Source organism: Rhizophagus irregularis, chromosome 26 (genome assembly GCF_026210795.1).
Source record: "Rhizophagus irregularis chromosome 26, complete sequence".
Taxonomy (NCBI): domain Eukaryota; kingdom Fungi; phylum Glomeromycota; class Glomeromycetes; order Glomerales; family Glomeraceae; genus Rhizophagus; species Rhizophagus irregularis.
This window is the reverse complement of record NC_089454.1, coordinates 1,842,120-1,914,208: the sequence shown is the minus strand read 5'-3', so window position 1 is coordinate 1,914,208 and position 72,089 is coordinate 1,842,120. Positions and strand designations below refer to the sequence as shown.

The 72,089-nt window shown below is 27.9% G+C and overlaps 14 protein-coding genes across 14 annotated transcripts; 7 read left to right on the top strand and 7 right to left on the bottom strand.

Annotated features, from left to right (window-relative positions):
- Positions 1–9,323: 9,323 nt before the first annotated feature.
- OCT59_017613 (uncharacterized protein) lies at positions 9,324–10,267 on the top strand (the record flags this gene model as incomplete). The annotated part of the gene is made up of 3 exons (XM_066137601.1): positions 9,324–9,582; positions 9,666–9,889; positions 9,995–10,267. The coding sequence occupies 3 exons, from the start codon at positions 9,324–9,326 to the stop codon at positions 10,265–10,267; spliced, it is 756 nt and encodes a 251-aa protein (XP_066004163.1).
- A 1,389-nt stretch (positions 10,268–11,656) lies between these two features.
- OCT59_017612 (uncharacterized protein) lies at positions 11,657–12,040 on the top strand (the record flags this gene model as incomplete). Its single annotated transcript, XM_066137600.1, has 1 exon — positions 11,657–12,040. One exon carries the CDS (start codon positions 11,657–11,659, stop codon positions 12,038–12,040), a length of 384 nt encoding a protein of 127 aa, XP_066004162.1.
- Positions 12,041–19,003: 6,963 nt separating this feature from the next.
- OCT59_017611 (uncharacterized protein) lies at positions 19,004–19,420 on the bottom strand (the record flags this gene model as incomplete). The annotated part of the gene is made up of 2 exons (XM_066137599.1): positions 19,004–19,235; positions 19,305–19,420. The coding sequence occupies 2 exons, from the start codon at positions 19,418–19,420 to the stop codon at positions 19,004–19,006; spliced, it is 348 nt and encodes a 115-aa protein (XP_066004161.1).
- A 620-nt stretch (positions 19,421–20,040) lies between these two features.
- OCT59_017610 (uncharacterized protein) lies at positions 20,041–20,971 on the top strand (the record flags this gene model as incomplete). Its single annotated transcript, XM_066137598.1, has 5 exons — positions 20,041–20,150; positions 20,234–20,328; positions 20,394–20,543; positions 20,607–20,729; positions 20,808–20,971. The coding sequence occupies 5 exons, from the start codon at positions 20,041–20,043 to the stop codon at positions 20,969–20,971; spliced, it is 642 nt and encodes a 213-aa protein (XP_066004160.1).
- Positions 20,972–21,543: 572 nt separating this feature from the next.
- OCT59_017609 (uncharacterized protein) lies at positions 21,544–22,165 on the top strand (the record flags this gene model as incomplete). Its single annotated transcript, XM_066137597.1, has 3 exons — positions 21,544–21,668; positions 21,734–21,790; positions 21,910–22,165. 3 exons carry the CDS (start codon positions 21,544–21,546, stop codon positions 22,163–22,165), a joined length of 438 nt encoding a protein of 145 aa, XP_066004159.1.
- A 3,656-nt stretch (positions 22,166–25,821) lies between these two features.
- On the top strand, positions 25,822–27,662 carry OCT59_017608 (uncharacterized protein). Its single transcript, XM_025332704.2, has 6 exons — positions 25,822–26,234; positions 26,522–26,572; positions 26,646–26,773; positions 26,856–26,903; positions 26,974–27,115; positions 27,184–27,662. Exons 1-6 carry the CDS (start codon positions 25,876–25,878, stop codon positions 27,308–27,310), a joined length of 855 nt encoding a protein of 284 aa, XP_025168327.1. The 5' UTR covers positions 25,822–25,875; the 3' UTR covers positions 27,311–27,662.
- Positions 27,663–27,780: 118 nt separating this feature from the next.
- OCT59_017607 (uncharacterized protein) lies at positions 27,781–31,666 on the bottom strand (the record flags this gene model as incomplete). The annotated part of the gene is made up of 15 exons (XM_066137595.1): positions 27,781–28,444; positions 28,556–28,568; positions 28,695–29,129; positions 29,206–29,250; positions 29,336–29,519; positions 29,597–29,767; positions 29,839–30,168; positions 30,266–30,385; positions 30,473–30,619; positions 30,699–30,818; positions 30,900–30,972; positions 31,079–31,125; positions 31,194–31,250; positions 31,437–31,449; positions 31,515–31,666. The coding sequence occupies 15 exons, from the start codon at positions 31,664–31,666 to the stop codon at positions 27,781–27,783; spliced, it is 2,571 nt and encodes an 856-aa protein (XP_066004158.1).
- A 639-nt stretch (positions 31,667–32,305) lies between these two features.
- OCT59_017606 (RNase P and RNase MRP subunit) lies at positions 32,306–34,156 on the top strand. Its single transcript, XM_025321632.2, has 9 exons — positions 32,306–32,521; positions 32,586–32,637; positions 32,710–32,759; positions 32,829–32,941; positions 33,013–33,160; positions 33,228–33,305; positions 33,375–33,493; positions 33,565–33,710; positions 33,788–34,156. Exons 1-9 carry the CDS (start codon positions 32,324–32,326, stop codon positions 33,907–33,909), a joined length of 1,026 nt encoding a protein of 341 aa, XP_025168325.1. The 5' UTR covers positions 32,306–32,323; the 3' UTR covers positions 33,910–34,156.
- A 13,179-nt stretch (positions 34,157–47,335) lies between these two features.
- OCT59_017605 (uncharacterized protein) lies at positions 47,336–48,377 on the bottom strand (the record flags this gene model as incomplete). The annotated part of the gene is made up of 5 exons (XM_066137594.1): positions 47,336–47,422; positions 47,515–47,605; positions 47,689–47,779; positions 47,842–48,188; positions 48,271–48,377. The coding sequence occupies 5 exons, from the start codon at positions 48,375–48,377 to the stop codon at positions 47,336–47,338; spliced, it is 723 nt and encodes a 240-aa protein (XP_066004157.1).
- A 276-nt stretch (positions 48,378–48,653) lies between these two features.
- On the bottom strand, positions 48,654–48,968 carry OCT59_017604 (uncharacterized protein; the record flags this gene model as incomplete). The annotated part of the gene is made up of 1 exon (XM_066137593.1): positions 48,654–48,968. The coding sequence occupies one exon, from the start codon at positions 48,966–48,968 to the stop codon at positions 48,654–48,656; it is 315 nt and encodes a 104-aa protein (XP_066004156.1).
- Positions 48,969–49,162: 194 nt separating this feature from the next.
- OCT59_017603 (uncharacterized protein) lies at positions 49,163–49,981 on the bottom strand (the record flags this gene model as incomplete). Its single annotated transcript, XM_066137592.1, has 2 exons — positions 49,163–49,436; positions 49,908–49,981. 2 exons carry the CDS (start codon positions 49,979–49,981, stop codon positions 49,163–49,165), a joined length of 348 nt encoding a protein of 115 aa, XP_066004155.1.
- Positions 49,982–54,988: 5,007 nt separating this feature from the next.
- OCT59_017602 (uncharacterized protein) lies at positions 54,989–56,789 on the top strand. Its single transcript, XM_025321631.2, has 7 exons — positions 54,989–55,413; positions 55,500–55,526; positions 55,603–55,810; positions 55,886–56,027; positions 56,095–56,164; positions 56,245–56,350; positions 56,430–56,789. Exons 1-7 carry the CDS (start codon positions 55,152–55,154, stop codon positions 56,539–56,541), a joined length of 927 nt encoding a protein of 308 aa, XP_025168323.1. The 5' UTR covers positions 54,989–55,151; the 3' UTR covers positions 56,542–56,789.
- A 736-nt stretch (positions 56,790–57,525) lies between these two features.
- On the bottom strand, positions 57,526–58,459 carry OCT59_017601 (uncharacterized protein; the record flags this gene model as incomplete). The annotated part of the gene is made up of 3 exons (XM_066137591.1): positions 57,526–57,704; positions 57,792–57,825; positions 58,421–58,459. The coding sequence occupies 3 exons, from the start codon at positions 58,457–58,459 to the stop codon at positions 57,526–57,528; spliced, it is 252 nt and encodes an 83-aa protein (XP_066004154.1).
- A 2,792-nt stretch (positions 58,460–61,251) lies between these two features.
- OCT59_017600 (uncharacterized protein) lies at positions 61,252–62,064 on the bottom strand (the record flags this gene model as incomplete). Its single annotated transcript, XM_066137590.1, has 2 exons — positions 61,252–61,688; positions 61,779–62,064. The coding sequence occupies 2 exons, from the start codon at positions 62,062–62,064 to the stop codon at positions 61,252–61,254; spliced, it is 723 nt and encodes a 240-aa protein (XP_066004153.1).
- Positions 62,065–72,089: the final 10,025 nt, after the last annotated feature.

Here is a 72,089-nt window from a genome sequence, read left to right as displayed (position 1 = left end):
AATTACGAATCTTAATTTTTTTCTTTTTTTTTTTAATATTACTAGTGTTCACCTGTTGTCTACGACAACAGTTAATATGTAATTCCGGCCAGAATTAAAAGATCTGCAAAGAATTTCCTTTTTTGGAAATTTGAGCAATACAATTTTTTAATTTCTCTGAAAAGTAATAGAAGATAAAATTTCCTTTTTTGGAAATTTGCATAACCGACAATTTCCTTTTATGGAATCCTGTATAACCAAAAATTTCAGTTTTTCGCCAGAAATAAAATTTCTTTTTTGGTCTTGTGTAACATTAGGGACGAATAGGAGTAGGGTTACACAATTCAAATGACTTATTTATATGGTTAATCTAAACATAACGCCCACGTGATTGCAGTGTTTTTTAATATATAGATTAATAAACGGTTACTAATAACCATTCTTTACTTTTTTTTAGGATCAGGTAGATTTTCAAATTCCGAAGAATGGAAAATCAAGATTCGTAAGTAACTACTAATTACGAATCTTGATTTTTTTTTTTAATATTATTAATGAACGGTTACTAATAACTGCCCTATAAAAAATATGTATACGGTTTTTATACTGTATATATGTATTTTTGATACAGTTTGCATTTTTACATACGGCATATCAGTATAATGTATACTGTTCGCAAAATGTGCTTAGTAAAAAATACAATAAAGTATACGGTAAACATACTGTGTGATACAGTATATTAAATTCATACGTCTATAACGTATATCATTTCTACTGTATATCAGTATTTTGTATACGGTTCACAAAAATATTGTAAATAAAGGATACGGTATACGTATTATTCTACAGTATATTAAAATTCATACGTTTATAACGTATTTTCTACAGATATACACATGTCAAATAAATAAAAATCAGATTTTTGCCCTTTTTAATATGGCTGTCTGATTTTTTGGCAATTTTAATATAATATTTCCGATTTTAATAAATATTTCTGATTTTAATATAATATTTCTGATTTTTAACATGAAATTGCCGATTTTTGGTTATTTGTAATAGGATTTTTCAATTTTAATATATAACATGTGATTATGTATTACGGTTTAATATTTATTTATTAACTTAGATTTTTTTTTATTTCAGTTATAATTATTTTTTTGCCTTAAAAACTTTACTAAAATACTTTTTAAATACTTTATAAAATAGAATTAAAATATTTTTTTTCTTAAATATAAATACATTTAAATTAAATAACTCATAATTTAAAATATAAACAAATATTATATTTTTTTTACATATATTTCAAAGTATGGTTTGAGCATTTTGGCTGAAGTAAATCTTATTCTTTTAATTAAAAGTAGTTTAGTAAGTTTAAAACTGTTAAGATCATAAAAGTACAGTTAATATTTTTGGAATTATTTACATTTTTTATATTATACAGTAGTATTAAGTTACAAATTTTTTTACCTTCAGAGCGTATTTTGAGATCTTTAGCCAAAGTAAATCAACTTCTTATATTAATTGTAAGTTGTTCGGCAGGTTAAAATCTACTTGGATATTAATTTTCACGAAGGTACAGTTAATACTTGATGAGTTATTTACAATTTTCACAACAGTACTCATTCATGACTTTTATTTTTTTCATTTTGTCACTTCAGAGCGTATTTTGAGCACTTTATCCAAAGTAAACCAACTTCTTATATTAATTGAATGTTGTTTAGCATGTCAAAATCTACTTGAATATTAATTTTCACGAAGGTACAGTTAATACTTGATGAGTTATTCACGATTTTCACAATGGTACTCATTTACGAATTTTATTTTTTTCCGTTTTGTCACTTCAGAGCGTATTTTGAGCACTTTAGTCAAAGTAAATCGACTTCTTTTATTAATTGAAAGTTGTTTAACATGTCAAAATCTACTTGAATATTAATTTTTACGAAGCTACAGTTAATACTTGATGAGTTATTCACGATTTTCACAATGGTACTCATTTACGAATTTTATTTTTTTCCGTTTTGTCACTTCAGAGCGTATTTTGAGCACTTTAGTCAAAGTAAATCGACTTCTTTTATTAATTGAAAGTTGTTCAGCAGGTCAAAATCTACTTGGATATTAATTTTTACGAAGGTACAGTTAATACTTGATGAGTTATTCGCGATTTTCACAATGGTACTCATTTACGAATTTTATTTTTTCTATTTTGTTACTTCAGAGCGTATTTTAAGCACTTTAGCCAAAGTAAATCGACTTCTTTTATTAATTAAAAATTGTTCAGCAGCTTAGAATCTACTTGAATATTTATTTTAATGAAGGTACAGTTAATATTTGTGGAGTTATTAATTTTTTATAATTGTGCGTATTACATTAAATTACAAGTAAATTTATATTCTTAATGTATTTTGTTTAAAATTTAATTATTTAAGATTAGTTTTTTATTTAATATTGCTTAATAAAATATTTTTTAAATTTTAATTCAATATTACAATATAATTTTTTATAAAAATATATATTTCATAATGTATATACAATTTTTTTGTATAGTGAAAAAACTGAAAAATGTGGTTAAGAATTGGTAATACGGCTGTAAAAAGTCACAAATCGGACAAATATAGCTAAAATCAGCCAATTTTTATTTATTTGACGTGTGATAGAGTAAGTTTTTCTACACTTTAAAGCATCAAACAATACTAGTATCTGCTAATATGTACTACCCAAAAACTCACTGATGTAAAATCACAATTATTAAAAAATTCACAAGAATTTTTGTTAATACTGTTTAATTTTTAAGTTCAAAGTCCGATTGATAATACTAAATTCAAAACTCAATTATAAATCATTTTTATAAATTATAATTTAAAAATTAAGCAGTATTAAGGAAAATTCTCATGAATTTTTTTTAATACTACTTAATTCTAATTTAACTAATTTAGTATTAAGGTTTTAATTTAAAAATTAAGCAGTATCAAGGAAAATTCTTGCGAATTTTTCTTAATACTGCTTAATTCTAATTTAACTAATTTAGTATTAAGGCTTTAATTTAAAAATTAAGCAGTATCAAGGAAAATTCTTGCAATTTTTCTTAATACTGTTATTGTGCAATTCTAATTTAACTAATTTAGTATTAAGGCTTTAATTTAAAAATTAAGATATCAAGGAAAATTCTTGTGAATTTTTCTTAATACTGCTTATATCTGCCAATTCGTGAAATTAGCCAAACATAAAGATTTGCACATTTTAACAAGAATTATGTTTCACAAGCTTAAATTGTATGTGTTACATAATCAGATGATCTAAATCTATCAAAAAATAAAAAAAAAATTTTTTAACGTTTATTCAAAAATAACAATGGCAACTACTTTCTTTTTCAATCACTTTTCAATCACTTTTCAATCAGATTTTTGTTAGGTGACTTAGAAAAGTTTATAGGCATATATAGCAGGTTTTTTTTAATCAGTAAGTAAGAAAACAAATATTAATAATTTTTATTAATAAGAAAAATCTTTTTTCATTTATTTTTAACCTTATTTCCTTCTTTTTTTTAGTAAAAATATATACAAAATAAAAATGTGAATTATGATTTAGAGTTTTTGAGATGTTTTTTTTTGTTTTTTACTATACTAATTTTATTCTACTTGTTAATTACTTTTTAAAATTGATTTTATTAATTTATTCAATTTAAAACAGAAATGGCAAATAAAAACTTGTTAAGTAAAGTAAAAAGAGCCCAATAATACCTGTAAAGATCATCTTTTGGTAAAAGAATTATAATTTTAAAAATTTTTGTGTCAGAGTTTTATTCAATTAACAAAATCGTTAATATCTCGGCGTACATGTATGCTAAACACATATATTTATATTCATATGAAAGCCCAGAATCTACTCTACCTGAACGAAAAAAGATTATTCAAATCGAATTACTAGATGTGAAGATATTAACGATCAAAGTCAAAGGTTAAAAATAAATATATTGAACGTAATTATTCAGCAACTTGTGATCCAATTCATGTGATATTTGGTTTATGGATAGCTCTTGATTACCTCTTTCTAATGAATATAAATTCATTCGTCTAGCACACATACACGTTAAGTTGTTCAATATTTTGTCATGACAATTATATTTAAATTTTTTAATTTTAATGATATTATTAAAAAAATCAAAAAATAATATAATCAAATCAATTTTATTTATATCAGCGGTGTGAATCTATCATTTTCATGTAAATTGTATTAGCATTTTCTTAATAAAGTTAGTTTTTTGAATATAAAAACTTAATTCCATAAATCAGTCCATATGTTAATTCTAATTTAACTAATTTAGTAGTATTAAGGCTTTAATTTAAAAATTAAGCAGTATCAAGGAAAATTCTTGCAAATTTTTCTTAATACTGCTTAATTCTAATTCAACTAATTTAATATTAAAGCTTTAATTTAAAAATTAAGCAGTATCAAAGAAAATTCTCACAAATTTTTCTTAATTCTAATTTAGCTAATTTAGTATTAAGGCTTTAATTTAAAAATTAAGCAGTATTAAGAAAAATTTTTACAAATTTTCTTATTAAAAAAAAAGAACTTTTAAATTACTAATTAAACTTTAAAAACAATCTGTATGATTTAAATTTTAAAAAAATACTTCTGCTTTTTAATTTTCGCATTTCTACATTTAACCAATTAAAATTCAGCTGATCGCCGATCACATGCATTAATAACACGTTATTGTTTATTTTTTGTTTATTTTTTCAAAAATATTCTTTTCTCTTCTTTTTTTTTAGAAAAAAAAAGACAATAAAAATGAATACCAAAATTATTTTAACATATAATAATAAAAATTAAATAAAAAACTTATTTTGATAATATATAATATATATATTTGTACCAAACTACTAATTATACAAAAAGTGATATGCACGTATATCAATTAACAATTACTTTCACTAATATCTCTCTGGAATTGTAATGGTGAATTTTAACAATATTAATTAAACAACTATATGTACACCGTTTTATGTTTTTATTTTTATATTAATATTATATGTTAACATATATTAATTATATTTTTTTTTTACTTTTATGTATTTTATTTAATTTTTTTAATATATTACTAACATTACTACTATCGTTTTATTACTTTTTTATATCTAACTAATATATTAATAATATTACTAACTTTTTATTATTTCTTTTTTATATTTAAAATAATGATAATATTACTAATTAAATTTCTTTTTTTTTACTAACCTTTTATTATTCCTTTTTTATATTTAAAATAATGATAATATTACTAATTAAATTTCTTTTTTTTTACTAACCTTTTATTATTCCTTTTTTATATTTAAAATAATGATAACATTACTAATAATTAAATTTCTTTTTTTTTTTGTTTATATTTTGCTAATATTATTTTTTTTACAAATAATATATTATTTTATACTAGTTTTTTATTTATATTATTTATAAAAAAATCTTTGTATATTTAATATTATTTAATAAAAATTTTATTAATTATAAATGCATTTTAAATTCTGTTTGCAAATATAAAATATACGATTTAATTAAATAATATATACTATTTATCAGTACAAAATATGCAGTTTAAACTGGAAAAAAGTACTTTTTATCAGTATAAAATATACGGTTTATCCTGGAAAAGTATACTGTTCGCAATATAAAATATAAAACAATATACTGTTTATTGGTATAAAACATATGGTTTTTCTACTGTTTACAAGTATAAAACATACGAGTGAAACTGGAAAAATATACTGTATGCAAACCGTATATATGATACGATGTGCAGAATACCGAATATATACAGTATGTAAAAATACTGTAATTATACGGTAATAATACTATAAATATACTGTTCGCAAAATACGAAAATACAGTATACTAACCGTATATATATTTTTTATAGGGCTGTTCTTTACTTTTTTTTAGAATTAGGTGGATTTTCAAATTCTAAAGAACGGAAAATCAAGATTCGTAAGTAACTACTAATTACGAATCTTGATTTTTTTTTTTAATATTATTAATGAATAGTTACTAATAACCATACTTTTCTTTTTTTTAGGTTTGGTGGGCTTCCAAATTCCAAAGTATAGAAAAGAACCAAGATTCGTAAGTATATACGAATCTTGATTTTGTTTTTATTTTTTTTTCTATTATTTGGAACAGTTTACTAACTGTTCTTTTCTTTTATTTTTTAAGTTTCGGATTGACTTCTGAAGATCGGAAGAAGAGGAACCAAGATTCGTAAGTATGAATCTTGGTTTATTTTTTTTTTTTTATTATTTGGAACAGTTTACTAACTGTTCCTTTCTTTATTTTTTAGGTTTCGATTAACTTCTGAAGATCAGAAAAAGAAACTAAGATTCGTAAGTATGAATCTTGGTTTATTTTTGTTTTTTTTTATTACTTGGAACAGTTTACTAACCATTCCTTTCTTTTATTTTTTAGGTTTCGGTTGACTTCTGAAGATTGGAAGAAAAGGAACTAAAGATTTGTAAGTACAAATCTTGGTTTATTTTTTATTTTTTTTATTATTTTGGAATGGTTTACTAACCGTTCCTTTCTTTTTTTTATAGGTTCAGATGGACTTTCAAGTTCTGAAGAACAGAAAAAGATCAAGATTCGTAAGTATATATGAATCTTGGTTAAATTTTTTTTATTAATATTAATGAACGGTTACTAATAACCGTTCTTTTTTTTTATAGGTTCGAGTAAATTTCTGACGAATGGATAAACCAAAACCAAGATTTGTACTAAAACCAAGATTCATAAGTACGAATCTTGATTTATTTTATTATTATTATTTTATTATAATTTTAAATTAGCAATATTTATTTGTAATTTAGATAGATGCTAATAATAATAATATAATTATAAAGTTTTTAAGCATTTAATTACCCAGTAAAAAGTCATTGTATAAAATTTATATAGTTTTTGTTTAGTTTTTGTAATAATTGTCTAACTTTCGTTTAGTATTTGTTAAATTTAAATACTTTTTGTTTTTTTTGTAAAATTAAACGTATAATTATTGTAAGATTTATTAAAATTTATGATATTTAATAAATGAAAATTGTATGGTTTATTTTAGCATTAGAAATTTGTGCTTTATTTCTGAAATTCGGTAAACTTGGAATACTTAGCTTACTTTTAATAAATTTTTTTACACATCTTCTTTTGATATATTTTATTACACATCTTAATTATTAATTCAATTATCCTTACTTTATGCATCTTCTTTCTTATATATCTTTCTCTTTCTATTTTATGCATCTTATTCTTCTCTTTTTTACATGTTTCTATCTTTTATAAGTATGTATCCTCCCTTTTTTACATATCTTGTTTACACGGCTTAATTTATTCCTCCTATTTTTACGCATCTTGATATTTTCCTCTCTTTTCTGCGCGTCTTGATTTTATTCTTCCCTTTTTTAAGTTTTACTTGATTTATTCCTCCCTTTTTTTACACATTTTTCTTTTTACGTATCTTAATTTTATTATTTTATTTACACATTTATTTATTCTCTTTTTACGCGTTTTGATTTTATTTTACATTTGAATTTTTCCTCTCTTCTTGTTTTGTTATTTCCTTTTTATACATTTCTCTTTTTACGCGTCTTAATTTTATTTTACACTTGATTTTTTCCTCTCTTCTTGATTTTTTACACGTCTTGATTTTATTTTATATTTTATTTTTCTTTTCTTGGTTCCATTCTTTCCTTTTTACACATCTCTCCTTTACGCGTCTTAATTTTATTTTACACTTGATTCCTCTCTTCTTGATTTTATTCCCCTTTTTTTACGCGTCTTGATTTTATTTTACATTTGATTTTTTTTTCTTCTTGATTTTATTATTTCCTTTTTACACATTTCTCTTTTTACGTGTCTTAATTTTGTTTTACACTTGATTTTTCCTCTCTTCTTAACTTTATTTCCCTTTTTTACGCGTCTTGATTTTATTCCTCATTTTATCTATATTTTTTTTATATATTTTACATACCTATTTTTTTTATGTCTCATTTCATTCCTTCCATAATTTCTTCTTTTATATAACATGATATGGGTGAATAGTTAATATAAAATTTTCTTAAAAAATCAAGGTAAATGTCTAAATAGTTTACTTATAAATTAAGACAGGTTTTTATGTAAATTTTGTAAATTTTATTATTTTAATGTATTTTTGTTAATTATTATCAATCATATCGAAATCTTTTTTGACTAATAATATATCACCACATAAATCTCTATATTTTTTCAGCACCAAATAATCCACATTAGTAGACTTTCCTTAGAAGTATATGACAAGCAAAAGAATTAGAATTAAGACAGTGTTCTAGCAACTAACCTTTTATAACTGACCAAGTTTCTTTGATCAGTTGATTGGAGTTTGCAATGGTAAAGTGGGTATAAACCAAATTTTGTTCATATTTTTTAACAAACATGAAAGACAATTAGTATGTTTAATTTTATTAATTCATAAATTCTGCTTTGCTAGAATATTCCAAAACATTAACTGAATTTGACTTTGTTTAGGTTGTAATACTGAGCCATCATGTTATGTCACTCCTTAATATTAGCACGGAGTTTATCAAAAGGTCTTTAAATATTTCTACCATAAGATTACTGTGATAATCAACATGATTTGCTTGCAATATTGGAATTTCAAAATAACATCAGGAACATTATCCAGGCAACAGCAGTATTGGCGCATTTTATTCCCCTCAATTAAGATGGTTTAATTGATGGATTCTATAATAAAAGAGAATTGGAAATGATTTCGCTAGAGTTTATTAGAGTTGCTGTTATACATTATAACTCCTTGTGTAGTGGTAAGTCTTCTGTATTGTTGAATATCTAATAAAAATATGAATGTTAACAATCATCTTCTTTTCATTGCTTGTTAAGAAGTTTTAGTCATGTAATCATATTTCAAGTCATCCATGGAAAAAAGATATGTTAATAAAATTGAAGATAAACCTATTTATTTACCTTCAGTTCTATATGATTTTATGTTCATATGACTTGATTGTTGACTTGTGTGTAATATTACCAATTTAGCTAACACTTTTATGCAGTGTTGTGGTAGTACATATGTACTAAGAAAATTCTAGTACATGGTACAATACTCGGACTAGTACTACTGTACTTAGTACAAGTAATGTTCGTACATTTCAAAGTGGTAGTACACTTGTACGAATCAAATTTAGTACAAAATTAGTACATTTCGTACATTCTTTTTTTTGTATAACGAAACGCGTAAAAAAAAATTTCATTTAGTCTCCGCTATAATTTCTACAAAATAAAGCTTTTTAACATAAAGTTTTTTTTACAATCTCTTTACAATGGTACAAAGCTTAAAGAAATATATCATTTCAACAAACTTAAAAAGTGGTGCTACTAATAAAATATGCTATTGTAGAGCGTGTTTTAGTAAGCTTGGTGAAAATCATCCCGAATTAAAAAAAATAGTAGACAAGACTGACAGAATTTTAAACCATTTCAAAAACTGTCAAAACTTTCAGTCTTTATATAATCAACAGGAAAAAGATGAAGTATTTTCAGTTAATAAACAAAAAAGTACAGTTTTGGGTAAAAGAATATGTAAGTAGTTTCTTATATAAATAGATATAAGATATGTTTCATTATTACTATAAAATTAACATTTAACACATCTTTTTCAATAGTAGATGATTTTGATCCAACTTTAGATTCAATAGTTGAACGAAGAGAATCATTTTCTTCACACTCTTCATTGACATCTTTACCTTCTCAATGGTCAAATTATGGCCCCATGGAGTCATTTATTACACGATCTCTTTCAAGTGCAGATAAAATAAAATTTCATATGCATCTATTACAAGTTACTATTTCTTGTGGATTTTCACTGTCTTGGATAAATAATCCAGAGGTAATTGAATTATTTAAATTTCTTAATCCACAAATTAAATTGCCAGATCGAAAAACCTTATCAAATGAAATTTTAGATGAGGCTGTTAAAGAATTTGATATTAAGATGTTAGAGAAATTAGTATTAGATAGAGTAGGAATTACCCTTTCTTTTGATGGTTGGACAAATGTTCGTGAACAAGAATTAATGGGGACGGTACTCACATCATCTGATGGACAACCATATGTATGGAAAGCTTCTGACATAAGTAGCGAGAGAGTAACAAATATTGAAGTTAGATTAAAAGTAGAGGAAATGATGTCACAATTAGATGAACTCAAAATACCTCTTTTAGCTGTTGTAACAGATAGTGCGCCTGCTTATAATGCAGCAAGGTAAATAAATTGATAAATTACTATTTATTTTAATAATTATTGTTTTAATAATTTAATTAATCATGTTATTCATATATTTTATTAATAGAAAAAGACTTCAAGTTCAATATCGAAATACAGTTTTTTTACCTCGTGGCGCACACCAAATTAATTTGTGCGTGCGAAGTTTTTAAAGTTTCGTCTGAACTTAAAACTACATCACAACAGGCTTTAAAACTTGCAGTTTATTTTAAAAATGCAAATAATAAATATTTTATTGGAAAACTCCGAGATATTCAAACAGAAATATATGGAAAATGTATCCAACCTGTGGTTCCCGGTGATACAAGATGGAATAGTTACTTTAATTGCTGTAAAAGTATAATTGCTACCAAAAATGCTTTACGGGTAAAATTATTTTCTTATTTAATTTTTGTAATTACACTACTATAATTGATTTAATTTACTTTTATATTATTAGTCTTTAGCTACGAAATTTGAACCTTCAACTTCTACAAATAAAAGACGACCAACAGATCCATTAACAATTCCATGTGAAATTTATAATATAATTATGAATGGACATTTTTGGGAGTCACTAATAAAATTAGAACAACTTCTACTTCCTTATTGCGCCATTCTTAATATTCTACAAACTGATAAGGCACGATTGTTTGAAGTTTTGCATGGATTTGCCTATATTTATCAGTTTTGGCAAAAATATCCAGATAATAATATGGCAAACGGAATTCTAATCCGATTACAAAAAAGATGGGAGTTATGGGAACAGCCCCTTCTCATTCTCTCTTGGCTTCTCCATCCGGCTTATAGATCAAATTATTTTACATTACCATCAAGATCACAAATCAGCTATTTACATATCGGCAACTGGCTAGTTTATTATTATAAAGCTTGACTGGAAAAGATCCTATATCTATCCTTAAAGAATTTGAAGACTTTTTCGCAAGGAACTAAATATCCTTTTGATGATGCATCTATTAGCCAATTTAAAAATGATATTCATAGATATTGGTGTTGGGTTCGAAGTGCTTATCCGGAAATTGGAACTGTTGCGGCACGTATTTTTGGAATCTGTGTCAATGCCGCATCAGTTGAACGATTATGGAGTAGTATGGGTTTCCTCCATACAAAAGCTAGGAATCGATTGAAGGTAATTAAATAATTCCATATGACAGGTTTAGTTTATTCTAAATACGTGTTGTAATTGATTTTTAGTTCAATATTAATACGCAAATACAAGATTTTATATTTTATTAGAGTGGCTTAGATTTTCATAATATTAACATGTGATAGTGTTACACCTGATCTACTTGATAATACCTTGCCGATATGCTATATTTTTTTATATTATTAAATCATAATTTATTATTTATAGTTTTCTCGGGTATTAAATATGGCAAAATTGCGGGCTGATATTACTTACAAAAGGCGCAAACAAGAATCGGTATTATTAAAATCAACTACAGCTAATATTAATTTAGAACAACATATAAATTTAGATAATTTGGACGAACAAAATAAGGAAAATGATTCTAATATTAATAATAGAGATAAATTAAATCATACAGAAAGTGAAGAAAGTGATGATGATGATAATGACGATACTAATATAGAAGAACAATTTCAAAATCAAATAAACCAAATAGGTGGTGATGATGATGACGAACTTGATATAGATGATATAAATGTCGAAAATATTGAACATCCAGCACAAAATAAAGATGCAAAATGGAGACTAGATACAATGTTTAAAGATAATTTGCATTGTCCATTTTAAAGATTAGTAGAGGTGTATATAAATAATATAATATATTCAATTGTTAAATTTACATAATCTGTATATACTATATAGTTTGTACGAAATAAATTTTAGTACAAGTACTAGTACTTAGTACAGCCAATAAAAATCAATAAAAATAATATGATGTCATATTTACTATGTACTAATGTCCGAATTTTTAAAAGTACAGTGCAGTATTAGTATTGTACTAGTATAGTACTAGTACAGTACTAGTACAATTCCCAACACTGCTTTTATGTATTGACATTTTGCACTGAAACATTTTATTGAAAAATTAGCTTTATTTTAATGCACAAGACCAAAAAACTGGTAAAGACTCCTTTTCATCAGTAAATTTCCCGCTCGCAAATACAAAGCAACATGAATAATTTTAAGCATTTAAACACATTACAATAATAAATAAATATAAGTACTTTATTCTACTTAATTTTAATTATAATATTAATGTACTGTATCATCATAGTGTATATTTACATATTCTCATTTTTTTCTTTAGGATATTCGAATTTGAGATTTCTTTTTAGTAATATTTTTAAATTAAATAGAAATTCATTATGGTAAAATAAAAATGTAACTAACTTGCAATAAATAATACCTATTATGCGAATTTTAAAATACAAATAATACAAATTTACAAGTTTATAACAAATTTATTATGAAAACCTTACAAGTTTATTACAAATTAATTACAAATATTGTACGAATGGATGCTCATAATTGTACTAAAATTGTAACATTACATTTTTTCTACGAAAATCTAACAATAACTTTTTACTGGGTTAATAAATACATTTAAAAAATTTGATAATAAAAATTGAAATAAATTCAGAAAAAAATAGTCCAATTTTTGTCCAATTTAAGTTCTGAAGTACATCTAATTGACCGTCCAAATTTAGTATGATTTAGTTTTAATTTATGTCCGATTTAAGTTCTGAAGTACATCTGATTGGCAGTCAATCGGATAACAATCAGAATATATTTTTTTTTGCAAAAATCAGACATATTTAAGCCGTAATTTGACATATCTGATTTTTAGCTGATTTGCCTTATTTTGACTAGTGGTAACCATTCCATAATATTAAAAAAAGCAGAAAAAAATTAAGATTCCACTTACGAATCTTTGTTTTTTTCTGTTCTTCAGAAGCCCACTTGAGATATCAAACCTATAAAAAAGAAAAGAAAAGAACAGTTAGTAACCGTTCATAATAATAAAATAATAATAAAATAAACCAAGATTCGTACTTACGAATCTTGGTTCCTCTTTTCCCGAAGGTCAGAAGCCCACCCAAAGCCTAAAAAAAGAAAGAACGGTTATTAGTAACCATTTATTAATATTAAAAAAAATTAAAAAAATTAAACCAAGATTCATACTTACTTATAAATCTTAGTTTTTCTACACGGAAGCCCACCCGAACCTAAAAAATAAAGAAAAGAACGGTTATTGGTAACTGTTTGTAATAAAAAAAAACAAAAAAAAAATTTATAAAAGATTCGTACTTACGAATCTTTATCTTGGGTTTTCATTTTTCGGAAGCCCACTCGAATCTAAAAAAAAAAGAAAGAATGGTTAGTAAACTATTCGTAATAATAATAAATAAAAAATAAATTAAAAGATTCGTACTTATGAATCTTTATCTTGGGTTTTCATTCTTCAGAAGCCCACCCGAATCTAAAAAAAAGAAAGAATGGTTAGTAAACCATATGTAATAATAATAAATAAAAAAAATTAAAGATTCGTACTTACGAATCTTTATCTTTGGGTTTTTGTTCTTTAGAAGCCCACCCGAATCTAAAAAAAAGAAAGAATGGTTAGTAAACCATTCGTAATAATAATAAATAAAAAATAAATTAAAAGATTCATACTTACAAATCTTTATCTTGGGTTTTCGTTCTTCAGAAGCCCACCCAAATCTAAAAAAAAGAAAGAATGGTTAGTAAACTATTTGTAATAATAATAAATAAAAAATAAATTAAAAGATTTGTACTTACGAATCTTTATCTTTGGGTTTTCGTTCTTCGGAAGCCCACAAACCTATAAAAAAAAAGAAAGAGTGGTTAGTAAACCATTCGTAATAACAAATAAAAAAAAAATTAAAGATTCATACTTATGAATTTTTGGGTTTTCGTTCTTCAGAAGCCTGCCCGAACCTAAAAAAAGAAAAAACAGTTATTAGTAATTGTTTGTAATATTAAAAAAAAATAAAAAAATAAATCAAGATTCGTATTTACGAATCTTGGTTAGTACGAATCTTGGTTCTTCTTTTCCCGAAGGTTGGAAGCCCACTCCACCCGAACCTAAAAAAAAGAAAGAACGGTTATTAGTAACCGTTCATTAATATTACAAAAAATACAAAAAAAAAAACTAAAATTCTTATGAATCTTAGTTTTCTATTCTTCGGAACTCAGAAGCCTACCTGATCCTAAAAAAAGAAGAAAAGAACAGTTATTAATAACCGTTCATAATATTAAAAAAATAAAAAAAATAAAGATTTATACGTGAATCTTTGGGTTTTCGTTCTTTGGAAGCCCACTGAACCTATAAAAAAATATACAAGAACAGTTAGTAAACCGTTTGTAATAATAATAATAATAAAAATAGAACCAAGATTCGTACTTATTTACGAATCTTGGTTCTTCTATTTTTCGGAAGCCCACCTGAAACACTAAACCTATAAAAAAGAACAGTTAGTAATAACCGTTCCAAATATTAAAAAAAGAAAAAAAAAACTAAGATTCATAGTACAGAATCTTAGTTTTTTCCCGTTCTTCAGAAACTCACCCAAATGGCTGAACCTATAAGAAAAAGAAAGGAACGGTTAGTAACCGTTCATATAATAGAAAAAAAATAAAATAAAAAATAACCAAGTTTCGTACTCGTACTTACGAAACTTGGTTCTTTCCGTTCTTCGGAACTCAGAAGCCAACCCGATCCTAAAATAATAAAGAAAAAAATGGTTATTAGTAACTGTTCGTTAATATTATGAAAAAAACAAAAAAAATTAGACCAAAATTCGTTTACTTACGAATCTTGGTTCTTTTCCATTCTTCGGAACCAGAAAGCCTGCCCGAAACCTATAAAAAAGAAAGGAACGGTTATTAGTAACCGTTCCATAATATTAAAAAAAATAAAAATCAAGATTCTTAAGAATCATGGTCTAAATCCCCATCCTCCTTCCCCTTTCCCCATTTTTTACCTTAAAGCCCAGTTTCATGAACAAGCTGGCGTCCTACAAAAAAAATAATAAAGAAACGTTAATTCGTTTCTTAAATTTAAAGAAAAAAGATAAAATAAAAAATTTTTTTAAAAAAATATGTAAGTTTCGAAACGAAACTTACATTACTTCCAAGAAAAAGAGGCAGAAGAAGGTGTGAGAAAAGGGAGAATGAAAGGAGAAGGGAAGGACAAAAGGGAAGGGGAAGAAGAGACGAAGTGAAAGGGAAAGTGAAGTTTAAAAAAAATGATCCTTTTTTAAACTTTTGATGTGCGTAACGTGTGATATGGTTATTCGACCAATGTCTAATCATAGATCATGGTCGAATTTTTGATTTTAGTCGAATATAGGCTGAATTTTACTAAGGCCGAATATTCCTTTTTCGACTAGTGGTATAAAATACATCGAAATCCAATCACTAGATTAATTTCTGAAATTAAAAAATATTAAATAGTTTTTAAGTAATAACTCCCACAGGTAAAACGCTGACCAATCTGGTACCTACCCGATTGGTAACTTTTTTTTTGATCGGTCACCTGATTTATTCAATAGTTAGAAATTGATGTACACTTCGATCGGGTATCAATCAGATTAATACCCGATTGATAACTATCTTTTAGTTTAAATTTACCGATTGATAACTATCGTTTAGTTTAATTTACCGATTGCTCTCTTTAAAACAAATAGTGACCGATTGTTAGTAATTTATAAATTTAAAACAAATTGTAATCTGATTGTTAGTAAATTATAAATTTATTTATCAGATAACTTATTTTAAACGTAAATGAACTCTGTTTTATTACAAATGAAATTGTCTATTAATTGGTATGACTGCCATATAAGTAGTTGGATTTCGTGTGCCAACTGTAAATTTGCTAGGTAAGAATTGACTGTATATGTTATGAATCGGCATGATGGCATCTCTAGATAATTTGTGGAAATCATATTTCCACAATTCAACGTTGCAACTTTTATCATCCCAATTGCCGATTCTGCAATGAAACCTTGTTTTCTCATTTGGTGCCCATAAATACCAGTTGACAAAAGCGAGCCGATGCGTCTTAGGACCGATTGGCAGCTGAACTGTATGCTCGAAATAATACTGAACATGACCAGGGTAAATGTCTATGGACTCATCGTCCTGTATAAATTTGGCCAGAATATATGAACTTCTTTGATATCGGGGTGCACTTTTTGACCCAAAAATTTTGGCAGCAATCCGAATACGACCAAACTGGATTACGATTGGCAATACAACAATTGATTGATTGGAATCTCCTGACGATAAATCACTCGAAGCTAAATCAGCAATTGATGTAAAATTCCAATCGTATATATCATTATAATATTTCACCAATAGTTCATATGTGGCATTTGGTAACGATACTCGATTTCTTGGAGTAAGCATCTCTTCCGGAAATTCTTCGCTACCAGTAGTAATCGTGTTATCGATATTTTGATGAAAATTTTGCATAAAATGGTAAAGTTCATTAAAATCAAACCCATCATAAGCTGCTAAACTTCCAGTTGTTAATCGAGATTGAACCAAAGGTAATGCATTCATCAATTTTGCATTATCTGATTGGGCGGATATTAAGCTGTCTAACCGCGAATTTTGCATGATGATTCGCAACAATTCTAATTCAATAGTACGTTTACTATTAGGAAAGGAACCTATTTAAACAATAAGTTTATCCGTTACCAATTTGCCAATTAAAAATTTTGATTTTCAACAATCAACGTGTTTTACCTAATACGCCATTCATTCGTTCAAATGAATAACACTAGAACGAACAAAGCGGTCCATAATCTTGGCAACATTCAACGATGTGGAGAGATAAATGGATATTTGGAGTTATTTTCTCCTGTCCGTAATTTTCCTCAATTAAACGAGCTACTTGGTGCAGTCAGTAATGAGCTTCGAGCAGTGCGCTTTTGTTAACAATTCGACAAACAAGCAAAGTACAGGCTCTTACAAAATTTGCTAAAATTTTCCGATCAGCCTCGTCCAAAAGATCCCACATAATCGGTGTTGCATAAATCATAATAAACGACCTCCATTGATCAGCTGTATATCCAGAAAATCTTTCTCCGGTTGCTATTTTAGAAGGTATCCTTCCTAAATCAACCGGAACTTGGATCTTTTTTGCTCTTTTTTCCATCAATTTAAGATGGGTTTTTGTTATTTTCCCGCCATCTATCCACAACCTTTTCACGATCTAATGCGCGATTCCCAAAAATAAATTATGCATTGGATCAACCACAAGAAATCTGATCGGGTTGAAATACGGCAATCTTAACAACTCTGACCAACGTACGTGAGTTTCAGAAATATGTTTTTTTCTTTCGTACTTAGATTTACACAACCGCCAACGTTCGGTATTGCGTCGATGTTCATTTAGATCTTTTTGCACGAACCACTCGGTCATGTCATCAAACCCTCCGTAATTAAGCTTTCTTCTGCTGATGTTAGCTATTTTATAGCATCGATGGCAGCTAACTAATGCTGAAATATGACCGCATAATTTTCTAGCAGCCGGTATGTCATTACTGCAGCAAATTACTGCTATCCGGATTTTTTTACCAGTTGGATGCAAATCGGTAGAAGGTAAATCAACACCATCCCAGAATTCTAACAATTCGTCAACAATTGGACTAAGATAATGGTTTATCTTGTGTAATTTTACCTTTTCCAGTCCTGGTAGAAGTCCAAGATATAGCATGTTTTCTCGTTTAAATCTAATATCACAGGGAAGATTACATATGACTCCATAGATAACACCAGAGCCTGTAAGCTGACGAATTAAATAGTTGGAACCAGTCTAAATTAATCATGATTCCAAGATTAGAATCGGCTGTCTCATTTGTAAAAAATCGAGTATCCGGGTTGTCTAGGGAAGACGGAAATGTTTTCCATACTTCTCCATCATAAATATCGGTATATAAATTTGCTATATTAACCTGATTTGTCCATTTTTGAAGTAACTCTACAAAACCCGGGCGCCGATACATCGATATTATTTGGGTCTTTAGAGAAGGTACCGGAAATAACATTTTAGGTTTTCTGGCAAATCCCTTAACTATCGGGACCTTATTTGTTAATTTTGCTCCGCAAGCTTGTCTTTTGCTCGCGCTTTGATGATTCGGAAACTCCACACGGGCCGACATCTGAACTCTACATTTTGATTTTGTGTCAAAATTTCTGAAACTTTATACAAAGTATTACAATCTGGACATACTGCGTATGTCTTTTCTTGCTTAACGATCTTTAAAAGTTTTTTCGCCAAATAAGATGATGTAGGGAATCTTTCAAATCGTCGTTTATCAGCATCCAATAAAACTATCTTAAAAAATTTAATAAGTTTATCGATGGTGATATCAGAAAGACGAAATCTTGCCTGATATTTGAATATCCATAAAAGTATCCACGAATCGTTAAAGTCAATGTTTGTGTCAAGATTTCTAAGATCTGATTCATAATTATAGTCATCAAAATCAGAAGCTGTAAATTGTTCAATCGGAACTTCATCTTCACTTAAACCACGGTCATCATCTCCAGATACCTCGAAGCCTCATCATCATCTTCTGTCAGCGATTCGTTATCGTCACTTTCTGTTAAAGACCTGCTGTCAAAGAACCATCACTATCGTCGTCATCAGAATCATATCGTTAATCTTATTGGTACGCTTTCGTCTTCCTGGTCTCTCTGGCATTGGTTCATTATCGCTTAGAGCGATTCATCATCATCATCTGATGAATATTCTACCGCTCTAATTCTTCTTTTTCCTCTTTCATCGGGAGATTCATCACCATCATCACCATCATCATCATCATCGCCATCATCATCATCTGATGTATTCTCTACCACTCTAATTCTTTTTTTTCCTTTTTCATCTGGAGATGATTCTACACTATACAGTTCGTTCCTGGTACCTTTTAGTTTTGAAGAACTCTGAGATCTAGAAGCAATTGTTTGAAGTCAGTTAACTTCTTCTTGATGTCTTCTGAATGTTCTGGGATTCACTAACTTACCACCACCACAATGCAACAAACAATTGCATTCGACAAATTTTCTAGTTTTAGGTACACTATCAGTAACTTTCGTACGATATTTATTAATGCGATTTTTCTTTGATTTTGTCATCTTCAATCTGTCAATTTGTAATCAAATTTTCCTCAAAATACATCAATCAGTTAGCTTATTTACAATTAATTCTTTAAAATATATCAATCAGTTGGTTCGCAAGAAAATGGCTTTGCGATTAATTATTGTATACATCAGAATTGAATTGTGCGAATATTACCACAATTAGATAAATTAAACTATTTATTTTAATCGGTTAATAAAGAGATTGCGAAAATTGATACAATTTATTTCTAAATATATCAATTGATTTATTTTTTTATTTTTAAATATATCAATAGTATATAATTTATTAATCCTGAGAAAATTTGATACAATTTATTTTTTAAATATATCAATAGTATATAATTTATTAATCTTGCGAAAATTTGATACAATTTATTTTTATATTATACTATTTATTAATCGGTGAAAATTGATGAAATTGATTTATTTAAGTTTAATCATAAATATCAATGGTTCGTAAAAGTTTATTTTAAACTATTAATTAAATATATATATATAAGTCTAATTTTTAGACAGACTTTTTTTTTTCTCTTTCGCTCGTTACCGATTTTTGTAAAAAAATCCTATATTATTCTATACATAAAAATTTACCGAAATTGTAAATACATTCAAATATGACTAATAAAAATAAAAAAGTCAAAAAGTCAAAAAAATCTAAAAAACGTCACCATTCAGATAGTGATTCGAATAGAAAATCTGATAAGCAGAGTAATACCAAACAAGGGTAATTTAATTTGGTTGATTTTTATCAAATTCTTTAATTTCTCAATATATTACTTATTCTTCACAATCGATATCTAATGAAAGTGATCCTGAGTTAAGACGTACAAAAAGACAACGATCAGAACCTACGAAAAAACAAAAGCCCGCTTTAATTGACATTGTTCAGGACAAAGGAAAGAGTAGTATATTTTGAAAATTTACGTTAATCATGCGCGATTGAATTCAATATATCACGAATCTAAAGGATGTGAAATAATGAAAGGCAAAAAGCCTATTTTTATTGATTTAGTTGACGAAGACGACGAAGGAAATGACGATACGATTCAACAGAATGAAAGAAATAATGACCAATCGACTCAACAGAATGAGAGAAATAATGATTCCAATGAATCCGGTATGTAGTTATATGAAAAACTATCACAAATCGATTTAGTTTTAACCTGATTTCCTTTTGTAGCTTTACAGATGCAGGTTGAGGAGTTGACTCGCCTGCTTAAAACTGTTACGAAAGGAAAGCAGAAGGTAACTGATCCAAAAGAAAATATTATTAACTGGTCCAACGTGGATCTGGAAACTCAAGGTCCAAAGAGCTTCAAAGAACCTGTACGCGACCAGGTCATGAATAAACCTAAATATGTGTAAAAATACAGTATACCAGGATCATCAAAAAGCGGCGAAGCTGCACTATCTCCATCCCCATCCCCATCCTCTTCCTCTCTTCATCTTCATCAACTTCATCCTCACCATCCTCAAAATCGGCACCATCCTCAAATTCAGCGCCATCCTCAAATTCATCATCGTTTCTTTATTACGAAGAAATGAATAGGGATCAGAGGAATGCTTTAAGAGTACCGTATTTTATTTTAATTCATTTTAATTATCCGAATTGCTGCTAATCAATTATGAACCGTATTTTATTTTAATTCGTTTTAATTATCCAAATTGTTGCTAATCAATTATGATAATCTCACGATTAGGGTGAAATAGTCGGAATAATGGACCGACTTCCAGACGATAAAAGTCTAAATATAAAAAAACCTTTGAAAGTCAACGAAAAAAAGTGAATAATATCATCTTGGTTGTTCAAAAATCAATTAATAAGAAGTTCTTTCCGGTGACCGATGGCGTCATTAAACATGTCATTCATGAACGTCATCGGTACTAACGGGAGGAACTTCTTAATGCAAGACGAGGTGCAAATTGGGTAGAAAATGATAAAAGAAGGCGGCACGCAAATTCCCGACGAAGTGATGTAAATATTAAATTATTTTATTTGATATTACCTTTTCTTATTAATAAATATTTCCTATTATTTATTTAGAAACGTAAAAGAAGATCAAAAATCATCGACAAACTAACCACGTTAAAGGACCAATTGGTAGATAAATTCTACGATGACGAGCTCTGACCTGTTCAGACTGAAAATCGATACCACAGTCCGGAGGAATCGGAGACCGATGAAGACAACCCAAACAAACATAAGATCGTCATCCGAGATCTCAAATGGAGATCGTCTTCTGTAAGTATTCGAGTAATTTTTACCAATCGGTGTATCTTAATTTAATACTATTTTTATTTGTATAGCTACATACATTTCTTCGAAATTATGTCGATAGTGTGGCTTTATCAAAGTCTTGACGTGTAAGAAATCAGGAGTATGGTAATTACGCAACTAATGAAATCGATGTGCCAATTAACGCCCCACGATGAACTAAAGACGGCTACAATGGATCCCTAAAACAGCTTATCGAGAAATATAGTGAAAATAAATGCTCTCCTCCGGAAGAAGCTGACGAAAACCAGGATCCACTGGAAGAAGATGATCAGGTCGGAGAAGATGAAAATCAAGAAGTTGTTGACGAAAATCAAGAAGAAGTTGACGAAAATCAAGAAGAAGTTGAAGAAAATCAAGAAGAAGTTAACGAAAATCAGGAAGACGAAGAAGAGGATCAAAATAAAAATAAAAGAGGTGTTAGTGTTGTTTCCTCTGAATATGATAGTATCAGCAGCGAATAGTGGAGTAGTCAAATTATATAAATAACAATTTTAGCAATATCGGTATTTCAATAAAACCGATTTTTTAGTATATTAAATATTTTAAATATTTTAAATAAAATCGTAAATTTTCGTAAATTTTTAAATAAAAATGTATGGCAATCGGAAGATTTGAATTCGGTCACTTGATTGGTCCCCGATTTAACATCGTTCGACTAGTGTCCGTCAATATTGATCACAGAAAGATGGCTTACCACCATTTGATTTGTCTTGATGAGACGGTTCTAATGGTATAAAATACATCGAAATACAATCACTAGATTAATTTTTGAAATTAAAAAAATATTAATGGTTTTTGTGTAATAACTCTGCCAATATTGATCTTAGAGCGATGAGCTTACTACCATTCGATTTGTCTTGATGAAACGAATCTAATGATATAAGATACATCGAAATCCAATCACTAGATCAATTTCTGAAATTAAAAAATATTAAATGGTTTTTAAGTAATAACTTCGTCAATATTAACTACAGGAATACGATCTTATTACCATTCGATTCATCTCATGGCGCGATTCCAAAAAGCTATTAATCATCTTTTATAATCACTAAAATATTAAGAAATTTAGCAAAATGTTAAATTGGCGCAAGAACGTAAATCAAGAAATATTATAATGCCGATGTTAAACATTTTGTTGAATAACTCATCAACCAGTGATCATAAAAAGATAAAACTACTACTATACATGCTGCCCAAATTATTTTGGGATACCATAATTATAATTTGGGATGCCATAATTCATTCAGTTTATATATAATTTACTATGTAAAGTGCCAAAATAATTTGGGATGCCATAATTGAATTTGGGATTTTACTTATAATTACGGCAGTCTAAAATAATTTGGGTGGCATGTATAACTACTACCATTCGATTCGTCTCAGTGAGATGATTCTAACAAGCTATGGTACATTTTTGTACGATCATTATATGTCAAGTTATTTAATATATTCTTTATATAACTGTAATTATAAACGGTTCTTTTTAATATAAGATTTTTGAGGATAGGTGTGATAGTGATTATAGATAGATTGTGACTATATAGGATAGATTTTAATAATAAAGTATTTTGAACATTCAACTGGTGTGACTATATAGTAGAATGTGACTATAACGGAAATAACTATAGAGGAAGTTAACTGTATATCAGAAAAATAATAAAAAAGTATATATAATAATTATAATATATTTAAAATTTTAAGTTTATTTAAAATAATTCAATAAAATTTAATTTTTAAAGATATTTAAAATACAATTAAATCTTTATAATCTTTATAAAATCATCTTTTCAGTTCTGCCAAATCATATATAGAAAAAATTGTATTATTTTATAATACTGATCAAAATTATAGTATTTGACCAAAATTATTCCATATAGCTAAAATTAAAATAGTTTATAGTTTAAAATTAGATAGATAGAATCAATTGGTTTTATAAATTGTAATCTAAATTGTGGTTTTCTGTAATTAATTATAAAAAAATTTCTGATTTGATTTGTTTATTTTACTATTAAAAAAAAATTTTTTTTTATCATAAATTTATTAATTTATTATAATCAGCTTATCAATTTAATAAAAAGATAAATTAATTAATTATTTTATTAAACCAATTAGTTTATTATTAGTTTTAAAATTAAATTAGTTGAATTATTCTATTAATTCAAATTAAACTATTATTATATCATATTATAGATTAAAATATTTTCTTTTTACTATATATAATATTTTTCTCTCTTTCACTTAAAAGTAATCTCCTTTTTCTATTAATTTGTTATTTAAATAATTTAATTTTATCCAAGTAGTTCATACAAATATTTTTCTAATTATTATACAAATTTTAAACATTTTATATTAATAGTAAAAATTTATAGAAGAAATATGGTAAAGCAATACAATATTAAAAAATTGGTTTTTATTTCATGGATTTAAAATTTTAAGGTTGGTAATTAGTATTTTATTTAAAATTTTATATATTTGTAAAGTAAAAATAGTAATCCTAAATTTAAAATTTTTTTTTTTTCTTTTTTAAATAACCTACTAACTATTAATATTAAATTTATTTTGTAAGTTTTTAAAACTAAGTCAGCAGTTATGAGAAACAATTTTTTAATATTATGTCACCTAATACAAAGTCAACTTTTCAGATTTTATATTATATTTTGAATACTTTAATCTATAATAATTAGGGTATTGCTAAATATCACCAGTGGTGACGGTCACCAGTGGTGGATTTATGATGTAATGCCGGTCAGTGTTTTATTAAATTTTAATTCAGGCCAAAAGTGCATCTTAATGCTGGTATAGTGACAATCACTGCTGGTGAGCTTTAGCAATTTTCTAATAATTATATACAATATTTATAATTAAATTTTAGTAATTATAAGGAAGTTTAGTTACTAATAAAATAATATATAAATTAAAAAATCTGTGATAATAGTAATTAGTAATTATAATTAATTTGTTATAATTATATAAAGATTATATAATATATAATTATAATAGATCTTTATAATACTACATATTAAATCTTTTTAAATTAATTCTATACTTGCTATTTAATAAATTATTTGGATTTTATAAAAAAATTCTATATATTTTTCATATTATTTTTCTATATTTTCGATAAAATATATCAAGTTATAACCTTAATAAAGGTCCAAAACTATAAATCATAAATTAATATATGTGATGAAAAAAGTAATAATTTGTAATTAGTAGTGAATTATTAAATATAATTTAATTTATCAATTTATCAAAAATACTAATATAATAAAAAAATTTATTTAATTAATTATTGACTAAGAAAATCGAATTCAGATAATCAGATAGCTCATCGTCGTACATTTATAAACAACAATGTATGTCAAATATATGAAATATCTGAATTGAAAATATAAGAAACTGAAATTACTTTTAATAGGTTATATAATAAATTAAATATACAATATAATTACAAATCAAATTGTTATTTTACATAAATGATTGATCATAAAATATCACAATATGATCCCACGATATAACTTCTCATTCAACATCAAATAATAGTATTTTTTACGGATTGTGATTCTTTATCTATAATGAATCACGTGGAATTACAGGTATGCAACTATGCATACGAAACAGTTACCAATTCCTTGGAACCGAATAAACTATTTAAACGATCTTTTTTATCAAGAGTGATTTGCAAATGCTCATTGACAGTTTGGTGACACGTATCATTTATCAAAATTTCCATGTTTAAATGAATTTTTTTGTTTTTTTTTCGAATAATTTTCCGGTTACATAGATTTATGGGGCGGGTTTTTGATAGATTATTTTTATTTTTTTTTTTTCTACGAAAAGATTCTCTAAATAAAATATATAAAGCAAAAGCTAATAAATCTATTTATAAATAATTTAATAGAATTCCTTTTGAAAAGGAAGAATTTGATTTTTTTGCTCCGTCAAAAAAATTCTCGAACAATGGAAAGTTCGGGGGGATTAACCGGGAGAAATTGACTATTTTTATGTAAGTTATACGTAGTCTAAAATCTAAATTAGGTATACATATATAATACAACATGAGTCTGTGCTATTAAAGGTTAAAACAAAAAGAAAAAAATTCAAACTCAACTAATACAGTTTTACTTAAATTACATAAATAAACAATATTTTTTTTTTTTTTCCACAAAGTATGCGAGTCTCCTCTAATCCAACAAATTCTACAACACGAGCTCCTTCTCCTTCTCCCTTTTCTTCTGTAATACAACAATTATCTCGTTCAAATACTTTCGCAACCTTGATTCAATCACTAAATAATAACAATTCGTCCAGTAGGAGTGACGGGTTGGACGAAATATTTAACGCACGGATACTGCAGCATGCAGCTACCACAAGCAGACCGACTAGTAGGGCTGGAACTTTGTCTTTACATAGAAGAAGTTCAGCAAGGGATCACAGAGCGATGAAAAGGAAATGGAGAAACACGCATGGTACTAGTGGAGAATTTGCATTAGGATTTGAAATCGTGTACTGTGACGGTGGTAATTACAGGTATGTTGCGGTACTATTCTAATTGGTCCGAGCGATTGCAAGTTTATAGCAATAATTTCGAACTTAGGCTAGTGTCATGGTATTAGGTAAACATTCAAACCATAGAGACGTCAAGAGAATGTAATGCTTGTAAAAATACACGTCTTACATTCGTGAACGAGGGTTTTGAATTTACCTATAGATTCGCGACTCAGTCAGTTATTCAATATTAGCATTAGTAGAAATGGCAAAAAAAATTAATTCCAGACAGTCGAATATTTACTTATTTTAAATTAATTTTATTTTAGTCCGGCATATAACGTGGATAACATATTAAAAAATGATACTGCAGTCTACTGGTAATTTTTCTTTCCATTATTATGTTTCAATTTGTTTACGATTAAAATTGCTAATGATTATTTCGATAATTAGTTCAAAGAAGAGTAACAATGTTAACATTATACTAAGATTCAGTGATCCTATCTTGGGAGTTATGGATCCGGCATTTGTACTTTCAAAAGTTATTGTAAAAGCTCCTACACATGGTTTTACCGCTCCATGTATGTTTTCAATTTTAATACTTAACTTAGCATATTGTTAAATATTATGCGAAAATTATATTCATTTTTTTTTGTTTGATAGGTAAAGAAGGATTAGTTTTTGTCTCTCATGATCCTATATCAATTGAAGGTAAGATAAATCTATAATAATATACTTTCCTTTTTTTAATTATATTAATTTGTTCATCTTTTATAAATAGCCACGTTAAAGTATGATGATTTTACTGAAGCTGATTACCGAGCATTATATGAAAGTGGCAACGTAGACGATTCCTGGCCTGCAGCATTTTTCCGATTAGATTCTAGAACAAATATGACGACTCAAATCTTGCAACCTAATCGGTAAGCAAATAAATTTTTTCTTTTTTTTCTAATTAATTAAATTATATACTAAAGTTCATCTTTAAAAGATCGGGTAAATATATTTTGGTAAAATTACTTCGAGCGGAAGGCGACGCGGATAATATTGATCTTCAATATTTAGGTTTAATTGGATTTACTGGACCGAGGTCATTTGATGCTGGTTCGTTGAGATAGACTGAAAAAATTGGTTGATGAAAGGAATTTTTCATTATTGCATATATATGTATAGGTTTCATTTAATAAAAAGAAAAATGTGCCTATAATGGTCATTTTTCTTTGATTTAGGTTATTAAATAGTTGCAAAAAGTATTTATTTTGTATGTATCATCAAGTTTTAAAATTTGTACAAAGGACATTTTTTCCTATTATATATAACTTATTATTTTAGTCTACCTTTTTGAAAAGGTTAACATTTAAATTAAAAATTCACTCCCCACTTTTTATATACATTTTTTTTTAAAAAAAAGAATTTAAAACAAATAATAATAATCATAATAAAGTAAAAGAAAAAATTTTTTAATAATTTAAATTTTGAACAATGCAGGAATTGAATTAATTTTATAATTTTATAAATAAATATTGAAGTATGTCAAAAATTTCATATTACATTAAATTTTAAGAGTCTTTTTTGTATCTCTATTAATTTAATTTCCATTAAGATTTAGATTTAATCTAATATTACGTATAGCATGTCCATAAATAGTTAATAATAATTCATTATTTTCATTGGTTTTAATGTTTGTAGTAGGTTCACGTTCATGGGACAAAATTTTAACCTTAATATTACTACTATTTTTTCCTTCTTGTATATACTTCTCGTTTTCTTCTAATATTCTACTTAATTCAACACCATTTTCATAGGTAATCAGTACACATGGTATTTCAAATTTCCATATATCATTTTTTTCTGCTGCGCTAGCAGGTTGAAATAAATAATTCTCATTACTCCAAATAACAATTCCTTTAGCTCCAGCTTGTTGAGCTTTTAATACTTTGTCTACAAAAGTACAATTTCCTCTTTTCACGAATATTATATTACCCTCAATAAGTTTTGTTTCTTCAATGTTATAATCCACGCATCCATAAAGCGATGATGATACACTTACAAGTGTTCTTATGGGAAGTTCGCCAGTAATTTTAGGTCCAAAAGATGCTACAGCTGCAATATAGTCTGCATAATTGTAAGCATTATAATTATTCTCATTATAAAAGTAAACTCGAAGGACCGATGTTTGATATGTTTGTTGTTTTACCCAAAAATCTTTTACTGCTGGATCTCTTATTTCAAAAGTTTGTCCAGGGAAGACTCTAAATAAAAAGAATGAAGTTAATATAATATAATAAAATTAAATGTAACACTATAAAAAAATAATCATTATATTTAAACAATTCAATTTACTATAATAGCGAAATGTATACCTGTAATTATCAACTAATAAAGGAAATAAGAAATAAAAAACATATTATTTAATGATTTCTTAAAAAGAAAAGAAAAGTAATAATAATAATAATAATAATAATAATAATAATAATTATAAATAAAAAATTTATTACATACCTTTTGTAACATCATACCCTTTTTTATCAACCCGTTTTGTCAGTTCTAATTTCAGCCCTTTTAACCGATTAGCAATTAAACCATCAACGTACTTTATAATTTGTTGTTGTTGTTCTTGTCCTTGATAAATCAAATCATCTTCATGAGATTCTTGCAGACCTCCAAAACTAACTTCTATCACTTGTGGATCTGATTTTGGTACTTCACATATACCCTTAGGATCCAAAAGTGGTAAAGTTCGTTCCTCAAATCCAACCAGTTCTCTTGCAAAATCTGCATCTGATCTTGACGTTATTACTGAAGTAGTGAATAAATGTTTCGAAGGTGACGGTTTTTCATAAATAGAACAAAATGAACGCTCAGCCCCACTCATACTAGGTCGTATTTTTGAATGTTTTTTGAGATATTTTTGTGGTAAGAATATTAAATGCGCCTCTAATTATTTAAAAAAGATGGTTATTCACAAGGATTGAAACATAAATTCCAAAAATACACAAAAATTAATGCCTACCAGTAGTAAAGATAAAGTTGTCGTCCATACTGTTTATTTTGTTTTCTTTTTTGTTTAAAAAAATTAAATAAACAAATTAGTCAAAATAATTAAGAGTCTTTAATAAAAAATTTAGGTGCCAAATAATTACCAGTATCAAATAACAGATATAAATATTTGAAAGTTTCACTTAAAAGAAAACTTTCCATACGTTCGTCAAGACTTTTTGTTAACACATCTTTAATACTTGCGAATCCACAATTAACACGTGCATAATATTCAAGATCTTTAAGAACCATTTCCCCAACTTGCAAATAAAATGGGTCTCTTGTTGCCTAACGAATAGAAGGTAAATAAAAATAATTCCGAAAATTTCTTATAAACCATTATAATATTTTATATTTATACATACTCTATAAAGAAAATAAGTAGATTCGATAAATTCAGGACGTAACGGATAAGTTGCCAATTCAACATTTCTTAAATGAAAATTAAATCTTTCTGGCATAGCATTGTATTTTTTCCAAATGTTATAATATAATAAATGGGATTTTATGGCATTGTCCAAATCACCAGCCAAAACCTAAAAAAAAAAATAATAAATTCTTTATATCTATCAAATAAACATAATTTTAAAATTATTTATTCTTTTACCTGCAAACCTGGAAAATAGGCAGATAAACTATCCACCCAGTTAGACATTAATCCCCCATTCATCATATTAACATTCCTATACAGATATCCTGTTTCATCTTTAACATATCGGAGAACAGAATTATAAGCCTCATTAAACATATCCAAATATTCTGTCTCTCCGAAGAGCACGTAGGCTTTTAACAAGTACTCATAAAATGAATCTATTCCTGCTCCTGTACTAGATGCTGTATGTATCCATTGTCCTGTTTGTACGTTTATTACATTCCCAAGAAGATTCAAATCTGTTCGTCGATTCCATAAGCCGAACAGAGCCTTTTTTGCCGCGTCCTAATAACATAGTTATTTTTTTTTACATTATAATTATACTCACAATAATAAAATTATTAGTTTATTATTTATTTATTTATTATTATTATTATTTTACCTCAAATCTAGTATCATTTGTTAATCTACTCAGAACACCAAATTCTATAATTAATGTGCCAGCGGCAGCAGTACAAGTTTCATGTGTTTCGTTTATAGGTACTCCATACTTTAGATTAACCTATATTTCGCATCCAAATTGATAAAAGAAAAAAACCTTCCATTATCAAATTGAAGAATTATAATTTAATACCTTTAACTTACTAACCCTAGCATAAGGAATTCCAGTCTTTGATTTTTGGAAAGCAGGTAATAACCTTTTACCTAAATCGTGAGCTAGTTTCAATAACTCATTATTATATCCTTTTATACTATAGCCAAATCTTGGATCTGTAATGAATAAATGCGCCGACAACTTTTTCATAAAATAATATATTAAAATACGAATAAATTATACAAAGTTAATACAAATGATTTAACACACTATCACATACCAATGCTCCTAATGCACGAATATTCACTTCAAATACTTGTACTTTATTATCTTGATCAAATGATACATATTTTATTACATCACGGACTGCTTTCTCAAATCCTTTCCTATCATTAAATACCTATATAATAAATTAATTTTATATATGTTTTAATAAATATATTTTCCTTTTGATCTATTCAAAATAAGAACAACACATTACAACAAACGTATCCAAACAATCTACTAGCGTTAATGAATAGTCTCCTAACACATCATTTATTATAGTATTATGTCTAAAATTTATTTGAAGACAAAATAAAAATCGAATCAATAAAGATCATAGATGAATACAAAATATTAAAAATTTAACGAATTAAAGATGAAATTGACTATACTTGCGGATCATTCTTATCACTTCCTCTACCAGTACATTGTAAAGGATTTAACTAGAATTTATAGAATGAAAATAAATAAGAAAACAACTTAAAAGAAAGGTAAATTACACAATAACTACCTCATCGTCCGGAAAAGCATATTTCATATAATTATTAAACGCATGATAAAACATATCCTATGAATTTTTTTTAAAAAAAAATAAAAAAAATTTTGTACAAGAATTTAAACTTAAATAATAATAAACAAACAAATTTTTCTTAACAATGTATACAATTTGTTTTATTTCCAGACACAATTCCTGACTTCCACGAATTCATTTGATAAGATTCATTAAAAAAAAGCAAAAATTGACTCATTATACCTTTGCTTGTGATCTATTAGAAATTTTTGTTAACTTATTAAACAAATTTACTCCCTATTAAACTACAAAACGACTTACTTCAAATCGTTACTTCTCTGTTCACTCATTCCATTAACTTTATTCACCACTACCGATAACATAAATATTATCCAAAAAATTATATAAGCAAAATTATATAAAGAAATATAATGAAATGCTCTTTTATGAGAAGGTCTATTTAATGGTTGCATCCTTTCTCTTATTCTTTTATGTAAGTTTGAACTGAAAAAAACAAAAACGTTGAAAGATGCGGTCAGGATGAGATTTTATGATGCGCAAAATCCGATTTAAAATAAATCCGGAATCGGTAATCGGATGAGATCGGATATCTGATTCTCATGTAATTTCTCGTTTCTTGCTGACATTTGAATCACAAATATCTACGAAGTAATTTACAGGACTTTCTTCTATACCGAAAATTAAGTTCAAAGGTCTTATATAGTCGCCACTGGATATAACGAACCTTTCGTTCCAGAATTTGTTATATAATATATACCGAACTAGCTATCTATTCCAAGTAATTAGACCAAATTTGTAGTGCTGGCCAGAATTATACTTTCATTTAACATAGAACTTCGAAATATTACTGATAATTCTGGCCAGCACTATAAATTTGGCTTAGGGTTTCTGTATTACATTCTATTATGAAAATTCGGTATAACCAGAGTAAATGGCGACTGTATAACAAAGAAATAGTAACGTTTCTATAAGGTAATAGTTTATTTTTCCCAATTATCCGGATCAGTCCGATCCGTTAGTGATCGGATAATCCATCTCTAACTGATAGATTGACTTCGTGTTTTTAACTGGTAATAGAACTGCTTTTGGTGTGTAAATTTATCTTAACTATGAAACGAGCAGAGCACCATACAAGACCACATTATAATAGTTATCAGGCCCAACAACAACAGTATTATGCACATCAATATAACCAACCTCAAGACTCTCACTCAGTAATTTTAGTAACTGCAGGATATGATCATACCATACGCTTTTGGGAAGCCCTGAGTGGTATTTGTTCAAGGACCATTCAACATCCTGATTCGGTAAATTTTCATATTATTCCCTTATTTATGAAAAATACTAATATAAAAAATTGATATATTTTAGCAAGTAAACAGGTTATGTATATCTCCAGATAAAAGATATCTTGCTGCAGCAGGTTATTTTTTTTTTCAGTATCATTATAAACAGTTGTTACAAAAATAATTATTAAATACCAAATTTATTTTAGGAAACCAGCATATCCGATTATACGATATTAATAGTCCTAATCCTAATCCGGTAAATTTTATAGTTTATGATTAATCCACTTTTTTGCTCACTGAATCAAGACAAAATTGTTTTATTTAGATAACTTCCTTTGATGGACACACGGGAAATGTAACAGCTGTCGGATTTCATTGTGAAGGAAAATGGATGGTAACCGGTAGTGAAGATGGCACCTTGAAAATTTGGGATACAAGGTAAAGGTAATAAATCTTAATTTTAATCATATTCTTATTTCATGCAATAAAAAAGCTAATGATTTCTATAGAGCGCCATCAATACAACGTAATTATGACCATAAAGTACCTGTTAATGATGTAGCTATTCATCCAAATCAAGGTGAATTGATTTCTTGTGACCAAAAGGGTAGCATAAAGATTTGGGATCTGGGTGAAAATTCTTGCACTCATGAATTGGTATGTATATTTATTTATTTTTAATATCACGTTTTGTTGTGAATAATTTATTTATATTAATTTGTAGGTTCCAGAAGAAGATGTCCCATTGCGTTCAGTTACTGTTGCTATTGATGGATCCATGCTAGTTGCAGCCAATAACAAAGTAATAAAAATAATTACATAATAATATTTTGTTTTTTTGAAAAAATATATTTAACCTTTTAATTTATAGGGTAATTGTTATGTATGGAAAATGTCGAATGCACGAGATTTTACGGATTTGCAGCCCATAACTACTTTCTCGGCACATAAGAGATATATAACTCGGTGCTTATTGAGTCCTGATGTCAAGTATGTTTTATATTTATAACGGTTATTTGCAATGTTAATATTTATAAATTACAATTATATTATTCTTGAAGGCATTTGGCGACTTGTTCTGCAGATACCACGGTTAAAATATGGTCTGCTACAAATCATGAATTCAAATTAGATAAAGAGTTAAAAGGTCATCAAAGATGGGTTTGGGATTGTGCATTTTCTGCTGATTCTGCTTATCTTGTTACAGGTAAATATTCCTATAAGTTGAACCTTTTATTGTTAAAATTTTTGATTGATAATGTATTTTATATTATTGGTAAACAGCATCTTCAGATCATGTTGCAAGGCTTTGGGAATTACAACAAGGAGAAACAATAAGACAGTATAATGGTCATCATAAAGCTGCTATCTGTGTAGCACTTAATGATTTATCAATTGGAAATTAAAATTTGGAATTTATTCAGGTTGAACTATTTTAGTTAATTTGTAATTTTACAATAATGAAATGATTGATATAATGCAAATTTATATACAGTAAATATTTACAATCCTAGATTTTAAATTTTGTATAAATTAATAATTGATTTTTATATTTATTACAAATATTATTTATTATAATTATTTTTTTATAAATCAAGTAAATTGAAAAAATATATGGTATTTTTATAAATATAAATATTTTTATAAAAGATAAATATTTAATTTTATATATATATATATATATATTTTTAAGTATAACTGGGCAGCCTTTATTTAGTTTATAGCAATTGTATTCAATTACATAAAATTAGTAAGATTCCATTTCTACTATACAATAGAAATATCTAGAGATCCTGGGCGAAACCGAAATATTTAGTCATTTGACTAAACCGAAATAGTTTAGACATTTAAAATTAAAAGACGAAATGCCGAAATTCAATATTCCATAGTATTTCCGTGGATTTTTTATGGATTTCCATGGATTTTTAATTATAATAATTACTTATAAAAAAAAAATAACAAATTTATATTAAAATATAATATTTTTTAAAGGAATTTATAAAACTATTTTATGTATAATATAATTTAATATATTTTTATAATAAAATTATAATTTTATATAAATAAAATTTAAACTTAAAAAATATTACTATATAGTTTAGTCAATGATGAAACCGAAACTAGTTGGTGACGAAACTGAAATTTTTGGTAAAAAGAGTTTAGCCAGGTATCACTAGAAATATCCAGTGATACCAGTACAAAATGTATTAAAACAAACTAAAAGAAATAAGAAAAAAAACAAAATGAAATATAAAAGGCATCAGTTAATAATAAAGCTTTTCACCAACATCTATACTCCTAAAACAAGGACAATTTGGACATTCTATTGAATTTATCAAAATACTTCCAGTTTTTTTAACATCAAAAATTTCAATTAAAACCATTAATTTGTCAATATTATTTAAGGATTTGTCAATCTTTTTAATTTGCTTAGCTATTTTTTGCTTTTTATTTAACTGGTTTATATTAGTAATTTTCTTCAAAACTTTGGAATTAATATTCAAATTTACCTTCTGATAGTAATTCCTTCTTTTTTTCAAATTGGAAGTATAATATTACTGCTAATTCCTAGTGAAATCTTGTAAATTGAAAGCTGTACCAAATTTGTTTACAATTTGTAATAAGTAATCAACTTGCTGTTACTTCTATTTTTTATATATTAAACTTTTAGTATATCTGAATATTTTAAATCAAATAAATTAATATTTAAAATACTTTAATTTTTTTTTTTTAAAATTTAAAGTTTATTAATTTTGACACTTGGCTTCATATAAAATAGGTATTACTACACCATAGAAAATACAGAAAATAGGTTAAAATATTTTAATTAATATTATATACTAGTATATTATATATAATATTTAATATTATTAATTAAATATTATAGTAATAATAATTACAATATATTTTTAGTTAAAATTAAAAATCTAACTACTAGTATTATTACTAATATTTTTATTTATATATTTTATATATTTAAAATTATTGCAATTATATAATATTATATTTAAACTAGCTATACAACGAAGTTGATGGTTTGACTAATCAGACCTTCATTATAAGAATAAAATATAGCGAATTTTAATATAATGGAAAAATCTGGTATAATATATGAAGCTTTGGTATATTATGATATATTATAATTATGTACAAAGAACCCCAGATATCTCCAAAACAGGTCATAAGTCACACTTTCGGCAGATTAACCCATTTTTCAGGGCTCAAAAAATCGTTTTTTGTAAATATCTTGGCATCTAGTGATCCAATTTTGATGAACTTTTTTTAAATTGTAGAGAAATAGAAATTTCAAAATAAAAAAAAGTTCATTAAAATTGAATCACTGGATGCTGAGATATTTACAAAAAACGGTTTTTTAGTTTCAGCAAAAAGGAATGTTTTTGGCCAAAAGTCCATTATGACCTTTATATTAGATATCTGGGGTCCTACGTACAATATATATTATATAAAATATTATTATTGTATTTAAAAAAAATTTGTTATAAAAAGAAATTCAGTATAAAATGAGTCATTTTATTATGTATAGTTTATAGACTTACTTCGTTAAACAATATACAGCATTTAATTAGTAATATTTATTATAGCAAATTTTTTTTTATATATTAAAATTGGTACAATACTAAAGATTTGTTATACCAAATAATACATTATATTAAAATAAGAGCCAATTGTAAACGAATCCTTTAAATTAATATATAACTTTACTTTTATTTATTAACAGTTATTTGAAGAATTTCTAAATGAATTATATAAAATTATAAATAATAAAAATAATAAAAAATGTATAAACTAATTTGGACTAAATTAAAATATAACTTTTAAAGCTAGTATTCAGATCCATAATCTATTATTAATAAATTATAATAAATATTTATTAATATCAAGTTTATAATTTTAATAGATTTTATTTAAATTCAAAAATTAGTTAAAAAATAAAAAATCTATATTTAAAGCTAAAACTATTATTAATCCATTAAACTTTTTAAGTAATCTATTATTTAATTATTAAACCCTTTAAGCAATCCACTATTCAACTGTTAAAATCTTTATTAAATTATTAACTAACTAATAATCTGAATTAACCTAATAAGAAAACTAAATTAAACTTTTCTCATTAAATGTCAATTTAAATTTATATATATACTACTCAAATTATTTTAGAATTCTATAATTATAATTTGAATTGCTATAATTCATTTAATTTATATATAATTATTAGGACTATTTTAACGCTCACTGGAGGTGAAATTTACCAAAGATGATTTTTATCAGATTACGTGATTTATAATTATTTTTATTAAAATTCGTTTTGAACAAAGTACAATTTTTAATTTTTAACATCTCTAATTATAACGCAATGCATATATACAGTATATTACATTATTGATACTAATTGTTAAATAATCAAATGATTTAATAAACTTGAATGGATAATAAGAGAGTAAAGGTAATGATAAAAAAATGAAAATAATAATGAAAATGTAAAAAGAGTGAAAATGATGGTAAAAGAGCAAAAGTAATGATAAAGAAACGAAAATATGATGAAAACATGTAAAGAAACAAAATAGATGATGAGGGAGTGAAAATGATGATGAAAATATGTAAAGAAACAAAATAGATAATGAAAGAGTAAAAATGATGATGAAAAAACATAAAGGGACGAAAAGATGATGAGGAAGTGAAAATTATAATAAAAAAACGTAAACAAACAAAATAGACAATGAGGGAGTAAAAATGATGATGAAAAAACACAAACAAACAAAATAGATAATGAGGGAGTAAAAATAATGATGAAAAAACGTAAAGAAACAAAATAGATGATGAGAGAATAAAAATGATGATGAAAAAATGTAAAGGGACAAAATAGATGATGAGGGAGTGAAAATGATGATGAAAAAATGTAAACAAACAAAATAGACGATGAAGGAGTGAAAATAATGATAAAAAAATACAAACAAACAAAATAGATAATGAGGGAGTGAAAATGATGATGAAAAAATGTAAACAAACAAAATAGACGATGAGGGAGTGAAAATGATGATGAAAAAATACAAACAAACAAAATAGATAATGAGAGAGCGAAAATAATGATAAAATAACGTAAAGGGATGAAATAGATGATGAGGGAGTGAAAATGATGATGAAAAAACATAAACAAATAAAATAGATGATGAAGGAGTGAAAATGATGATAAAAAAACATAAACAAACAAAATAGATGATGAAGGAGTGAAAATGATGATGAAATAACGTAAAGGGACAAAATAGATGATGAGGGAGTGAAAATGATAATGAAAAAACATAAACAAACAAAATAGACGATGAAAAAGTAAAAATGATAATAAAAAAACATAAATAGACAAAATAGATGATAAAGGAGTGAAAATAATGATGAAAAAATGTAAACAAACAAAATAGATGATGAGGAAGTAAAAATGATGATGAAAAAGCATAAACAAACAAAATAGATAATAAGGGAGTGAAAATAATGATAAAAAAACGTAAACAGATAAAATAGATGATGAAGGAGTGAAAATGATGATGAAATAATGTAAAAGGACGAAATAGATGATGAGGGAGTAAAAATGATGATGAACAAACGTAAACAAACAAAATAGATGATGAGGAAGTGAAAATAATGATGAAAAAATGTAAAGGGACGAAATAGATGATGAGGGAGCGAAAATAATGATGAAATAATGTAAAGAGACGAAATAGATGATGAGAAAGTGATAATAAATGATGAAAGAATGTAAAAGGGATGAAGGAATAATGAAGGAGCGAAAGTAATAATAAAAGTATAAAAGAAACAAAGTGATAGTGATAAGAAAATGATGATAAAACAAAGAGAAAGCAAAAGGAATGATATAGAGAATAAAAAGAATAAAAAACTGATTAGTACTATAACTACTGTTTAGTAATAAAAAAACAATAACAATAAAACAGTAATAAGAAAGCAAACTTTACCTTAAATTCCTTGAAACTATTTGAAATTATTGTTATCTAAAGAAGACGAAGTTAGCAAAAAGCAAGCAAAAAAAATAAAAAAAATCTATTTTCAAAACAAATATTTTAACGTATAAAAAGTGTATAGTACAAAATCACCTGGTGAATTTTACTGGGGTAAAATTAAAATTTTAATAATTTGCAGATCAAGGTGAAATTCACCCTGGTGAAATTCACTGGAGGTGAATGTAAAATTAATCCTAATTATTATATAAAATATATAAATTATACATAAACTAAAATTAGATTAATTTTGATCTTTAAAATAATCAAAATAGCCAAAATTAATTGTTCAAAGCGTAGCGAATGGACATTATTTGTTACTTAGAATAGATAAATTTGTAGTACCAGTTTAACCCATGTAATTTTCCTTTCTTTCATCTACGTCATCACCACAATTTCCTTTTTAAACATAATGCCCCTCCCGCTTTATTTCCCTTTATACTTTTTATTTTTAAGAATATCAGTATTTAATGTTCTTGATTACTTGCTTGATAAAGCAAAATGTATCATGTTCATTATATATAAAAAAAAAAGACCTGTATTTGAAAAAAATTTGTCATGTTGCATTACTCTGCGTATCACATCTGATAAGATTAATAATCAAACAAATAAGTCACATGAAAAAAAAGCCTTGCATTTTTTTTTGTTCTTCCCTCCTTTCTTTTGTTCTTCCCTTTTTTCTCTTTTCCCTTTCTTTTGTACTTTCCTATTTCCTTCATCTTACCCTTCCTCTTACTTCTTTCTTACTTTTTCTGATGTTTAGTTTTCTTGAACGTGATATTTCAGGTTTTCATTTTTTTTCTTTAATTTTTTTATCTTGATGACCGGGTTTTAACATTTTTTTCTTTTTTAGGTATTGTTTCTTAGCCCTTTGGATACATAAAAACTTGGTGAGAACATCTGAAAATGTATTTTTTCAAATTTATTTATTCTAACAAAGCATTGTTAACATTCAATTTTTCTCTTTTTTTAGATGGTTGATGTTTAAAATAAAATACTGAAAGTTACCAGCAGTGCTAAGGAAAAATGGTTTTTTATGAATAAATTTGGTGTAAACTTGGCCCTTTCAGACTTTTTTTTTATTTTTCTTTTAATGAAATATTACTAATAGTTCTTTTCTTTTTTTCTTTTGTGGGTGATTCTTTGAGTCTCTTGGACATATATTTTAATAAGTGAAGTATTCCTTTTACTTAAATCAATTCTTTTAGCGAAATATTTGCTAATATTTCATCTTCACTTTTTTTAAAGTTATCTGAATGCGTTAGATTTAAGTAAGATATTTTTTTTTTACTTTGCTATTTGTTTTAACAAAATAACAAAACTTTTACTACAGTCAACTCTTCTTATAACAAATTTTGATATAACGAATTTTACAATATAACAGATCTTCAGTATGGTACAGATTTTAACATATGAAAAAAATCTCATTATACCGAATTTTACTAATTAAATGCCATATACCATTTAATGAAGTAAATTTTATAAAGCGTATATAAAAAACGCCCCTTTTAATAACGAATTTTCTTTTATAACAAATTTTTTTTCAATATAACGAAGATATTTTGTGTAATTTGCATTTTTGCATTATAAAATACAATTATTATACAACAATATACCACAATATACCATAATTTTCTGGATTGTACCAGATTTCACCATCATATTAACGAATATTTCTATAACGAAGGTCTGATCAGCCCGAACACCCACTTCATTATATTAAGAGTTGACTGTAGTAACATTTCGTTTTATTACTTTTTTTTAGACAGTTTCTTCAAATATCTATGGACATGAATTTTGGTAAGGTTGGAAATCTGGTTCTCCCTAGATGCATTACGGTATGTATTTAAATATTTTTTCTTTGTCTTTATTTTTTATTTTTAACAAAATGTAATGTCTGCTAATATTTTGTTTGTTTCTTTAGTTACAGATTTTAGGCAGCTTTTGGGTGACAAAATGACTTATTGCTCCAGACTTACAACAGTTCCCGTTTTCCTAGTTTAATTTTAATCTTTTAAAAGTTAAATTAGTCAAATTAGGTATTGAATAATTATCTACAATTATTAAAATTTAATAATAAAATTATTTTAAAAATATCTTGGTATTTAATAATTAAAATTTATTAATCTATAAGCAGACTATAGTTTATTTAAAAATTCTAATCAAGATGAATTAAATAGTAGTAAGATTATATTAATAAGATCAATATTGATTATTTATTCTTACTTACATATTTAAATATTTTACTTATAATCTTAATAACTAATAATTAGATTCTGATTATTTGATTCATCTTATTGAAAAAAATTTAAATAATATATATTTTATATTTATAACTTTAATATATGGGTCTTTGTGGGTGAATATAGCTCATGATAATTTGTTTGTATGGTATATAAACTTAATATCAATAAAGCATATATAAATCATTAAAAAAAAAATATATATATATATATTTATTTTATGCAATGAAAGGTATGAAACTCAAAAAATATCAAAAATTGAATTAATATTAAATTTGCATTTATTTTAGTAAAAAAAACATAATTAACATATAAAGTAAAATTAAAATTTTTTTTGAGTTTTATACCTTTTTATTGTAAAAATCCCATATATTGATAAAATTATTACAATTTAAAGTTTTTATTATTCCACAACTATTTAAAATTATATGATATTTTAACTTTAGATTTTTAAAACTGAAATATTTCAACTTTTAACTTTTAATTTCAATTTTATATATAATATAGATAAAATACTGTTTAATTTTAAATAATATTAAGATAACTCAAATTCCATATAATAAAAATTTTAAAATAAAATATTTTAGTAGAATTCCACTTACTTCTAATAGAGGTCACCGTAAAATTTTTAAGATTTATATATAGATTTACTTTACTTCGAATTTTCCTTTTACTAAGTAATTTTACCATTTTTTCAGTTATATTTTTAAATCATATATATTTTACCTTACAAGTTCAGTAACATTTATAATTATAGATTATATAAAACATAATTTATTTTATATATTTAGTACTTTTTATTTCTTTTAAAATTGGCCTAATTTTTAGATATAATTATTTTAAAAAAATGTAAAAAAATTCCTATTTAAAATTGATCAATAATTACAAATATATATATTATTTTTAACAAAAAAAAAATAAATAAAAATAACTTTAATTTATCCTACCTACCATCCTAACCATCTACCCTTTCTGTTCTTTACTTTATTTTATAATTTTTTATATTACACAGATATCCATAAAAAATTCTTTTTTACATATTTATTTTTTTAATTTTACGTGTTTGTGTAATAAATTTGTACGTGTTTGTATTTGTGTAATGAAATTTTACGTGTTCGTATAATAAATTATACTAAAATAATATAATAAATTTTATGTGTTTGTGTAATGAAATTGTACGTATTTGTGTAATAAAATTTTACGTGTCTGTGTAATAAACTTTGTGCTAAAAATAGTATATACTAATAAATTTTACAAAATCATAAATTTTACCTTATAATTACAAGTTACATTTTAAAATTCTGTTTAATTTTACCATATACTTACAGTTACATAAAAAAAACTTACCACAGAATTACATTTACTTTTTTTTAATTTATAAAGAATTTTACCTTATGAATTCAACCTAGAGCTCTGAACAGGTCAGCCAAATTCAGGTAACCTGACCTGATCTGACCTGAAATTCAGGTCAGGTATGTAGATTTTGAAAAAATTCAGGTCGGTATGAAGATTCGATCTGACTCGATTGACCTGTCGACCTGAAACTATTGATTCTACTATATAATAAAAGTGAGTTGCAGTATTGCGATTCACTTTTTTATATTGATTTTATATAATAAAAGTGAGTTGCAGTATTGCAATTCACTTTTTTATATTGATTTTATATAATAAAAGTGAGTTGCAGTATTGCGATTCACTTTTTTATATTGATTTTATATAATAAAAGTGAGTTGCAGTATTGCGATTCACTTTTTTATATTGATTTTATGTAATAAAAGTGAGTTGCAGTAGCGATTCACTTTTTTATATTGATTTTATATAATAAAAGTGAGTTGCAAGATTGCGATTCAATTTTTTATATAGATTCTATATAAAAAAGTGAGTTGCGTATTGCAATTTACTTTTTTATATGATTTTAATATAAAAATGTTGAATCACAATATTTTGAGAAAAAATGTTGCGAAAACGTTTTTTTCATAATACTATATTAAAAAAAACGGATTGCAATATTTTTTTTCAATATTTTAATAAAAAATGTTGCAAAAACATTTTTTTTCATAATATTATATTAAAAAAAAAAGGTTTGTACCATTTTTTTTCAATATTTTAATAAAAATAGTCCTGAAATTTTTTAGGTTTCAGGTCAGGACAAGTCAAACATACAACCTGATATAACCTGACCTGACCTGACCTGAAAAAAAATTTCAGGTCAGGTTTATCAATTAATCTGACCTGACCTGACCCATTTGAAACTTTAATTCAACCAGTTTTTTTGACTTTTCTATATAATTTTTACCTTAGAATTATGGTGGACTTCTATTAGAAGTAAGCGGAATCTTATCTTGATCAATATATCATAGCATTTATAAAAATAAAATAAATATTAAAATACAGTCAAACCTCTATATAGTCATCTAATCAGTTCTACAAAAATCGGTAACTATATAGAGGCTTTTACTATGATGTAATTATACAAAGGTTTTTTTATATAGTAATTATATATATTGGTATTCCCTAAAGGTGTGATTATATAGAGGAATTTTATATGATGTGACTATATGAAGTGTGATTATATAGAGGTCTAACTGTATTTGGCTTAATAAAATAAATTTAACAAGTTCAACATCATTAAAATCCAATTATTAATTTTTAAAATAGTAAATTTAAAGCTAAAAAAATATTATAATTTTATATATTTAAACTAGAATTTAAATCTAAGTTTTTTTAGTATTATTCAAAATTCTATTTAATTCATAATTAATAATTAGAAAATAAATTTATTAATTTATACTATTAATATATAAAATAAAAAGTTACTAGTTTAATTATTATAAAATAGATTATTATCAAACTATATATAAATAAAAATGACATTACAACTACAGTCAACTCATATAATGAACTCTGTAGCTTCAAACTTCAACTTTGCTATAAAGTTATAGTAAAGATTTTAAGATATTTGATTGGTTAATTCATTATAGCAAGAGGAAATTTATCATAGTTGTCTGAAAAATTCACTATATCAAGGGTTTGTTATATCAAGGTTTGACTGTAGATTTTATTAATTGCAACTTACAATTAACTTACAACTTGCAACTTTAAATTTTATTATATAGCTGTAATTTCACAACTATTTAAAAACAGTTAAAATATTAATCTTATTTATAAGATATATATTATATTTATATAGAATGAGATTTCTCAAAAATTCTGATAATTATAATATCAACAGCTTATAATTCTAATACCAAAATTCTAATAAATGCAAATTCTGATTGAATAAAAATCTTAATAATCATAGAATCCTAATGATTTAAAATCTTGATAGCTAAAATCCTTTTTGACTGGAATTAGTTAATTTTTAATACAATTGTTTCTAATTTTAGTAATCTAGTAATATACTATATATAATTTTTTCAATTAAAAATTAAAATAAAAAATTTTTCCTTTTAATTTATTATAATATAGTAATATTAATTAATTTGCATTAATATTAATAAAATGTGCATATATTGTATTAATAAAATTTACAATATTTTGCCATATTTGTTTAATTAAAAATTTATAAAAAAAAAAAATTCGGGGTTTGATCATCAAGAATTTTAACTATTAGGATTTGTGATTATTGGAATTTACAGGTTGAAAAGTGAAAAATCAGGTATCAATCAGTCACCAATCGGTGACTGATTGGCATTTTTGCCAAATACCGTCATCAATTAGGCAATTTGCTAACTTTTGATCCAGTAATCAGAAAAGAATGAAATATAGCTCATTGGAATCGTCTCAATCTAATGGTAGTAAAATCAAATTTTTAGGATTAATAGTTAATAAATAATTAAATAAATATAAATGATACATTTTTATTTTTATATTTTACTTAATTTCTCATCAAGTATTAATCCTAGAAATGCGATTTTACTACCATTAGATTCGCCTTGTTGAGACGATTCCAATGAGCTATATTTCATTCTTTTCTGATCACTGGATCAAAAGTTAGCAAACTGCCTAATTGGTGACAGTATTTGGCAAAAATGCCAATCAGTCACCAATCTAAGGTTGCCTGCCGAAACCTATTTGGCTTAATGCTGAAAGGAGAAACTTCACATATAGTGCCGTAACTGCGAAACTGCGAAACTGCTAAAACTTGTGAAACTGCCAAAATTTGCGAAACCTTTATAACGAGTTTATCTGTAGTTTCAGCATAATAAATAATATTATTTTATATGAATTTCGGCATAATTACAGCATTCCTAATATTTTATTTTTAATTTCAGTCTCTAATAAATTTACATGTAATTAAACAACGTTGTAATATTCTTTCTAGGAATTCTACATAAAAAAAAATAAATTAATTAAATTTATCAAAAAAAAAAATAACGAAATCCTTCTCCCGTACTTTACCTCGATTACAAAAGTCCGGTCATATTTTTTCATCCGACAATTCTACAAAAAAGAAAAAAAATCAATTAAATTTATTAAAAAAAAATGATGAAAACACCTTTTCCGACTTTCCCTCACCTTAATTTTAAGAGTCTGGTCATGTTTTTCATAAATTATGAAAAAAATTAACGAAAAACTTTCACTGGTCCTCCTTTACCTTAATTTATAAATCCGTACATGTTTTTCATCTGGCAATACTACAAAAAGAAAAATAAATAAGAAATTTATTAAATAAAAAAATAACGAAAAACCTTTCTCAGTCCCCTTCTTTACCTAAATCCCAAAGTCCAGTCATATTTTTCGTCTGAAAACACTACAAAAAAGAAAAAAATAAATAAGTTAAATTTATTAAATAAAAAAACAATGAAAAACCTTTCTTCAGCCCCCTCTTTTATCTAAATTCCAAAGTCCGATCATGTTTTTCGTCCAGCAACACTACAAAAAAGAAAAAAATAAATTAGTTAAATTTATTAAAATAAAAAACAACGAAAAACCTTTCCCTCAACTCTTCCTTACTTCATTTCCAAAGTCCGGTCATATTTTTCGTCCAGCAACCTTACAATAAAGAAAAAATAAATAAATTTATTAAAATGGACCATTTTCTGGTCCTTTCTTACTTCAAAAAGTCTGGTCATACTTTTTGTCTGGCAACCCTGCTACAAAATGAAAAATAAACTATTACATTTTTTAAATAAAAACTTCATGTCCAGACCCTTCTTAGTTGTTTACCTCATAATTTTTGTCCAGAAACCTCAATACAAGAAAAAATAGATCATCAGATGATTTGTACTACGCAATCTGTTTGATAATCTAACTTTCCTGTATTAGATTGGCGTAAATCATTGACAATTCGATAAATTCAGCAAATTTTGGCAATTACGTCTGTATAAATTCAATACAGCTAAATACGGCATTATTGTGTCAAAAAAAAATCCATGCTGAAATTAATTATAGCGTATTTTTTACAGACGTAATGCCGAAACTGTAATTAATTCGCAGACAAGTATAAGATTATTTTTTATATCTGATCAGTAGATCATAATTCATAATATTGCCGAAACTATATGTATATCATATAATGTACTATGCCGAAACAGTTATGGCAACTTAGACAGTTTTGGCAGATTTCAGCAGTTATAGCATTTCAACATTTTAGACCAATTTTGCGAAACTAGTTTTGGCAGTTTCGCATATGCCATCCTGCCGAAACCTCCTAGTTTTGGCAAGCAACCTTACACCAATCGGTGACCAATCAGGTATTTGATTGGTGCCTGATTGGTGACTGATTGATGCCTGATTTTTCACTTTTCGACCTGTGATTTTGTTTCAACTGGAATTTAGGTTTATCAGGATTTTAATGTCAAAATTATAGACTGTCAATATTATAGTTATTGGGAATTTATGGTAAACTTCATAAATCAACTTACTTCTAATAAAGGTTATTAAAATTATAAAATAAAATTTATATGTAAAAAATTTTAAAGATTCTACTATATATAAATAAATTATATATAAAAAAGAAATACTACATTAAATTATTTTCTTTTTAAATTAATTAACCAATAAAATTGCTATTAAATTACTAATAAATTTAATAAATTTGAAATTTTTTATAAAAATTTCTATTATAAATAAGTGAAATGTTTATATTTTGAATTAATTCGTAATTCGGCAATCACGTGTAGTATTTTTATAATTAATTTTCGGGGGATTTTACTATTTATAGATGCAAATGATCGTCAAATACAAGAAATACCATACTATTAAAAATTTTTCTAGAATAATCCAATTGTACTAAAAATCACATGTGTTGTTTGTGAAACGTGTATCATTTTTAGACGAAAAAAAAATTTTTTGTTTATATGTTCATTTTTATGTTTTATTTGGGGCACCTGTGGATTTCAGCAATGACGCTATATATAATATTTTAACAATTTCGCTCTGAATAAACTGAAAATTAATTTACTTAACTTCTATTTATAATTTATAAGTTTATAACCATTTTTTGTATATAAATTTGTATTTTTGAAATATTGTTTTATTCAAAACTTATGTATTATTAACGTAAGTACTATGGCTGATTTTGCACTTGACGCTCTAAAGCTATAGCCGCCATTTCACGTTTACAAAGCTGCAGAATATCTACTAATCCAATTTTCAATTGTTTCTATTTTTGGTATTATTTCAGGATCCAACTCTCCACTATTTGCCTATACGATGCCTCGATAACATATCATTAGCCGAGATCGATCACTTTTATCAGCATTACCTGCATTTAAAAACCTTGCAATAATGCAATAACCTTTTTCGACATTCTTGCTCCACCTTTTTTTCCAAACTTTTGATTTGCTTTTAACGCCCATCCAGATGCAAGTTGAAATTCTGCATTAACACTATAATATAAGCAGAAGTCAATCTAATTATTTTATAACTCAGTTTAAAAACAAGTAATATAAAATAAGGTTGGTTTTCTTACTTGAAATTATTTTCTGTATCTACAATTCCATTGTTAATTTGCACTAAATTTTCATTAGGTGTATTTATTCGTAGACGCTTAGAAGAGGTATCTAAAAATTGAATAATTTAGCAATTATTGGGTTTATAGAGTAACAAATTAGAAAAAAATCACCAGAATTCGGCACTGGTATAGTCCACAAAGATTTTGGCATAGAAGGTGTAGAAATCATTGGATTTGGTTTCGTTATTTCAATTTTTGATGAATTTCGTGTTTGTATAGGAGAATAATTGGTAAAACTACCTATATTTGGCAAGGTACGTGCTTGTATAGACCCTGCAAATGGCCCATTGATTGGCCATTTCCATTCATTCATATTAGATATCCCAACCAATGATTTTATCTTTTTATCAGTTTTTTCACGATTAGGATTTATTTCCCCTACTGATGTACTACATAGATCTTTGATTGAATTTTCTATATCACTGCCTTCTCTAATTTCAAACCCAATTCTAACATATCTTTTAATGGCATGCGCAATCTATGCGAACCATTTTTACTTCTCTAAAAAAATAATAATTGTTATGTATTTATTAGATCCACCGTGCGTGGTGAGAATCTATAGCCGTTTTTGCCTCTCCAGCCTCCAAAAAAATCCAACTCTTTACTTCAATATCGTACCAATCCTTCCAATGTGCCATTATAATCATCATTTCACTGTTCGTGGTAATGAGGTCCGTTATCTGAGATTAATGTAACCCATTTTGGCTTATTGTCCATAACTTCAAATACTGCGTGAAGTGAAGAAGCAGTAAACCATGCGTCCTGTCTTGTATCTGCTGACCAGTGGTCAAATGCGGCCACATTTAGTTTTTCATTTTCTGATTTGGTATACATCAATATAGAATGTAAAGTCCAACCCTTTTTTCCAAAAAATTTAGACTTTGGATTCTCAGTACGATTTTGGTAAGATACGCATCTTATAGTCAACAATTAAGTATAGCCCCATCATTATCTAATTCTAATAAATTTACTTGAACCTGTGCATTAAGATATACTTTTCGCGTTTGATGTGCCAAATAATGAAGTAATTTTTTTTTTTTATCGTCTATAAGTTGTATTTCTTCAGCTGGAAGAATTGATTCCAATTTATCAAAAAATGAATAAAGTTTTGGACAATGCGAACACCTTATACTATGCATCTTATTACATTCACCAAATGCATAAGGTAAGCAGTGATCAATACATTCATCATGTTCAGCATTTACTTTCATTACTTTCAACGCTAATTTCACGTACATATTCTCTTTTCATATAACGTTTAATTAGTTCTACATCTTGTAATAATTTATTCTATATTTTTTTTTTTAAAAAAAAAAAAAAAAAATGTAAAAAATAATTTATGAATAAAGTACGGAAATTATGTAAATTACATACTTGAACTGAAAGATTTTCAACATGCAATCTTATAATTTTAGCTAAATCATCAAATACTTCATATCCGTATTCTCAGACAAATTGAACACAACCCTCCCAAGTCTTTACGATACCTATATGGACCATCTTCAATCCGTCTTATAAATGCCGTTCTTTTCATACCATTAGGATAAATTTCTGAAAATCTTTTCCATAATGATTCTTTTTGATCAAGCAGGTAAAGAATCGGATGATTAGTTCTTGGATCAACCTTATACGAACTCATACTAACATTTACTTTGTCTGAAAAAAAAGCTTCAAATTGGTCTTCTATTTCTTTAGTAAAAGGTGGGCTACGTATAATTATAGGTTTTTTTATTTGTCAGCATCCTGAACCATCGAGTGTAGCATATTTTCTTGCCGCATTAATAGTTCTGAAAGTGAAACCTAAATTAATATCATCAAATTTATTTAGAATATTTCACGAAGATATACAAGAATATAGTTCATATTATATTTACTCCAAGTCTATTTTGTAATTCCTGATAAGAAAATTGATGCAATAATCGGATAAAATTCGTCGTATCCCATCAGGACTTTTTGGATTTTATGTTAAACTTTTCGCAAAACAATCCCAAAATATTTGTGATTGATTAATACTTGATGGATATGGATTTAAAAAGCCTATTGAAAGAGAGATTCTTCAAAGCATTTTTATCATCTGTAGGATCTAAAGATCGTGACCAAAATTTATGCTGTTTTTTATATGAATTTTGATAATTCCTAATGTAAGACGAGATAAATCAATTATAAAATACAATTACCGAGATACTTCACTATTAAAAGGTGTTATATCTGTACAACCAGCAGCTTTAAGCATAGAGCTCCAAGCTTGCATTTCACAATCACTAAATTGGTAATTTTTTGGATATAAATTTGTAAGGATTGTATTTATTTCAATAATATTTCCACCAGACTCCCACTGTTTAAATAAATGTAACCAATTTATTCCAACAATAGTTCATCTTTTGATTATGATATTCGTATAAACTATTCATTAGATCTTCATTACTCTATTGAGATGGTTCGACACTTTAATATACGTCATAACGCATCGCGTATATGACGCTGTTTCAAATAATTGCGTACCTTGAATTTTCCCAAAATTCCAATTTTTTGCCAAACTTCTACAGGTGAACTACCTTCATAATGTGAAATTTTAGCTATTATTCCATACTTCTACTATGGACTTGTTTTTTATAAATTTTTGAACGAAAAATACAACGTTCTTTTCTAAAAATATGAATAAAAGAAGCCATATATCTTCTCCAAATACCAACCAACTTTCTTTTTAAGAACACCTGCTGAAAACTATAATAGTCGTTTATCGCTATCTTAATAGAATAAGGGCGAATTCATATCTTTGTAATAATTTGGTAAATATTGAATCCTTATCAAAACCCATAACCATTGAACCCGAAATTTTTGTTTGAGTTTTGAAAATTTGTACATATAAAGAAGTAATTGCATTAGTTGGATTATCTTCAATTTCACTGGAATCGAATCACATTGACAAGTATAACCAGGTTGGTTCAAATCAAATTTGTTTCCTTCTAAAATACGCATAGTAAATTTTTTTCCATTTATTTCTACTTGTGTTCTCATACCAATCCGAATATGATACATCATTTCTATATCATTACTACTTTTTATTGTTGGAATAAACCACCAGTTTCGTGAAAACGGTCCATAATGTAAGTGGAGCTTCAATTATTCCACGAAACTAACGTAACTGCTAGTTCGCGTCGTTTTATCCTAAAGTACGATAATATTTACACAATTTTTTAAACAATAACTATTTGTATATTTATATGATTATTATTTAATATGTAAAATTGTTAACTATAACGAAACTAGCCTTAACAAACACAGAATCACTATGGGTTTCTTGAGATTCACGAAGAATATGAAAAAATTATAAGTTATTAACCCGAAAATCAATTACGTGGCTTATATGCACGTGCTACACATGATCGATAAATTACGAATTAATAATAAAAAAAGTTTTTATTTTTCAAAAATCTTATAATATTTGTAACAAGTAAATAAATTTAAGTATATTTTATATTATAAATTTTTTTATAAATTTTTATATATATAATTATATTTAATTTAGAATGTTGCTAATTTGCATTCGAAGTGAAATCACTTAAAGGTGATTTCACCTAGGTCACGATTAATTTATTAAATTTATTAAATTTGATTAGTGTAAATTTAATATTTCTCACTTCATAATTTGGCATATAAATCCTCTGTAAATTTTTTAAAATTTTTTGATTGGCTAAATTTTTTTAAATATACTGTATAATAAATGTGCTTAAAATACTTTCGCACTAAAAGTTTATAACAATTTATTAATTTTTAATAGATTACATGATTTATTGATTGAAAAAAACAAACTCATACTATCCAAAATTCTAAATTTTTTAATAGGAATAATAAAAAGAATGAGTCACAATGATAAAGAAAAAAGAATATATGAATGAAAAAGGGAAAAAAGAATGAGGGTAAATGAAAAAAATAGGGAGTGAAAGGGAATGAAAGAAATGAAGGGAAGTAAAGAAGGAATGAAATGGAGCAAAAAGAGAGTGCAAGAACGAAAGGAACGAAAAAGATAAAGTAGGAATGAAAAAAAATGAAAAGAATAAAGGGGGACAAAATGGAGCAAAGGGAAATAAAAAAATGAAAGGAACAAAGGGTAGTGTAAAGAAATGAAAAGGATGAAATGGGAATGAAAAAAAAATTAAAATAACAAAGGATAGTGTAAATGAATGAAAAAGATAAAGTGGGAATAGAAAAAAATGAAAGTAACGAAGGGCAGTGTAAAGGAACGAAAAAGATGAAGTGGAAATGAAATAAAAACGAATGAGAGATATGAAAAAGAATAAATAGGAACGAAAAAAAAGAAAGGAATAAAAAAAACAAAGTGAAAACAAAAAAAAAGTAAAAACAAAAAAAAGTAAAACAAAAAAAAGTAAAAACAAAAAAAAAGTAAAAACAAAAAAAAAGTAAAAACAAAAAAAAGTAAAAACAAAAAAAAGTAAAAACAAAAAAAAGTAAAAACAAAAAAAAATGAAAAGACCAAAAGGAAATAAAAATAACGGAAAAAATGAAGGAAGGGAAGAACAAAAAGAGCAAAAGAAATGAAGAGGCAAAAAGAGAGCAAAAAATGGAGAAGGAACGAAAATGAGATAAATAGGGGACCAAGTAACAACTAAACCCATAAAATAAAAGAAGAAATAAAGTTAGTAGGGAACAGAGATTATATATAATAAATAAACGAAAACAAAAAATAAAAACATACCTTAGTAGTTGCAGAGAAGAACTGAAAAGGCTTAAAAAGAACAAAATACAAAATGTAAGAAACGAAATTCAAGAACGAAATAAAAAATAAGAAAAACGACCATGTAGTGCTGGACATACTTAATTGCAAAACCAAAAAAGCCAAAGGACCTAAAAAATGAAATAAAGTTAAAGAGAAAAAATAAAATGCATTTAAGCAAAAATGAAAAAAAGAAAACGTACTGATGCCAGAAGGAAATGTAAACCGACCTAAAAAAAAGATTATTCAACTATCCAAGTACATTTAAAAAAAATAAACAAACATAAGCTGAAAATGATCAGCACATTAATTAGCCAATAAAATTTAATAAGGTGCACGTGTACAAATTTAATAATGAGGTGATATCACTGGGTAAATTATCTGTTATATAAAATTATCAGGTTAAATCACCTTAAAGGAAAATAATTAAAATCACTCTAAATTAGTTATATTCTTTAATTTATGTATATATAAATATTATTAAAATACTGAATTAATATTTTTATTAATAAATTTATTATCTTATTATAATCATACCAAGTTCCTTATTTAATCAAAGCTGCATAAAAAGTCTTTATATTTGAAATATACTTAAAATTTTATTAAAATATACTTAAAATAAGTATTAATTTTAATTCACAATATACTTATAATATACTTAAATATGCCTAAAATACTTTTAAAATATATTTTTAATGTATTTGTTTTTTACCTAAGTACTTAAATTATACTTAAAATATATTTAAACTAGAATTTAAGTATAATATAAATGTCAATTTAAGTATATTTTAAGTATATGAAAAATACACTTATATTGTACTTAAATTTTAATTTAAACATATTTTAAGAATATTTTAAACATGTAAAAAATACATTTATATTGTACTTAAATTCTAGTTTAAGTATATTTTAAGTATAATTTAAGTACTTGAGCAAAACAAGTACATCAAAAGTATATTTTAAGAGTATTTTAGGCATATTTTTTTAGGTATATTATAAAGTATATCATGAATTAAAAATTGATACTTATTTCAAGTATATTTTAATAAAATTTTAAGTATATTTTAAGTATAAAGACTTTTCATAGAAAGATCACCATGCCAGAATTATAAGAAAATTTATATATAAAAAATTTTAAAGATCCTACTATATACTATAGATAAATTACATATAAAAAAAAAATATTATACAGACTCATACTAAGTTATTTTGAATTTTTTTTTTTTAAACAGTTAACCAATAGAATCACTGGTAAAATTACTAAAATTTTTTATGGAAACTTTTATTATAAATAAGCATAACCCTGGTAATCCTAAGAGATGTAAAATTAATTGTATATTAAAATTTCACTATAAATTAAAGTTAATTGAGTTTATTATGATTTTGGATATACAGTATACTGTATAGTTATTGGATATAAATGGTCCAAACTGCTTACCCCTCTATTCAATATTAAACTATTGTTTATTTTATTATCTTTTTAATATTATTTAATATGTAAACATACAGTATATAAAATATAAAATATTATGATAATATTTATATAATATTAGTTTATTAATTTCTACAATAATAAGAAATAATTTCTTTTTTTGCAATATTTTATTATGAAATAATTTATTAAATATTAGTAAAATTAGAAGTTATGTATATCAAAGAAATAAAGGAAAAGATTATTTTGATTTACTGACGTTTTTTGGGCAATGGTGTTAGATTACCGTAAGAGAAGTGCGAGAAAAGTTGAAAAAAACTGAGTTTGAGCATTATGCGATTGTAAATATGACATCACCTAAATAATTAAAATTACAAATATTCGGTTATTTTATTATAAATTTTACGATGATTTCTTAGGCGTATGTTTACATAATTAAATTATGCCAAAATTACGAAACTTAATAAATTAAACCCAAAACACGATGACGGATTGTAATCATTTAAATATTTTTTTCCCCTCGTGACCCTCGTGATCTATCGAGAAACTTCAACAAAAAATTTCTTATATTTCCGTATAAAGGGTTTTGGAGGATCGTGCCATCGTGTGATGATGTTCAACACTTAAACAGTATCCCTTATCATCGAATCAACAGAATCAGCTTCGCCACTTTACACTGCCGCTTTCTGTCGCAATTACATGTGAAAAATTGTAGGTTGTGCAGATTTATGCAGACGAATACCTAATACGTGTCGATTAAGCACAAAGAAAACACAAAGAAAATCTTGCTGATAGACGTGGCATTTTAAGATTTGATCAAACTTAAAGCAAACGTGATAAAATTCCGCCAATTTCAGCCTCTTAAAGCGACAAAAGTTATTAAGTATTAATTATGTAAGTTTATACATCTGTTGCGTCATCATTTTGATCTCGAATTTACATCATGATTACGCCTAATTAATATAAATAACTACTGGGAAATTTAATCAACCACTGAAAAAAATCAGACTAAACTTTAATTATGTAACTAGGAGTTGACTTATTTCTCACACACAATAAATTTTTTGCTTTCGTCATTAGTATTGTGTTCATAGTATAAAGTTGTTTATAAAAAAAAATCGGATTTTTATTTATAAAAGAATAAAATCTCATTTTTCCCACAAAAAAATTTTTTTTTTTTGAAATTCCCTCTATTATAGGAAAAAAAAGATATATTTTATCGTCTATTAACGTTAATAATATAAACTATCGATCATGGATACTCAGCCTATTATGAATACTGATAATATTATTAGTAATGATAATATATTGAATGATAGTAAGGAAAACGCTCAACCTACAATTGAACAACACCACCAGCATCCAACAATGGAACCAACAAAAGAAACGCAAAAAGAGCTTATTGAAGAAGCTACTAATAAGTTGGTGGAGAAGATCAAGGAAGTCACCGCAAATCCTTCAACACAGAATGATAAAGATCATGTTGAGAAGAAGAGACAAGCTAAAAATATCGAAAGTATGATATTTTTTGATCTTATGTAGTACAAGAATGGTGTTTATAAAATGTGTCTAATCTATCATCTTGTTACACGAAAATTATAGATCCCTTCAAAAATTTAACTCACAGAGGTAATACAATTAAGACATTAGTTCAATTTTGCGTTTTATGGCGTATTAATGTCAAAATGTGATTGATCATCGCTAGTCACTCAACTTGTCTATTGGGAGAATCCTACACATTCCGGTGCTATATTGGCAGCTAGTTTATCATTCTTGATCTTCACTGCCTACTATTCCTTGTTCAATACATTCTTTGCCTTAGCTGCTATTTTGATAGGAGTGAATTGGATTTACGTAATGGGTTTCAAACAGTTCCAGTCTTTAATCAACCAAAAACCTGTCAATCCACATGAGTATGCAAACGTTTAATTAACGTTGCGACATCGAAATATATATATAAACTAAAATATTTATGTGATGATTTGTAGGCACTTATTGGTAAACAAGCCATGGTATATTGAACGCGAAGATGCAGAAAAATATTTAGATTCAATAATCGACACTGCCAACTTCGTACTGTTGGAAGCTCAGAAGATTGCTTTGGTTGATGACCCAATGAGAACTATGAGGGTATACTATATTAATTTTGTTAATTATACAATTTTTGAATACTTACTATTTCATTTTTCAATAATAGCACGTTGTTATGTTCTACATATTATGGACTTTGGGCACTTGGATTAGTTTCCGAACGCTCTTTGGAATTGGTATGGCTTAATTATACTTATTATAGCTGAAATCGTAATATTTGATTAACGTTTATAATCTTTATTATTCCATATCCAAGGCCTTATTCTTAGTTTCTCTACCCCAATAACGTATCAGAAAAATAAAGAGTTTGTTGATGAAAAATTATATCAATTTAACAAGTTTTTGCGTTCTCATTTTGACCGGTAAGTTTTAACATTTTAATAACGATGAAATGACTTATCAAAATACGAATTTATCATTTATCTGATGGTGTATTTTTAGTGGTCTTACTATGGCTAAACAACATAGTGGAGGAGTTTATGAGAAGGCTAAATCTTTTGCTGTAACAAAAGGTCTTGTTAATGATGACAAGACTGCCAAAAAAGAAGAATAGAAGTTGTTATGTTATTTTGAATTATAAGCATTAAAGCTTGAGAGAATTGTCATCCGGAAATATATAATATTACATTACAATATATTCTGTAAATAATCCATTCGTATTCTCTTAACATTTTTAATGCTCATAATTATTTTTTAAAATATGCAATTATGTTCACTATAATATTATGCGGTTATTGCAATTTTTTTTTTTTTAAAACAAATAAAAGTTTTTTTTCCAACCCGTGTCACGTAATTATCATATATTTTTTTTTCTCCAGTCATTTGCTCGTTAGTCGTTACGTAAACTGATTTATATTTCGTTCACCAGTCCAAAAATTATTAAATTGAAATTTTAAAAATTTGTAAAAAATCTTACTAGTTATGGGTACATATAGACTAATGTAATATAAATAATTTATAGTTTTGTTTTTATAATATATAAATTACTTTACTGCATAAATTATTTATATAATTCTTAAAACTTAAAATGATATAACTTGATCAATATCATTTTAACAAATATAAATTTATTACCATCTAAATCAGTGTTTGGCAAATGACAAATGATTCAAATGACATGTCATTTGTCATTTGTCATTTCGTTTACTCAAATGACAAATGATTTTAGTCATTCAGTCAATATTGTATATTTTGTAAAATTTGTAAATCATTTTATTTATTTAAGGTAATAGATCAAACCTCAAAAAAAAAATCAAAAGCAGCATGTATTTTTCAAATCATGTGATACATTTATTATATGATACAATACCATAATATATTAAGCTAAATTATTATCTATTCCTAAAAGAGTTGGTGCTTGGATATTTTCGTTAAAAAGATATTTCAAATTCCACTTTGCAGTCTCATCATCAGCAGGATGTACATTTCTTCCAGCTGCATAAAAATTTTGTGCCATTTCTAATAAATGATTATCTTCTTCATTATCAAACTGATTTTCATGTTCAGCTAAATTAATCCAATTTTCACAGATTTCAGACTAATAGAAATCATCTTTGGCTTCTTCAGTTCTTGAATCATTAGCTTCTTCTTCGTCCAAATCATTATTTTCTTTGTTGACTTCATCCACATTATCTGCGTCATCCCAGTCACTAACATTTAGGCCATCTTTGGAAATAAACTCATTTTCTTTCTGTTCTAAATTTTCATCCTGATTGTCTAATATTGGCAAAGAAATATGGAGACATCGTGCTTATTTTTGAGCTTCTTCTACTTCTTTAACTTTTCGTTTATAAAGAATGCTACTCTGAATTCTTGCAATATCCAAAACTTTTTCATTCTAATTAATAAATAATAGAGATAAATTAAATAAATTATAAATAAATAATATAGGTCGAAGAGTGAAAAATCAGGCATCAATCAGTCACCATTCACCAATCAGGCAGTTTGCTAACTTTTGATCCAATGATCAGAAAAAAATGAAATATAGCTCATTGGAATCATCTCAACAAGACAAATCTAATGGTAGTAAAATTGCATTTCTATGATTAATATTTGATGAGAAGTTAAGTAAAATATAAAAATAAAAATGTATCATTTATATTTTATTTAATTTTTTATTAAATATTAATTCTAGAAATGCAATTTTACTACCATTAGATTCATCTTATTGAGACGATTCCAATGAGCTATATTTCATCTTTTTCTGATCACTAGATAAAAAGTTAGCAAACTGCCTGATTGGTGACGGTATTTGGTAAAATGCCAATCGGTCACCAATTGACCACCAATCAGCCACCAATTAGCTACCTGATTTGTAACTGATTGGTGACTGATTGATGACTGATTTTTCACTTTTCAACCTGTGTAAAATAAACTAAAGTAAAATTTATCTCATATTAATAATAGTACCTATTTTTTAGTCAATAACTTACTTCTAATTGATTTCTTCTTGTTGTATGAATAAATCCCATAATGGACCATAATCGTCCTACTGAAGCAGCATTTACGCAAATACCATAAATATGCAGTGCAAAACGTGATAATTCTGGAAGACTGTCCAAATACGATTCTCAAAAACTCATAACGTCCTCACCAAATTGCTCTATTCGATGCTGATCAAAAGGATATTGTTCTTTTTTAAACTTAACAAATTCTAGAAAAATAGATTTTAGTCAAATTCCATATCAAATTTCATAATAATAATTTAGCCATTGCCCAAAATCTGTATAAGAATCATTCTGTGCAGTTTTACGAAATATTTCAATACCATAATGTGGGTGAAGAATAAAAAGAAACAACAAGAGTTCTTCCTTAATTGCCCTTCATTTTTTTTCAAGTCGATCTACCATTTTTGTACTAAAATCAGGGTACGATAATTTACGAAAAAGCTTTATTGTATAAGCAAAAACGTGGAGTACTTCATAATGTCGTGATATATCCTTTTGAAGTTTATTAAGAAATCCACAAAATGAAAGTAATAAATTTTGTAATTCAAATAGTGTTTGCCTAAAATGTAGAAATTTGAATAATATCAACTGGTAACAAAGGACCCCGAATATTTCCAAAACAGGTCATAAGTCACACTTTCAGTTTAACAAAGTTTGCGCAATTTTATTTTAATTTTAAGCCTATATTTAAAGCATTTTTTAGAATACCAGGTATTCAAAAAAGAACTGCAACAAAGTGCAGAACTAATTTAATACAAGAACAATAATCTTCCAAAAAATACATATAAAAAAAATGCAAGATTATAAACCCAACACCCTCTCTATATAAATAACTATGGCTACCCTCCAAATTATATCTCAAATCCGGTAGAATCGACTATGCTATACGTACCCAGTGAGATCCCTCGCTACATTTAAAGATCGAAGAATCCCATTGCCAAATACCATTAGCGCTATCAAAAATACACAAAATTCAATTTCTCCTATTTGACTACATATTATAAATAACAAACCTATTTCACAAAGACCTCAAGAAACTTTTTAGTGTCGTGCAGTCAGCAGTGAGAACTTTTTAGTGTCGTGCAATTCCAACGAGGATACCCACCTCATTTCAAACAACTCCTAACGGAGGACACCCATCTCATTGCGAACAATCTATCAGCCTAAGATCTACCTAGATAAGTCAATCCAATGATAGCCCAACATGTGACTATCATGATCAGTATACTACAAAAACTGCGGTACCCAACCTGTCACCCCCCTTATCACCTGAGTAATCATCGATTTTAAAAATTAGTAACACCAAGCCACCATGATGATCAAATTTTCCAGTATCCCCCCATCCCCCAAAGAAAATAAAGTTACACCAAAAAAAGCAACCAAGAAAAACAAAAAGAAAAAAATAAAAACATAAATCTCAGGAAAACTCAAAGTACAATGAGAAAAACTTAAGTAAAAAACACTAAACATATATCTCAACTCTGTCTCCTTATTTTAGAAGACTAACTCCCCCCTGTTAACAAAATCAACTAGTAAGAAATACGTTGGTCAGGAGCTACTTCCAAGAAATAACGGTCCAACCTGCGAACCACTTGGCCAGTTAGACTTTAAAGGCGTAGGAATTAAGACGCACTACTTTTTAACCTTTTAGAAAGTCCAGGAGAATGTTCGTATGGAACTGCCATCTTACGTTATTATTGGTAACTCCAAAACTCATGATAATGGTCCTAACTCAATATGAGCCATAAGGAATTTAGGCGAAACTAAAGATCTCGGTAATAACTTCATATAATGTCAAAAAGTCTTTTTACTATCACTCAAGGCAAAAAATCCTCATATTTTTCATCCATGTCTTCTTGGAAAAAAATGGGCAGAACCCAACGGGAAAGAAAGTACAATGATCGCTAAGTCACACTTTCGGCAGATTGGCCCATTTTTCAGAGGTTTAAAAAATCATTTTTTGTAAATATCTTAGCATCCAGTGGTCCAATTTTGATGAACTTTATTGTAGTGCTAAATGAGGGCTACAAAATAAAAAAAGTTCATTAAAATTGAATCACTGGATGCTGAGATATTTACAAAAAACGATTTTTTGAGTTTTAGCAAAAAGGGATGTTTTTAGCTAAAAGTCCATTATGACCTTTATATTAGATATCTGGGGTCCTGGTAACAACTTGTTATTTGAAGAGATTTTGCATGAACGTCCAGATTTAGAACGTTGAGGAGAGAATTTTGCTACTAGTGACTAAAGTAATTATTAATATTTTTATTTGATAATATAAGGAATTAGAAAATTTTTAATTACTTTTAATGCAACTTCAGTTTTTAAAAAGCTATTAAAACAGAAATAAAAACTATTTCAGCGTGTGTCACCAGGTCTTGTTAATGCAATGGGTTTTTTATAAATTGCCATTTGCTCATCTCTTAAGTTATCAGCAAAAAAGGAAGACATATTAAAAAAACTAACAATTCAAATTGCTTTTGTGGAGACATCCTTATATTTTTTTGATTCCTTAAATATATCTCCAAATACTAGGTTCATTTGGTATGCCATACATGGTAAGAAAATTTTGTCTTTATATTCTACACGCATTTGACACCTATATTTTATATTTTAAGAAAATTATTAATTAAGAATATATTCAAAATAATTTTAATAAAATAATATAATACTTTGCAGCAGTATATTTTTTAGCTGAATCTGAGACAAAGTACTTAATGTTAATCTTGTGGTTGTGTGCCTCCTCCATAATATCCTTAATATGACAAATCACATTTTGTATTTTGAATTGTTCAGAACTAATATCTTTTGCACCTCATGTTATTGTTTTTCCTTCTGATGTAATAAACACTATACCAAATAAATGTTCTGATTGAACATTAGTCCATCTATCAAAGATAGCAGTAACTCCACCTAAATTTTTCTGTGCAATAGAAATGTTTTCTTCAACTAAATTTTTTGATGCATTCTTTAAAACTGACCCAGATAGTGTTTTTGCTAATGGTAATTTGACTGCTGGTATACAAAACTTAAAGAGTTCATGAGTTTCTGGGTTTTCTGCAAAGGAAAAAGGTAATCCATTTGATATAATCATATTAAAAAAGAGTTGACGAAAATGTGAATCATCTTTTGTTGATAATGGGCGTGACACATAATTTGTGATAGGAGCTTGTCTAACCACTACTTGAGTTGGTATAACTTTTACATATTTGTTAATCTCTTGTACTTCAATCTCATCTTCAGAAGTGGTTTCTTAAATAAATAACTAAAATAGCATTAAAAATCAAGTTTTGTATACTTATTGTATTACTGTAAATTAGTATTATTAACTTTTTCTTTTACTTGTACTTTTATTACTTTTATAATTATCATCATGATTATTATTGCCTAATGAAAGAATTTCTGCGCATTTTTTTTCATCATACCTTTCTTTAAAATTTTCATAACTTGCTAAGTGGTCATGATAATACTTTGCTTTATTGAAAATACAACACTCCTTCTTTGTTATTGCAATATTTCGTGTATATTCTTCAATACAACAAAGGCATACAGCATATTTATTAGTTTTATTATTCAGATTTGATACTAATTCAAAGTATAGATGAAAAGGATGTGGTTGTTTGCCCATTTTTTATTTAAAAATTAATGAAGCATAAGAAAAAATAAAGACAAAATTAACGAGTTAGATCGTGTAAATATTTATTTAAATAATCAATATGACGCGTAACTAGTATGTAACGTAATATGATGATAAAATCAATTCGTGATTGAATAATCAACAAGTTGGCATAATGAGCTATGTATTATTACATTTATTTTATTTATAATATTATTATATTTGGTATAGAAATCATTATTACCAAATGACTAAATGACAAATGATTCAAATGACAGTCAAATGATATGTGATCATTTGGCATTTATTAGTCATTTGATCATTTACAAAATGATAAATGTCAAATGATTTAGGATTATGACAAAAGATTAGACAAATCCTTTAAATGGTTAAATGACCAGGTCATTTCTGAATACTGATCTAAATTGTTTCAAATCAAATAAGCTAAAATTCATGAAAATTCCATTATCAAATTATAAATAATAGGATAATTCTAAATATTTTTAAAGGCATAATTATATATTAAATATTGGTAAAAATTATTATTAAAATTTTCTTAATAAATTAAATTTAGAAAAATTATTTTTATAATGGAATATATTTTTTTTCGCGCTGATCATGTGATTTTGTTAAAGATTTTCCATTTTTTAAAAATCCTGGCATGAGACTTTATGCACTTACTATATACTACAAGAAATCTTATACTATGTGTATTTTTGACTGCTCTACGAGTTTTCTTAATATATTAAAAAAAATTTAGAATGTCATTTTTGAATTTTATATATAACATATTATATGAGTGTAATAAGACCCCGCTTATTTCTAATAGAGGTCACCCACAAGCCTAAGGTAAAAATTACATAGAAAAGTCAAAAAAACTGGTTGAATTCATAAGGTAAAATTCTTTATAAATTAAAAAAAGTAAATGTAATTCTGTGGTAAGTTTTTTTATGTAACTGTTAAGTATATGGTAAAATTAAACAGGATTTTAAAATGTAACTTGTAATTATAAGGTAAAATTTATGATTTTGTAAAATTAATTACTAGTACAGTCAACTTCCTCTATAGTCACTCCCGTTATAGTCACATTCTACTATATAGTCACACCAGTTGAATGTTCAAAACACTTTATTATTAAAATCTATCCTATATAGTCACAATCTATCTATAGTCACTATCACACCTATCCTCAAAAATCTTATATTAAAAAGAACCATTTATATATAATCACAGTTATATAAAGAATATATTAAATAACTTGGCATCTAATAATCGTACAAAGATGTATCATAGCTTGTTAGAATCATCTCACTGAGACGAATCGAATGGTGGTAGTTTTATCCTTTTTCTTTGCTAGTGTTTATGGCCAAACCACCCATTGCCTCTTATGAGACTAATCTCGGGTCTGTGTCCTATCATCTTCAATGGGCAACCATTATACCGAGTACTTAATTCCTCAGGTAACAGCACCACTATAGAAGACATCTCCCATCGGGCCATTATAGGCTGATCTGAAGCTAGGTACATGCCGCCTACTCATCCTATACCCATTGCATGATACTGATACTCAATTTATTTAACGATCTTTAGAGAGCATCTTCTATACCACAATTTTAGGTATTAAGTCTCACTCAAAGGCCACTACAGCCCACGATTACCCAGCACTGATAGTACAGTTGTATACCCCAAGTGGTATACTTTGTAGTGACCACTCAGACAGGAAGTAGCAGGCATCTGTCCAGGATCACCCCTTATGGTGTGCATCAACCACCAGGGATCACCAACCAGGACCCAAGGAGTAGGGAATCGAACCCCATAGCCATGCTACCTGTTCTGTGCACGAACACTTTGGTTGGTCTAAGACCTAACAGAAGGTCTAATTACCACTAAGACATTGCACCTCAGCTTTACCATCTAGGACGACCATCTAGCCATTACTGACCTCAAGCGGTATCGTAGAGTGACCACCCGGATAGGAAGTTCCCCCAAGGTATAGTAGTGACCTCAAGGACAGGACTGCGCACATGCCAATGGCCTCATAGGGAACGTTAGAATGACATCATGACCCTTAGTTGAAATGTGCGGCCTAACTGTACACACTAATTCACCATGATGCAGTCCAACTACACTAATCCCTGTACCTTCACGCTATTGGTTGTAGCGTCCGCAGTAAAATTCTTTTTATTTCCGTGGTCATAGGAATCGAACCTGCGACCTCACCATACTCAGGCTTAATGAGGGTCTCAGTGACTAACCACCGAGATAGGGTGACCAACCCTAGAGTTTTATCCTTTTCCTTTGCAAGTATTTACGGCCAGACCACCCATTGCCTCTTATGAGACTAATCTCGGGTCTGTATCCTATCATCTTCAATGGGCAACCATTATGCCGAGTACTTAATTCCTCGGTAACACGCACCACTAGACATCCCATCGGGCCATTTTAGCTGATCGAAGCTAGGTACACGTCGCCTACTCATCCTATACCCATTGCATGATACTGATACTTAATTTATTTAACGACCTTTAGAGAGCATCTACTTTTATGGAGGACTTTTGACAGGTAACATCAGTTTTATCCTTTTCCTTTTGCTATTGTTTACGGCCAGACCACCCATTGCCTCTTATGAGACTAATCTCGGGTCTGTGTCCTATCATCTTCAATAGGCAACCATTAAACCGAGTACTTACCTCGTAACAGCACCATGTAAGACATCCCCCATCAGCCCATTTTAGGCGATCTGAAGCTAAGTACACGCCGCCTACTCATCCTTAATCCATTGCACGATACTGGTACTCAATTTATTTTACGACCTTAGAGAAGACCTACTTTCATGGAGGACTTTCGACAGGTAACATCAACCATCTAGTACCCTTTCATACCACCATTTTAAGTACGAGTGTCCTCACTCAAAGGCCACTACAGCCCGCGATTACCTAGCACCGATAGTACAGTTGTTTACCCCAAGTGGTATACTTATGTAGTGACCACTCGGACAGGAAGTAGCAGGCTTCTATCCAGGATCACCCCTTATGGTGGGTATCAACCACCAGGGATCACCAACCAGGATCCAAGAAGTGGGGAATCGAACCCCATAACCATGCTACCTGTTCTGTGCACGAACACCTTGGTTGGCCTAAGACCTAACAGAAGGTCTAACTACCACTAAGACATTGCACCCTCAGCTTTACCATCTAGGATGACCATCTAGCCATTACTGACCCCAAGTGGTATCGTGGAGTGACCACCCAGACAGGAAGTCCCCCCAGGGTATAGTAGTGACCTCAAGGACAGGACTGCGCACATGCCAATGGCCTCATAGGGAACGTTAGAAGGACACCTATGACCCTTAGTTGAAATGTGCGGCCTAACCGTACACACTAATTCACCATGATGCAGTCCAACTACACTAATCCCTGTACCTTCACGCTATTGGTTGTAGCGTCCGCAGTAAAATTCTTTTTATTTCCGTGGTCATGGGAATCAAACCTGCGACCTCACCATACTCAGGCTTAATGAGGGTCTCAGTGACTAACCACCGAGATAGGGTGACCAACCCTAGTTTTATCCTTTTCCTTGTGCAAACAGTCTTATGACTTTATCTTTTATTTATACTTTAAATTTCGAAGAATAATCAAACAATATTACAAAAATAAGAAAATAAACTAATAAAAAATAAAAAGAGTAGCTTCACGACTCATACAAGTAAAGAAATCTAAACTAAAATAAAATTAAAGCAAAGAAAAACTGAACTATTACAGAATCGCATACCCCAACTTTACCCGAAGGCCAGTGTGAGTCAACTATCCAACATCCAAAAATCCAGTCCGTTACCAGAAAGAAATCCTAAGAGGTTGAACTGTTAAGCGGCGCAGAAAATCCAAGTGCGAGATCCAAGATCCACCCCGAATTATAGAAGAGGATATCCAAGAAATCCAGGTATCCTGAGAAACTGACGCCAAAGAAGAGTTGTGTTGTTGTGGAGTGGTATTAGGGAAAGAATTTGTAGATGGGCCACATAATTTGGAAGCAGCCGAGATACCCTGCGACTCCTCCCAAGCATGAAAAAGAACATTCCGACACAGCCAAATTTCACCATATAATGCGACTTGGAAGTCATTAAGAAGGGGAGAAATAATCTTGTATATAACAGAGAGAGGAAAGTATTGGTTCAAAAATGCCGTTAAATGCACAGGCAACAATCCTCGAGTGAGCCAAAGACAAGATGAAGAGGAGCTTCATAGTTCCAGCAATCCAAAGCAAAGAAATCGGTACGAAAGGATTTATCCAAAGATTTCAAGGATAGGAAAGAAGATAAACAAGAATCTCTAAATTTAATGACTTCAGACCGGTGCGTTAAACAAGGATTTAATTCCGGTAAAATATAAGGACAAGTCCAAAGATGATTCAAATCTTCAGGAGCAGAATTACACTGCGGACAAAGCCAGTCAGGAGAATATAAGTAAGGTTTACGTTGTTGAAGAGTAGTTAAGGTAGGCAACATATCCAAAAGAAGTTTAATGCGGAAGATCCAAAATTCAGGACGACCATTCCTATGTGAAGCAAAACCTTTAATTTGTGAAAGGCAAAAATATATACCAGCCCAATCAAAAAATGAAGGAGCACCAAGAGCAGTAAAACGCGCTAGTGAACAGAAAGATAAAAGAGCACGAGCATCTGCAATAGAGCGGAGAAAATGTCGAATATTCACGTCAATAGGCAAGGAGTTAAAAGTCAACAAGCATGGAGCATAACAAAATGTTGAAAGTAGAGTAGTGGGTTGTAAAGACGAATGAGCATCTTTTGCCAAAGAATCCGCTTGTATATTGTAGATATCATCGCCATGAGCAGGGACTTTAATCAATTCGACATCAAGATTACGATCCATGATAATTTGTCGAATAGAAAGCCAAAGAAGATGATTAGGTTCTCGGAGCAACTTCGGTGAGAAAGGAGCATCAACAAACCGTGTCCATAGTGAAATTAACTGACTACAATCAGTATAAATAGAGATTGACGAATCACGGAAAAGGGCATTCAATCCTAATAGAACAGCAGAAATTTCAGAACGCAAAGCGGAAGGAAAGTAAGAAGGGAGATGCATGGAAGAAGATTCCAGAATAAGTCCATCATCATCAAGAGCAATCCAAGCAGAAGTCATGGAAGAAGGCGAAGAATCATTGGCAGGATGGAACGAACCATCTGTGTACAAAGATTGCACCGAAAGTGGTAAGATAGTGTCTTCAATTCTATCGATACTATCCTTAAAAGGAGGAGAAAGAGCAGGAGACGCGTTCGAAAAATGAACAAGAGCCAAGGAGGATGCATAACTCCATGAAGTAGATAGAGTAATGGGAAGATAAGCCGCGAAAACTTTGGCATTTCTGGTAGGATAGCCCACAGTATCCGATAGGATTACATTAAAAAAGCATTTCTCGCTATTACAGCGTTGTCTGATGGCAGATTTCATGGATAAGGCGGGAATGTTAAGAGCACAACCGGGACAAGGGTCATAGGATCGTTCATCAGCCGAGGTAGATACAGGAAGCCAATGAGACATAATAGCCGAGTTTTGTTTCTTATAAGTGATACACACACGACCAACAGATAAAGTTTGAGTAGCAGAGTCAAGAGTAATAGCCCATTGAGGATAAAAAGAATAATCTTTAACAGTATGATCTAATAAACAAGGAGAAGCTAAAGTAAAAGAAGAATTAATAAAATATGAAGATAAAAGTAAAGTAGAAAAAGAAGAAGAGAGAAAATTATTATTGATAAAAGTAAACCAATTAGGGATCCGTCCTTTACGACCAACGATGCAAGATAACGAAGGTCAGGCCAATTCATAAGATAACGTCCACAAGGAGAAACCAACTGAGCAAGCACAAATATATTCAGGTTTTTCCAAAGTTTCCAACTCGATTGAAAAATGGAATGAGGTAGAATAGATCGGAGTGGCAGAGCAGGTTGTAGATCATGCCTCGGAGGCCGGAAGGAAAGAGACCACGTGATGTTCAAACGCGAAGAAAACAATAACGAATTAAACAAAGTGTGCGTTCGCAAAGAAACGATCTGTGACCATGGTTCTAAGTTAATAGTAGTCGGGCAACTTTCAGCACCCAAATATCCTTGAAGATAGGAGATAGCATAAAGGGCAAAATCTTTGAAATCAGGATGAGTGAAAATTTTTTGCCAAGATGCTATATGGGAAGAAAGAAAGCGATAAAAAGCATTCTGAATCGAAAAGGGAAGTTTCAGAAATAACAAGGGCAATGGAGTAGTCGTAGCAAGACCAGCTTTTCTTCGAAGTACTGAAAACAGAGGCTTGACAATTGATTGAATAGTACTTTCAGAGAAAAGGGTAGTTTGAAGACGAAATTCCAATCGCGGAAGAAGGACAGCATTATAGAGATAGGCCACATGTTGTGCTAATAATTTCTTCGGTCCCAGGAGAGCAGCCATATCTTTAACCATGGAGTGCGCTTGTTTAAGAACAAAATCAGAAGAGGCGGATAAAGAAAACCAAACACCTAAAAAGCGAAATGAAGTTTTAAGAGGTAAAGAAGAAAGGGAGAGAGATATATTGGAAATTAAAAGGGAAGGTGAAAGATCAAAAGTAATCTCCGAAGAAGGCGAAAAGGATGAAAGAAGAACATATTTCGCTGAATTAGCTTGAACATTATTTAAAGTATAAAATTCAGCAGTAATAGAGAGACGGTCTTCTATTCCAGATTTTGAGGAAGCAATAAGTGTAGAATCATCCATAAACGTTAAATGTGAAATTGGTAAAGAATGTTGTTCAAATTCAAGTGGGGAGTAATTTAAAAGAGCTGAAGATTTTAAAATAAAAGGATCTCGTGCTTCTTGATTCAAAACAGTGAGTAAGGGATCCAAATAAATAACCCAAAGAAGAGGGGAAATGATTTCTCTTTGATCGATACCAACACATACTCTATAAGCAGCTGTATCGCCATGACAAGTAATTATCTTATTATTGCGTCGTGTGAAAAGATTTAAAATAAATCGCACTAAAAGTGCAGGGATATGTAACCTATCTAAAGCTAATTTAAGCATATTTAGATCCATAGAATCAAAAGCTTTAGAGATATCTTGAGAAATAATCCATAGTTCCTGATCATCAGTAGAGTCATGTTTATGTTGATGAATAATTGCATCCAGCATTTTGATAGGGACATCAGTAGAACCACCAGGTAAACCAGCAAAATTTCCTCCTTGAAGAATTTTATTATCAGCAAGGATGTTGGAAAGACGATTCGTGACGACCTTAACTACACATTTTCGAACTGTTTCCAGAAGGGTAATAGGTCGAGTGTTCTTTAGTTGAGCATCAAAGTCATGAGGTTTAGGAATAGGATAAACCACGGCTTCACGCCAGTCAGCAGGAATATCACCACGAGAAAGGCAAGTATTGGCAAGTAAAAGAGAAAAATCCAAGGCTTCACCGGATAAGTGTTTAATCATCTCATAAGAAATTTTTGAAGGGCCGGAAGCTTTGTTATTTGGCATGGAGGAAATCACAGCAGACCATTCTTGTAGGGAAATAGGCGCCAAAACAGGATCATATAATGAAGCAGACACATTTGCAAGAGGAGTGTAAGCTTGTTGCCATCGGGCGGGAAATGAAGTGATGGAAGAATAGTGGACCAACGGAGGAGAAACAATTGATTGAAAATGAGAGACAGCCGCATGTTTAATATCCGAAGGATCCGTTAATAAAGTAGGAGTTGAGTCCAAAACGACCAAAACACGGTCAAGAACAATTGAACGTTTTTCTACTGATAAGGCAGAATCGATAAAAGTGCCGAGCGAGTTCGAAAAGTGTTCATCACGTAGTGCAGTATAATATTCCACTGAGTCCGTAAGATGTTGGGCGAATTTAGTAGATAAAAAGGCAGAAACTAAAGTCTTCTGTGATCGTAAAAACGATTTAAATACAGATGCAGGGGTTGTAGAATAAGTAGGAACTGAGTAATCAGGAAGTAAGGATGCAAGATTTTCAAGATGGGAGGGCAAAGCGGCAGTCATTTGCGCAATCTGAGTAGGCCGATTAGAACGACGAGTAGTAAGGCGATATAAAAATCGATCTAAAAACTTGTTAATAGCAATAAGTTTAGTTAATTCAGGAGAGTACGAATGTCGGTATGTATTGGAGACTTTTTGAAAGGGTAGAGTTTCAATTGCAGCACTAATTATGGCAGCTTTCAATGCATGCCACATACGATCAAGAGAAAGAGAGGAGAAATCAAGATCAGGGTGATATTGTCTATCTAAATAAACTCCAAGAGAATCATCTACTTCAGTGGTAAAATTATTCCATTGTTCAACTGAAGTGGAAGCGTAAGAGAAAATAGTACGCATTTCTTTTTTTTGTTTGAGACGAAATTTAGCCAAAACAGCCAGGCAAGAACTGAAGTCAAAGATAGTTGTAAGAACTTTGTGATCTGTAAAAGGACGATCAAGGAGATCTGAGCAAGTAACCACTTGCGAAAAAAGACCAGGGGCAGGAAAACCAGGTGAAGACCAAATATAATCCAGTCTAGAAGATCCATTATCATGAAAGAAAGTGGGATCAGGACCATTTGTAGAGGAGTGAGCTTGATGATCGGTAAAAAACCGAGAAGAAAGCAAGCGAAGAAGCTTAAAATGATTAGGTGAATAATTAGAATGAGCGATTGCATCAACATTGAAATCGCCAAGAATAACTACAAAATAATTATTAGCTCGGGCATAATCGAGCCAAAAAAGAAGTTTAGCAATAAGATCATTGCAAATAGATTGATGAACAGAACCAGAAGGGGGATAATATATAGAAATAATAGAAATTTTAGTTTGATGAAAGAACAAGTCTAATTTAAGAAGTCGACCGTTCCAAGAATCAATCGTTTGAACATGTTTATGAAGGGGATTACGTAACAAAATACCAACACCATCATGAGGGCGAGAAGAAGAAGATGAACAAGCCCAATAGGACTTAAAGTGATGTTGGGAGTGTTCATTTTTGAAAATAAATTTAGCATTTGAAGGGAAAGACGCGTATCATTAATAGATAAAGCACCAAAAGAGGAGTGGAGAAAAAAATTAAGCAAATGTTGTTGTCGAACTGGGGAACATAAACCATTAACATTTAATTGACCAAATTTAATAAGGGGAGAGGGGTGAGGGGAAAAGTTATGTTTTTTGTTGTCCATCATTATTACACACTGATAAATCGGTAATAAAGAAGGGGGAAAAGAAAAGGAGAACAATTATTGATTAGCTTGGCCTTGTTGCCGAGCTAAGATGAGGTTGTTTTGTTGGATTCCTTCTTTGATCGAGCCAGCCAAAGAGGCAACAGTATCGGAAAGAGAGGAGAGACGCTGTTCCATATCAATAGGGGAGGAAGGAGCGACGTTGGAAGGTGGAATGGGAGCAAAATGAGGAATCGGGGAAAAACCACTTGTTGATTGCAAAGGGGGAGAATTAACATCAACGAGGATATTATTATCAGTTCGGTTCACGGTATCGTCCCATCCTTGCATAGAGGAAGGGATGTAGGAAGGAGGTTTAGCGACAAAAGGGCCAGGAATAGGAGCACGAGCAGCCATAGCAGATTTCAAATTAGTGATGCGGCTGTTCATGGTAGCAAATTCTGTGGTAAGAAGGGCTAATTCTTCAACTACTTTTTCAAGAGCAGCACCAATAGATTTCCAATCAGTAAGCACAGTAGGAGGAGCAGGGTATGTAACATCCATGCCATCAATATAGTAATCAAGTTCCTTTTCATCAGGAATGCGACGACGTTGATCATTATTATTATTATTGAGATTATCGTGATTCCATGGTCGGCGTTGAGAACGAGAACGAGATTGTTGTCGATTATTAGGTCTGGATTTAGAACGATGGCGAGAAGCATTGGTACGGCTTTGTCCATCATTATTGTTATCAGGGCGGGCAAAACGGTTATGTCGTTTAGCAGGATGAGAAGGAGGCAGATGCTTGTTATATAAAGCACGTAATTTATCATTAGATTGCCAAGG

Excerpts from the sequence above, each read along its gene's own strand:
- OCT59_017602 (XM_025321631.2), top strand. The coding sequence starts at position 55,152 with ATGGATACTCAGCCTATTATGAATACTGATAATATTATTAGTAATGAT. Across the intron at positions 56,028-56,094 it reads ACCCAATGAGAACTATGAGG|CACGTTGTTATGTTCTACAT; the intron begins GTATACTATATT and ends TTTCAATAATAG. Across the intron at positions 56,351-56,429 it reads TTGCGTTCTCATTTTGACCG|TGGTCTTACTATGGCTAAAC; the intron begins GTAAGTTTTAAC and ends GTGTATTTTTAG.
- OCT59_017608 (XM_025332704.2), top strand. The coding sequence starts at position 25,876 with ATGCGAGTCTCCTCTAATCCAACAAATTCTACAACACGAGCTCCTTCT. Across the intron at positions 26,774-26,855 it reads ACATGGTTTTACCGCTCCAT|GTAAAGAAGGATTAGTTTTT; the intron begins GTATGTTTTCAA and ends TTTGTTTGATAG. Across the intron at positions 27,116-27,183 it reads CAAATCTTGCAACCTAATCG|ATCGGGTAAATATATTTTGG; the intron begins GTAAGCAAATAA and ends CATCTTTAAAAG.
- OCT59_017606 (XM_025321632.2), top strand. The coding sequence starts at position 32,324 with ATGAAACGAGCAGAGCACCATACAAGACCACATTATAATAGTTATCAG. Across the intron at positions 32,638-32,709 it reads AAGATATCTTGCTGCAGCAG|GAAACCAGCATATCCGATTA; the intron begins GTTATTTTTTTT and ends AATTTATTTTAG. Across the intron at positions 33,161-33,227 it reads ATTCTTGCACTCATGAATTG|GTTCCAGAAGAAGATGTCCC; the intron begins GTATGTATATTT and ends ATTAATTTGTAG.